Source organism: Elephas maximus, chromosome 24, assembly GCF_024166365.1.
Source record: "Elephas maximus indicus isolate mEleMax1 chromosome 24, mEleMax1 primary haplotype, whole genome shotgun sequence".
Classification (NCBI taxonomy): Eukaryota; Metazoa; Chordata; class Mammalia; order Proboscidea; family Elephantidae; genus Elephas; species Elephas maximus.
In genome coordinates, this window is record NC_064842.1 from 15,582,841 (window position 1) to 15,654,929 (window position 72,089).

General features: G+C 42.2%; 1 protein-coding gene across 1 annotated transcript; it reads right to left on the reverse strand.

Annotated features, from left to right (window-relative positions):
• Positions 1-19,414: 19,414 nt before the first annotated feature.
• Positions 19,415-34,519, reverse strand: SDE2 (SDE2 telomere maintenance homolog). The gene is made up of 7 exons (XM_049868474.1): positions 34,327-34,519; positions 30,264-30,381; positions 29,163-29,274; positions 28,661-28,830; positions 27,769-27,883; positions 25,711-26,218; positions 19,415-23,552 (listed from the first exon to the last, which is right to left on the reverse strand). Exons 1-7 carry the CDS (start codon positions 34,444-34,446, stop codon positions 23,331-23,333), a joined length of 1,365 nt encoding a protein of 454 aa, XP_049724431.1. The 5' UTR covers positions 34,447-34,519; the 3' UTR covers positions 19,415-23,330.
• Positions 34,520-72,089: the final 37,570 nt, after the last annotated feature.

The window sequence follows — 72,089 nt, forward strand, 5'->3', positions numbered from 1 at the left end:
GGGTCGGGGATTGCTATTGATAGGAATTGTGTGAGGCCTCTTGAGGTCCCTATTCAGCCCTGGAGTGCGATGTGGAAGGAGCAAAGGAGAGGTAGGGGAGGAAAGGGGGAAACACGCAGAGGCTGGGTGCGGTCCAGAGGACTCCCACACCCCTGTGACCAGGCTCTGGGCAGTGCCCTTCTGGGCCCACAAATGTAGGGAGAGTAGGAGTGCACCTTCAGCTGACCCTGAGCCTGGGCAGCCAGCTGGGGGCACTGCAGTCACAGGGTCCCAAGGCTAACCCCTTACATGGGCAGCACTTTCAGTATGCATTTGTTCACTGGTCATCTTCTCTCCTCCAAAAACCCAGTGGGAGCACAGAGTCCTCTGCAGGCGAAGAAACCGAGGCCAGAGAGAGCATAGGACTTGCCCAGGGTCATGCGCAGGCCAATGGTGAACACCCCCTCTTCTGACCTCAGATCAACCAGGGCAGGACTCAGGCCATGACCATGAGCTGCCTGCGCCCAGAAGAAAAGGAGGTGTTAGAACAAGAATTTATCAAATCATTTAAAAAACATTGTTTTATAAAATGTATTGCTTTTTCTACTCTTTCTATTGCTCATGTAGAAAATTTTTAAATGGCAGATAACTATTCAGAAGGAGTCGGTTGGCCAGGTAGCTGTCTTCCAAATTTCTGGGCAACCAACTGGAAAAGATCCATATTTATGCCTATTCCCAAGAAAGGTGATCCAACCGAATGTGGAAATTATCGAACAATATCATTAATATCACATGCAAGCAAAATTTGGCTGAAGATCATTCAAAAGTGGCTGCAGCAGTATATCAACAGGGAACTGCCAGAAATTCAAGCTGGATTTAGAAGAGGATGTGGAACCAGGGATATCATTGCTGCTGTCAGATGGATCCTGGCTGAAAGCAGAGAATACCAGAAGGATGTTTACCTGTGTTTTATTGACTATGCAAAGGCATTTGACTGTGTGGATCATGACAAATTATGGATAACATTGCAGAGAATGGGAATTCCAGAACACTTAATTGTGCTCATGAGGAATCTGTACATGGATTAGGAGGCAGTTGTTTGAACAGAACAATGGGATACTGCATGGCTTAAAGTCAGAAAAAGTGTGTGTCAGGGTTGTATCCTTTCATCATACCTATTCTATCTGTGTGCCGAGCAAATAATCTGAGAAGCTGGACTATATGAAGAAGAACAGGGCATCAGGATAGGAGGAAGACTCATTAACAATCTGTGTTATGCAGATGGCACAACCTTGTTTACTGAAAGTGATGAAGACTAAAGACTACAGCCTTCAGTATGGATTACAGTTTGACATAAAGAAACAAAAATCCTCACAACTGGACCAGTAAGCAACATCATGATTAACAAAGAAAAGATTGAAGCTGTCAAGGATTTCATTTTACTTGGATCCACAATCAACACCCATGGAAGCAGCAGTCAAGAAATCAGAAGATGTATTGCATTGGGCAAATCTGCAGCAAAAGACATCTTTGACGTGTTCAAAAACAAAGATGTAACCTTGAAGACTAAGGTGTGCCTGACTCAAGGCATGGTGTTTTCAGTTGCCCCATATGCTTGCAAAAGCTGGACAATGAATAAGGAAAACTGAAGAATAACTGACACCTTTGAATTGTGGTGTTGGCGAAGAATATCGAATACACCATGGACTGCCAAAACAACGAACAAATCTGTCTTGGAAGAAGTACAACCAGAATGCTCCTTAGAAGCAAGGATGGTGAGACTATGTCTCACATACTTTGGACATGTTATCAAGAGGGATCAGTCCCCAGAGAAGGATATCATGCTTGGTAAAGTAGAGGGTCACCGAAAAAGAGGAAGACCCTCAACGAGATGGATTGACACGGTATCTGCAACAATGGGCTCAAGCACAGCAACGATTGTGAGGATGGCCCAGGATCAGGCAGTGCTTCGTTTTGCTGTGCAGAGGGTCACTATGAGTTGGAAGTGGCTCGACAGAGCCTAACAACAACAACATTCAGAAGAAAATTAAAATTATCTATAAGCACACCAACCAGGCACAACCTCTGTTACATATATTGATATATTTTTATCCATGCTATTCAAAATTAGGAGTTTCTGGGTGGTGCAGTTAACGTGCTCAATGTAATTTTCTGTGAATCAATATGCATGTATATATACACAATGACATCCCTAGGTGGTGCAAATGTTTAAATGCTCAGCTACTAACATAAGGAAAGGTTGGTAGTTCAAATCCACCCAAAGACACCTTGGAACAAAGGCTTGATTTTCCACTCTGAAAAATCAGCCATTACCATGGTCTCAGGAAACATCTAGCTCAATTGGCATAACATAGTTTGTAAGGAACATGTTCTACATTCTACTTTGGTGAGTAGTATCTGTGGTCTTAAAAGCCTGTGAGCAGCCATGTAGGATACCCCACTGTTCTCACCCTTTCAGGAACAAGGAAGAATGAAGAAAACTAAAGACACAAGGGAAAGATTAGTCCAAAGGACTAATGGACCACAACTACCATGACTTCCACCAGACTGAGACCAATACAACTAGATGGTGCCCGGCTACCACCACTGACTGCTCTGACAGGGATCACAATAGAGGGTCCAGGACAGAGCTGGAGAAAAATGTGGAACAAGATTCTAACTCAGAAAGAAAGACCAGACTTGCTGGCCTGACAGAGACTGGAGAAATCCTGAAAGTGTGGCCCCCAGACACCCTTTCAGCTCAGTAATGAGGTCACTCCTGAGGTTCACCCTTCAGCCAAAGATTGAACAGGCCCATGGAACAAAACAAGACTAAAGGGGTGCACCAGCCCTGGGGCAGGAACTGGAAGGCAGGAGGGAACAGGAAAGCCGGTAATAGGGAACCCTGGGTTGAGAAGGGAGAGTGTTGATATGCCGTGGGGTTGTTAACCAATGTCATAGAAGAATGTGTGTACTAAGTGTTTGATGAAAAACCAGTTTGTTCTGTAAACCTTCATCTGAAGTTCAATAAACAAAATAAAATAAAAACAACAACAAGAAAAAGAAAAATCAGCCACTGAAAGCCCTATGGAGCACAGTTCTACTCTGACACGCATGGGTTTGCAATTAGTTGGAGTCATCTCACCCACAACTGTAGTTTTATTCAAAACTAAGGTTATGTTGTTCGTAGATGTGAATCCTGTTTTTCACTTATTAATATTATATCCTGGAATATAATAACATTATATTTTGAAGAAATGTTGCTCAAAAACTGTTTTTAATGGCTACATGTTTTTTTTTTTTTTTATGGTATACTTTTATGTAATAATAATCTTAACCAGCACATAGGTAACGCTTACTGTGAGCCAAGAACATAATACCCTTTACAAGTGTCAGCTCATTGGCTCCTCACCACAACCCTCTGAGGAGGGCACTTCATTCTTCCCATTTTACAAACTAGGCACCTGAGGCGCAGAGCAATGACGTAACTAGCTAGTAGATGGAGCTGAGATTCAAACCCAGGCCATCTGTTCCAGAGGGGAGGAAAAATGTGAGGAGGAAAAGCCAAGGGCACTTTGAGAGAAAATTAAGGTGTGTGTTTGGGAGTTAGGGGGTCTGATGAGCTGGCAATTAATATGATATGTAAAGAATGACTAGGAGTCAGCAGGCAAAGAGAGGGGGCTCATTGCTTACCACCCCGACTTGGACCCTGGAAACACCCCAGAGGGCACCCAGACTTCTGATGATTATTTTGAAACTTGAAAAAGGAGAAAAATAGGATTAATTTCACCTAGACTCCTACAATCTTCGTTTCTCTTTATTCTCTTGGTGGCGTAGTGGTTAAGAGTTGAGCTGACCAAAAAGTCAGCAGTTCAAATCCACCATCTGCTCCTTGGAAATCCTATGGGGCAGTTCTACTCTGTCCGATAGGGTCACTATGAGTTAGAATCAACTCGATGGCAACGGGTTTGGTGTTTTTTTTTTTTTTATTCTCTTACAACTTTTGTTCATATGGCTACCAAATTTTAATAGATAATCTGTATCCAAGTTGGAGCCCTGGTGGCACAGTGGTTAAGAGCTCAGGCTGTTAACCAAAAGGTCAGCAGTTCGAATCCACCATCTGCTCCTTGGAAACCCTATGGGGCAGTTCTACTCTGTCCTATAGGGTCACTATGAGTTAGAATCGACTTGATGGCAACAGTGCAGGTATATTCACATTTGAAGGATTTTTTTTTTTTAACTTAATAGGATTTCATACACTTCCCTGTTTTACATATTTACTATATTTATCATTTCAATGGCTACATACTTTGATTATGTGGGCACACCATAATTCACTTAATGATTTTATTTTTGAATTCTGAAGTTGTTTCCAGTCTTCACTATTAGAAACACCACTGCTATAAACATCTTGTTCATAGAGTATACTTCTTTTTTTGATCTATTTCTTTGGGGGTCAATTCACAGATGGTATACTGCCCTTCAAAAGGTTCACATTTTTGAAGTCTTCAAAAGTAAACAAGTTTATCTCAGAATCCTTAACAGCCCGGGGAATTTTCAAAATGTGTTTTCCTGTCTTGTTACTAGTATGATAGCTATAAAAATGTCTCCTCAGTATTGTTTTAAGCTGCTCTTCCTTAAATTTTTAATTGTTTTTCATATTTATTGTTTTACTTCTTCTAGCCTGTGTTATGATGAAAAGGATAATTTTAGATGTCCATCACAGCAACCTTTCAAAGGTAGTATCCTTGCTTATGCCAACAGTTGCAACTTGTCCTTAAAAATCTTTAGCGTAATTAAGAGAGTGTGGCATCCGTAGGGAGAGAAAATACACCAATCAAACAAAAAAGGAAGCCAGACAGAGACCCGTGACTATATGGACACTTGATTTATGACAAAGGTGGCCCAGCATGGCAATGGGGAGGAGTGGTCTTTTCAATAAATAGTGCTGAATCAATTGAGTATCCCTATGGAAAAAAATGAAATTGGACCCCTACCTCACGTCATACACACAGATCAATTCCAGGTGGATTATGGACCTCAATATGTAAGGCAGAGCTAGAAAGCTTTTAGAAGAAAATGTAGAAGAATATTTGCATGAACTTAGGGTATAATTGCAGGAACTTAGGTTTTTTTTCCGAGGGTAGGACAAATTTTCTTCCATAAGACTCTAAAAGAACTAATTGTAAAAGAAAAGATTGAACAATTTGACTGTATTAAAATTAGGGACTTCTACTTAGCAAAGATATTTTGATTAAACAGAACCCCAAAAGAGTTAACCATAAAGAAAAAATTTCATAAATTGTTGCTGTTGTTAGGTGCCATCGAGTCAGTTCCAAATCATACGACCCTACGTGGAACAGGATAAAACACTGCCCGGGCCTGCGAAGTCCTCACAATGGTTGCTATGCTCGAGCCCATTGTTGCAGCCACTGTGTCAATCCATCTTGTTGAGGGTCTTGCTCTTTTCCGCTGACCCTGTACTTTACCAAGCATGGTGTCCTTCTCCAGGGACTGGTCCCACCAGACAACAAGTTCAAAGTACGTGAGACAAAGTCTCGCCATCCTTGCTTGATAAGTTAGACTGTATTAAATTTAAGATATATTTATCAAAAGACACCATTAAGAGAGTGAAAATTCAAGCCAGAGAGTGGGAGAAGCTATTCACAATTCATATATTTAACAAATGACTTGCATCTAGAATATATAAAAACTTCCTAAAAGTCAATATTAAAAGAACAGACAATTCAATTAAAAAAAAAAATAGGCAAAATCTTAGAACAGCCATGTCACAAAAAGGAGATCCATATGGCCAAGAAGCAAATGAAAAGATGCGTAACTTCATGAGTCGTCAGAGAAATGCAAGTTAAAATACGATGGACTATCTATACACTCCCATAATACTGAAAAAGAAAAATACCAAGTGTTGGCATTTCTCCCAATATCTCCAGTATATCCTACGACCAGCAAAGGAGCCCTGGTGGCACAGCGGTTAACTGCCTTTCTGCTAACTGAAAGAAAGGTAGGCAGTTCGAACCCACCAGCTGCTTTGTGGGAGAGATGTGGCAATCTGTTTCGGTAAAGGTTATCGCCTTGGAAACCTTATGGGCAGTTCTACTTTGTCCTACAGGGTGGCTATGAGTCGGAATCGACTCCATCACAATGAATGTGACCAGTGTAAAGAGTCCAGGTGACACAAAGATTAAGAGCTTGGCTGCTGACAAAAAGTTTGGTTTGAAACCACCCAGTGGCTCCACAGGAGGAAGACCTGATAATCAGCTTCCATAAGATTGTTGCAGTTGTTGTGTGCTATAGAGTCGATTCCAACTTGTAGCAATCCTATAGGACAGAGTGGAAACCCTGCTGGTGTAGTGGTTAAGTGCTACTGTGGCTAACCAAAAAAAAAAAATTGGCAATTCGAATTCACCAAGCGCTCCTTGGAAACTCTGTGGGGCAGTTGTACCCTGTCCTATAGGGTCACTATGAGTCAAAATCGACTCGACGGCCACCGGCTTATAGGACAGAGTAGAACTTACCCCATAGGGTTTCCTAGGCTGTGATCTTTACAGGAGCAAATCTCCAGGTTTTTTCTCCTGCGGAGCCACTGGGTGTGTTCCAACAACCTACCTTTCGGTTAGTAGCCAAGCACTTAACCATTGCACTACCAGGGCTCCTTTCGTAAAGATTACAGCCAAGAAAACCCTATGGGGCAGTTCTACTGTGTCACATGGGGCTACTATGAGTCAGAATCCTCCAGGGCACCCAACAGCAATAACAATATGACCAGCATGGTGTATACCCAACAGAAACACGTCAGTGTATTGATTAAAGCATGTACTAGAATGGTGACAGCGACACTATTGATAATACCCCAAGATGGGAAACAACCCAAGTGTTATCAATAGCTGAATAGATAAATTGTCACGAAATGGGATACTGTAAAGCAGCAGGCAAGGGCAGCAGTCAAGAAATCAAATGAGGTATTGCGTTGGGCAAATCTGCAAAAGACCTCTTTTAAGTGTTCAAAAGCAAAGGTGTCTTTGAGGACTAAGGTGTGCCTGACCCAAGCCATGGTATTTTCAATAGCTTCATATGCATGTGAAAGCTGGGCAATGAATAAGGAAGATCAAAGAAGAATCGATGCATTTGAAGTATGGTGTTGGTGGGAAATGTTGACTATACCATGAACCGCCAGAAGAACAAACAAATCCATCTTGGAAGAAGTACAGCCAGAATGCTCCTTAGAAGAGAGGATGGGGAGACTTTGTCTCTTGTACTTTGGACATGTTATCAGGAGGGACCAGTCTATAGAGAAGGACATCATGCTTGGTAAAATAGAGGTCATTGAAAAAGAGGAAGGCCCTTGATGAGATGGATTGACACAGTGCCTGCAACAATGAGCTGAAACATAGCAATGGCTGTAAGGATGGTACAGGATGAGGCAGTGTTTTATTCGGTTGTATATAAGGTCGCTAGGAGTCGGACCTGATGCATGGCACCTAACAACATAAAGCAACAAAAATTAATGAATGATGACTACTCAAAACAATATGCTGAATCTCAGATACATATGCACAAAGGAGTGCTTACTTCATATTCCATTTATATAAATTCCAAGAACAGGTATGAATGATTTATGGTGTTAAAAGTCAGAATAGTGGCTACCCTTGGGGAGGTGATGACCAGGAGGGGACATAAAGGGGTTTTGGGGATGCTGGTGACACAGCTCATTTGTTAAAAAATATGTGTATTGTACATTATGACTTATTCACTTTTCTGTCGGTAGGTTATATTTCAATAAGAAGATTATTTTAGGACACCATAAATGAAAAGGCAAGCCAAGAGTAGAATGAGATATTTGCAACACATGTAAAAATATATATTAGAGTATATCACTTAGATCTTTGCATGTTCTTTAATTGAAGTCAGTAGAGGCTTTTTTTTTTTTTAATGATCTCTTCATCTTTTTGTAACTACCTATTTCTCTGCATTTCTACAGAAATATGTAATTTGAAAAAAAAACTGCTTTTTGTATTTACTGAGTAGATTCCCCCCCCCCCCACAAACTTTTAGATGTAAAAGAACGGAACTTTTCCTATTTCTCTAGAAAAACAAGTTCAGATAATTTTTAACTTATGTTGTCCTTGGCTTCCTTTTCTCTGAGGGTAAAAGATTTGATATTTTTATTTTTAAAGCTCCTAATTTTTGCCCATGTTGTTAATTTCTCTGTCTCTTTACATCTTTACAAAATTAGTAGGAAGCAAGGAGGAGATGAGAGTCCCTGGTGGTGCAAATAGTTAACTTGCTTGGCTGCTAATTGAAAGGTTGGAGGTTCAAGTCCATCCAGAGATGCCTTGGAAGAAGGGCCTGGTGATCTACTTCAAAAAAATCATCCATTGAAAACTCTGTGGTGTACAATTCTACCCTGACACACACGGGGCGCCATGAGTTGGGGTCCACTCGATGGCAACTGGAAGCAGAGGATGGATGCTGCTTACGTGAGGAGGACCTGAGACCTTTAGTGTGGCTCTATATCAGGTTTGGACCTGAGGAAGAGGAGGAGAGGAGGCAAACCGGGATTCCTAACAATGGAGTCAGCCCTTTCTCAGGCCTTACACCACCTTGTAACATTAGCATTTTTATAAATGAGCAGTTAAGACAATAGAACCAGGGACCACAAATCACACTGACCAGACAGTCTGACAGTGCCAGCCAGCCAGGCGTTCACCGACACGTCCTTACTGAGCCCTGCAGGAGCAGTGACCCAGACGACAGGCCTGCATCCTCATAAGGTTCACATTCCAGTGGCAGAGACAGACAATAAACAAGCCACCAAAGAAACAAGATAATGAGAAGGAAGTAAACAGTGATGAAAGAGAGAGTGACCAGGGAGGCCTCGCTGAGAACGCTCCAGCAGGGAGAGGGCCGAGGACGGTCATTCCAGGCAGTGAGACAGTGTGGCTTATTCCAGGATCCGGAGGCAGCCCCTGTGGATGAAGTACAGGGGGGCGGGGGCTGCAAAAGACCTTTTAAAAGTGTTAAAAAGCAAAGATTTCACTTCGAGGACTAAGGTGTGCCTTAAGCCATGGTATTTTCAATCACCTTATATGCATGCAAAAGCTGGACAATGAATAAGGAAGACCGAGGAAGAATAGACGCCTTTGAACTATGGTGTTGGAGAAGAAGAATGAATATACTATGGAATGCCAGAAGAATGAACAAATCTGTCATGGAAAAGGTACAACCAGGATGTTCCTTAGAAGTGAGGATGGTGAGACCTCGTCTCTCATACTTTGGACATGTTATCAGGAGGGACCATTCCTTGGAGAGGGACATCATGCTTGCTAAAGTGGAGGATCAGTGAAAAATAGTAATACTCTCCATGAAATGGATTGGCACAGCGTCTGCAACAATGGGCTCAGGCATAACAACGATTGTGAGGATGGCTCAGGACTGGGCACTGTTTTGTTCTGTTAGACAGAGGGTCACTATGAGTCGGAACCAACTCAATGGCACTTAACAACAACGGCAGGTTTTCTTGTTTGTTTGATTTGCAGTTTTAAAAGATAAATTCTGTCATGGCAGCCAAAAGGTAGGAACAACCCAAGCGTCCATCAACAGATGAATGCATAAACAAAATGTGGTACATAGTACGATGGGATATTACTTATCCATGAAGAGAGATGAAGTCCTGATGCTACAACATGAATGAACCCTGAAAAAATTACGCTGAGTGAAATAAATCAGTCACAAAGACAAGTATTGTATAATGTCACTTACATGAGCTATCCAGAGCAGGCAAATCCACAAAGACCAACGGGGTCACCAGGAGCAGATGGGAGGGAAGGAGGGGGAGTCGTTGCTTAAGGGTCACTGAGTTTCTTGTTGGGGTGATGAAACATTTTTGCAAGTGAACAATGGTGATGTTTGCACGATACTGTGAATGTAATTAATGCCACTGAATTTTACACTTACAAATTGTTAAAATGGTAAATTTTTCTTATATTTTACCACAATAAAATTAAAAAAAGATAATTCTGCCAACTGTGTGGAGGGGTTGGGGTTCATGAGAGGGAGCAAAGGGAGGCCTCAGAAGGCCACAGTACCAGTCTACCTTGTAGGGGATGGGGGAGACCTGGAGAGGCAGTGGCTGTGGTGTGGTGAGAAGTGGGCAGAGTTGTCATCCAGGTCACCCAGGACTTGGTGATAGGTTGGACTGGGGGGCGAGGGAGGGAGAAGTCAATATGTTTGGGGTATGATAATGATGGTTTGGGATCTAAGAATGATAAACGACAGTAACAGAATATGAAATGAAATAGCGAGAAAGCATTCTAAAATAAGTTGTGCTAGCAAGGTATTTCATATGTTTTAATTTTCAGAATAACTTTGAATGCTGTTGTATTAAAAATGATATGTCATTTTTTAATCAGAAGATTTTAAAATCTACATTGCCAAACCCACGTATCAGCCTTGAAGCACAGCCTGTACCAAGCACAGGACACTGGCTTCAGAGTCCACACCCACAAGCTCTCATGCCAGCAGGGTCTGGTTCATTGACTCTATTTTTTGAGAGCAAAAAAACCCCCAAAAAGCAGAAGGCGATAGTTTCAGTCCCTAAGTACCTAGAAGAGTCCCTGGGTGGTACAAATGGTTAACTCTTGGCTGCTAATCGAAAGGTTGAAGATGCCTCAGATGAAAGGCCTGGTGATCTACTTCCCAAAAGCCAGCCACTGAAAACCCAGTGGAGCACAGTTCTACTCTGACACTCATGGGGTCGCGATGAGTCGGAGTCAACTCCACGGCCACTGGTTTATTTTACAGATAAGGAATATGAGGCTTACAGACGTTAACTGAACTGTTAATCTGCCCTCACCGCTGGCAAAACGGCCCCCGCCAATCAGCCAAATGTGACCCTCTGTCCTTGGGGGTCTTTGCCCAGCTGGGGAGGTTTGTCTCTCTGAGCCGTCCAGGACCCAGAGGCCCGGGTGGCACCAGTGAGCTCCTAGGGGAGGGGTGGGCAAACACAAGGCCACTTCACAACAAGGAAAGGCTCTCAGTCCCCAAGTGAGCCGGCGCTGGGGTGGAAGGAAGGTCAGGGAAGGGACCTCTTCCAAAAACCTTTTTGGGGGGCCGACAGAGGCAGAGAGAAGAGCAGAGGCCCTGAGGCCCTTTCTGGCACCATCTTTCCTGGGTGGGGCAGGCTTGGCTGGCTGAGATTGCTGGCTGCTGTAGGCCACGTCTAGAGAAGCCATGCCCAGCCCCTCAGTGGGGCTCCAAGACCGAACATCCTGCTGAGAAAGAACCCAACGTAGACACTGCCAGACTCGTGGAAGGTTAGGGGAGGGTCAGCCGGGCCAAGGAGTCCCACAGGGGTTGGAAATAGTCAGGTGGAAGGGACCCAGAGTGGAAGACCTCAGTGTCACCCCCTCTTCTGCCTTCTCTGAGCTATGGGCCCTTGGGCTGATTATTTAATGTTTGTAAGCCTTGGTTTCCTCCTCTGTAAAATGGGGATGATAACAGCATCTACTTTGAAGGTTGTTGTGAGGAGCCAATTAGATAAGGTATTTGAACAGTGTTTCTACTCAGATTGTGTGTTTATTTGGAAAAGGGTCAGCAAGGACTATGGAGATGGTGGGGGCAAAGGGCAGCAGCTAAAGCCTCCTTACCTTAGCCAGGCACCACCACCTACCTGAAAGGATTTTACAAATGGATATGTGACATACAAATGCTATCTCTAACTTAAAAGCACCTCGTTTTACAGCTGTGTTTTGCCTGGGGTGAGGGTCGGGTTTCTTTCAAAACCCAGAACCCAAGTCACCTCCAAGTGACTCAGATGGGGTAGGTCACACTTCCTTCTATGTACATACTTCATTCCACCACCGGCCTGTCAGTTTGTCCTAGGGTGGTGGCTTAGGCATTGCTCTGATGCTGGAAGCTGTGCCACGGGTATATCGAATACCAGCAGGGTCACCATGGTGAACAGGTTTCAGAGGAGCTTAAAGACTAGGAAAAAAGGCCTGGAGATCTACTTCTGAAAATTAGCCAATGAAAACCTTATGAATCACAACAGAATATTGTCCGATATAGTGCCCCCTGGGTTAGAAAACACCACACTGCGGCAGTGAACTCAGGCTGATGATCATGAAGTTGGCATGGAACTGGGCTACGTCTTGTTCTGTTGTACGTGGGGTTACCATGAGTCGGAGCTGACTTGGCTGCAACTAACAACACACTTCATTATTGCATAATATTGTTGTGATCACATAGACTGCTTTTGTTACTAGATTTGAGCTCGCTGTGCAAGAAAGTTATCCCCAAGGCCTGATGCAGGGCAGAGCTCAGGGTAGGAGCTCAAAAGGTATTTGTTGAATAAAGTTGAGCCAAATCATAGTGGCATATTCCACCAAGAAAGCCTTAACATTTTTTACTATTGTAAAAGTAACCTGATTATAGAACATTTAGGGAACATAGGAGATTGGAAAGAGGGGGAAATAATCCATTTCTGCTTTCCCCAATGTCCTTCCAGGCATTTTTTTTCCTAGGCCTAATTTTGTTTTTACGTAATGATTTTGCAGCCTCTGTATAAATTTTCCCAGAACACTTAGTTGTGCTCATGCAGAACCTGTACATAGACCAAGAGACAGTCGTTCGAACAGAACAAGGGGATACTGCGTGGCTTAAAACCAGGAAAGGTGTGCGTCAGGGCTGTATCCTTTCACCATACGTATTCAACCTGTATGCTGAGCAAATAATCCGAGAAGCTGGACTATATGAAGACAAACATGGCACCAGGATTGGAGGAAGACTCATTAACAACCTGTGTTATGCAGATAGTATCACCTTGCTTGCTGAAAGTGAAGAGGACATGAAACACTTACTGAGGAGGATCAAAGACCACAGCCTTCATTTGATTATACCTCAACATAAAGAAAACAAAAATCCTCACAACTGGACCGAAAACAAACAACATGATAAATGGAAAAAAGATTGACGTTGTTAAGAATTTCATTTTCCTTGGATCCACAATCAACTCCCTTGGAAACAGCAGTCAAGAAGTCAAATGACATACTGAGTTGGGCAAATCTGTTGCAAAAGATCTCTCTAAAGTGTTAAGAAGCCAAGATGTCACTGTGAGGACTAAGGTGCACCTGGCCCAAGTCATGGTATTTTCAACTGCCTCATATGCATGCAAAAGCCAGACAATGAATAAGAAAGACAAAAGAAGAATTGATGCCTTTGAATTATGGTATTGGTGAAGAATGTCGAGTATACCATGGACTGCCAGATGAACAAACAAATCCGTCTTGGAAGAAGTACAGCCAGAATGCTCCTTGGAAGCAAATCTTTGGACATATTATTAAGAGGGACCAGTCCCTGGAGAACAACATTATGCTTGGTAAGGTGGAGGGTCGGAGAAGAAGAGGAAGACCCTCAATGAGATGGATTGACACAGTGGCTGAAACAATGGACTTGAACACAGCAAAGATTGTGGGGATGGCGCAGGACTAGGCAGTGTTTCATTCTGTTGTACATAGGATCTCTGAGCTGGAACCGAGTCCATAAGCACCTAACAAAATACATACAAGTTTTATTATCTGGCCTCTTTTAACATTACAACAGGTGCAGTGTTTCATTCTTGTATCTCGGCATCATTTTTTATCCTATTTTTTTCCCCCGCTTCACTCATGATCAACCCATTTTTCCAAAAATCATGTTTCCACACAGTGACATAAAGAAATAGACTAGAAGCTTTCAAATCTGTTTCAATGATAGATCTTTTTATAAATGAAGTCTTATGTAGAACTCCAGCATAAAAGAAGATAACCATGATATTTTATTCAAATACATTTGTTTTCTAAGTCAAAGCCTGTTGTTTACGTATGATAATACCAATCAATAAGCAGGATAAGTTTGTTTTTTTTAAATAATATTTTGTTGTATTTTTGTGAAAGTTTACACAGCAAATTAGGTTCCCATTTGACAATTTCCACACAAATTGTTCAGTAACATTAGTTATGTTTTCACATTGTGTCAACATTCTCATTAATTGCATTCTGGTTGTTCCGTTTCCAGTGCTCTAGTTTCCCTGCCCCCTTGTCTTCTCATCTTTGCTTTTGGTCTTATTTAAATGGTTTTTTGGTTTTTGTTTTTGAATAGTTTTTTTTTTTTTTTCATTTTTTTATTGTGTTTTAGGTGAAAATTTGTAGTTCGAGTTAATTTTTCATTCAAAAATTTATACACATACTGTTTTGTGACGTTGGTTGCAATCCCCACAATGTGACAGCACGCTCCCCCTTTCCATCCCAGGTTCCCTGTGTCCATTCCTTCAGTTCCTATCCCTTCCTGCCCTCTCTTCTTGCTTTTGGATGAGAGTTGCCCATTGGTCTTGTATATTTGATTGAACTAAGAAGCACATATCTCACGTGTATTATTTATTGTTTTATAGGCTTGTCTAATCTTTGTCTGAAAAGTGGCCTTCGAGAATGGTTTCAGTTCTGGGTTAGCAGAGTGTTCAGGGGTCATAGTTTGGGGTGACAGATGGTTTTTCAGTAGAGCACCGTACTTATGGGTACCATCCTTTATTTTGTGTGCCTCTGCAATTTCAATAAAAGGTAATCTCGGGGATAGTTTTCAGTTCACGGTTTAAGGAGCGTCTCAGGGCTGTAGTCTCAGGGAGTCCTCTGGTCTCAACTGGTCCAGTTAGTCCGGTCTTTATTAAGAATGTGAGTTTTGTTCTGTATTTTTCTCCCATTCTATCGGGGTCCATCTATTGTGACCCCGATCAGAATGATCCAAAGTGGTAGCTGGCACCATCTAGTTCTGGTTTCAGGGTAGATGAGGCCATGGCTCATGTAGGCCACCAGCCTTGTATATTTGTTTCTTTTCTGAGACTTTGGTTCCTTCTTACTCTTTTGCTCCTGACAAGACCAATAGCTGTATCTTAGATGGCTGCTTGCAAGCTTTTAAGACCACAGATGCTACTCACCTCACTAAGATGCAGAACATGAACTTTGTGAACTACATTATGCCAATTGACTGGGTTGTCCCATGACACTATGTTCCTAAGCTTTTGAACCTAGAAAACCAATCTCGGAAGGTGTTTGGTTATGTCTGAGGAGTACCTGTAGTTGTGTCTTCAATGAATATATTTGCCTGCACACACATATTTGTATTTACACGTATATATAGATCCTTCTCTCTGTTCTCACATATGTACACACCTGTACCTACCCATATACCTATACGCCTGTACCCATCCATATGTGATCACATGCTCCGTTTTTTTTTTGGTCATTGTTGGAGTTGTTGCCATATTATATATGCCAAATTCTTTAGTACAGGCATCCTTTTCTCTTGAGTGCTTCTTGGCAAAATCATTTACTTTGGTCATACTGTGCTCAGTACGCCCACATCTAGTGCCACTTTTCCCATCACCGAAAATAGCAAGCATCTCCGATCTAAAGTGTGCTTCTCCTCCCCCCTCCCCCGCGCCCCACTTGGTAATTACCAGTGGACCTTGGCCCCTTTATGTATACCTATTTTTATCTTCTTCTAGAGGGATCATACAATATTTGACCTTATGTGCTTGACTTATTTCACTTAGCATTATGCTCTCCAGGTCCATCCATGTTTTGCTGACTCAACATTGTTCTTTATGGTTGTGTAGTATTCCATTATGTGTATTTATCACATTTTGCTTATCCATTCAACCATTGATGGACATTTTATTTGTTTCCATTTTTTTGCTATTGTGAATAATGCTGCAATGAACATAGATGTGCATATGTCTGTTTATGTCACTACTTTTAGGTCTCTAGGATATGTACCAAGGAGCCCTGGTGGCGCAGTGGTTAAACACTTGGCTGCTAACCGAAAGGTCAGTGATTCAAACCCACCAGCCAGTTTGAACCCACCAGCCGCTCCGTGGGAGAAAAATGTGGCAGTCTGCTTCCATAAAGACTTATAGCCGTGGAAACGCTGTGGGGGCAGTTCTACCCTGTCCTGTAGGGTCACTATAAGTTGGAATTGAACAGCAATAGGTTTGGTTTTTTGGTTTAGGGTATATGCCTAGGGTGAGATTGCTGGAGCACAGGGTAGTTCTAGTTTTTTGAGGAAGCGCCATACCGTTTTCCATAATGGTTGCACCATTTTACAGTCAGGCTGAGGTTAATTTGATGCAGATAAAACCGGAGCCTGGAGTTACAGATGGCACAGAGGCCCGTGTCCAACAGCCTCCTGAGGAGCCGCAGAAGCGGGACTCCCCAAACGCCAGTGTTGCTGGGCCTCTCCACAAGCAGGGACTTCACGTGGCCTGATGGGGGAATGGTTGGGGACTCACCTGTCCACTCCCTACGTTCCAGACATGTGGCCCTCTTCACGCCTCACTGTGCCCAGAGGGGATTTCCAGGCAGTTCCAGGAGCCTGGAAAACTCCACAGGTGAATGGAGGGGAGGAAGGGGTACTTCTGGGGAACCCCATCTGCCTGGATAACCACTTGGGGCAACGCGGGGAACCAACTATAAAAAACCAGCCATTTGTTATCTGATTTCCTGGGGCAGAGGCTGGGATTTGCCCTCCCTACACCCTAATCCTCACCCTTCGAAGGCTCTCAGCCCATGTGCTCCAGGCTGTGGGGCTATTCCCCTGGCTGCTCCTCTCCTGCAATCCCATTCACTCAATCTGTTAGCGAGCCTCCAAACACAATGCTCAAGAGACTGAAGAGAAAGATAATACACATATTTGTGTTTCAGTGACTTTGATATGCTGGGCTCTGACAGTGGCCTCTTTTGTCCCATCTAAGAGCAGTGGGGAGTCCCTGGGTGGTGCAAACAGCTAACATGCTCGGCTGCTAACTGAAAGGTTAGAGGTTCAAGTTCACCCAGAGGCAACTCAGAAGAAAGGCCTGGCAGTCTAAAAAAAAAGCAGTCTATTTCTGAAAAATTAGCCGTTGAAAACCCTATGGAGCACAGTTCTACCCTGACACACAGGGGGCCACCCTGAGCAACTGTTTTGTTGTTGTTCCTCTTTGTTTTTTAAGGGCAGCTCAGGCCAGGAGGAACAACCAAGTTGAAACAAAGCATCAGTGCCATGAGGGAATTAGACGGAAATAAACATGTCAGAGCTGTATAGGACACAACCATACACAAAGGCTACTCAAATTCCTCCAACAGAAAAAAATAGCCAGTGATCAGGAAAGTGCTGTTTGTTGAGGAGAGAAGTAACAATTATGAGATACTCAGGAAGACTATAAATGTCTCACATCTGGTAAAGAATGAAAATTGAAGTGAAATCTGAGAACTCAAGAATCAGAAAGGACAGAGCCTAGTCAAATCCAGGCCAGCTGCACCTATCTGTCTGCCGCTCACTCCGTGGGGAGCAGTTGGTCTCACCGGGCTCTCAGGGATCCAGTTACCTGCCACTCCCACCTCCCACTTCCCGGCCATCTCTTCTCCCATCCTTTCTCCAGGGCGGTTTTCTCTGGCCGCTGCTTCCGCTTGCATTTCTTAGTGCACAGCACCCTCTACTGGCAACAAGAAAATTCTTCCTCACGGGAACTGGTAACATTTTTGATGGTTGGCAGGTGGTGAGCAGGGGGATCTCTTTCTGTGATTGCCATTTGGGCGGGCACTTCAACTGCTCTCAGATCTTATTTTGATAAAATGGGAAGCTCCAGTCATTCTCCTCAACAACCGTCAAAGGCACTCCACGTTTACGAGCAAAGTTTTCGAAGTAGGCACAAGCACCCACTGAGGGATGGAGGATTAGGAATTCTCTTCACTGTCTTAAAGGGCATCGTATTAGTACAGTTGTACATTCATTCATTCAACAATATTTACTGAGCACTTTCTAAGCTCCATGGAGTTTATCTTCTACGCCAGGAGGGGGAACGGACATTTAGTAACATGATAACCAAACCAGTTGTCATGTGTGCAAAGTAGAACTGTCCTCCATAGGGTTTTCATTTCTGTGACCTTTCAGAAGCAAATTGCCAAGCCTTTCTTCCAAGTCACCTCTAAGTGGGTTTGAACTGACAACCTGTTAGTAGTCCAGCACTTAAGCGTTTGTGCCACCCAGGGACTCCTAACTGGCAATAAGTATTATGAAAACAAAACAGGCATGAAAGAAAGGCAGGGGTGTGTGTGGATGGGAGGAGTTGCTGCAATTTTACCTTAGAGGGAGAGAGGTTGCAGGTAGAGGGAACAGTAGGTGCAGAGGCCCTGGGCCCAGAGTGTCTTTGGTTCTAGGAACAGCGAGGAGCCACCTTGGCTGAAGTGGAGTGAGTGGGGCAGAGCAGAGGTCCGAGAGGAGAGAGGGTGGGCTGTGAAGGGCTTGGTGGCCATGGTCTTTTTTTCAGTGAGATGGGGACCAAACGGAAGGCTCCAAACAGGTGAATGACATGATCTGGGGGTACATACCCTCAAACGTTTTACTGATAGGCTTGCACGCTTTCTAACATTTGGAAACTATATAGGTCTGCAGAATAGAGCCCACTGTGTCATTTCACTGAGGCCCACAGCCAGGGAGGTAGCATGTGAGCTGTCTTGAAAGATGGGCAGAGCTTCAACAGGCAAACATGCCACAGCTCCTGGGCAAATTGTGCTCCTATTTTAAGTGACTAATTGTACCAAGGGATCTCCTTGGTAACCTTTTAGGTTTCTAGCACGGGGATCCTTCTCAGTATACCCTCCAATTTTCACTATTTGTCTACATTTCTAGTTCCTTACTACTGTTCACTTCAAGATGCCTTTAATAGCTTAATTATCACGCTGTGCAAATTTTAGCTATGCCTTACAGCTCCATTCATAAAGGTAAACAGATACCTCAACTGTTTGCTGCCAAGGTCACCCAGCCACACACCAAGACTGAGACCAGGGATCCCAGACCACAACTCTCGCACCGGGTACAGCCTGTGCCCAGGGGCACGTACCATGTCCCTGTAGAAGAGACACCTCCACCCTGCGTGTGTGTGACACCTGAGCCCTCACAGAGCTTTCATTTTACACACTTTGGTGTGATCACTGCAGCAGCTGGAGGGGCAAGGAGCATGCTGAAAGCTCCAAGTTCCCTCACCTGGTTCAGCTTTGACCCAGACCTATACACACGGGTTGGGCGAAGACGGGTCCTTTTGCTGTGTTCTGGAGCTGTGCTATCCAGTACAGTAAGTAACCACAGCCACGGGGGGCTCCTGGGCACCTACGATGTGCCCTGTCCAGACTGAGAAGTGTGGTGAGTACAAAATACACACGATTTCAGAGACTTAGTAGCAAAAAAGGAATGTAAACCATCCCATTAATCATGTTCTAATACTGATTACAGGTTGAAATGGTATTTTATACATATTGGGCTAAATAAAACATGTTAAAATTAACTCTGCCTGTTACTTTGTATTTTTCAATGTGCTTCTGAGAAAATTTTAAATTACTCAAAGTCCTGTGATCACTTTTTCTTTTTATTATGGTAAAAACATACATGACAAAACATATACCAATTCGAGAATTTCTAAACGTATAATTCAGTGACACTGATTAGATTTTCCAGGTTGTGCAACCATCCTTGCCACCTGTGATCTCTTTGAACAGGATTTTGGTTTCTTAAACAGTTATTTACTGTCCAGTTTTGCCCAACACATTTCATCACACAGCTGTTTTCTGTGTTATAATGGTTCTTCTACATAAACAGAGAAGCCCGAATACCAGGAAGGGAATTGTGCCAGAGGCTCTCTTTCTTGCAGGAATACTTTTTGAAAATCAGATTATAAAAACAATAGCTAAATGAACGTCTGCTTTGTACTCTACATTCATACTTCAGGTAATCTCCCAGTGACTCTACCATTTTTCCCATTATTCTTTGTACAGCTGAATAGACTGATTCCAAGAGAGGTTAAATAATTTGTCCAGAGTCACGTAGCTAGTGAAGTGATATGAGCTGGATGTGAACAAGTTCACTCCCCAGAATTTGAGTTGTTGGCCACTGCACTAAAACGCTTCACTCGCCCCAGGATAAGAGCACTTACACACAAAATTGTGCATGTAATTTCATTTGTAGTTTTATAGACCACCCTACTGAGGCGTTAAGAACCCTTTAACTAGTGTTAGTGTGACTGTACATGTGTATCTATATGTGTGTATGTGCACGTATGTAAATGTGTGAATGAACAATTTCACCAAGTTAAAACTATCTTTTCACAGTTCAAAATATATGCATTTCTTCTAACTCATTATACTCATATACATATTTTAAATACAATAATAGAGGTTCTGCTTTTGGTATGGCTGAGCAGCTATTTTTGGACCAACCTTCCTGCAGTTAACTATAAGCCCTGGAAAAAATATAAAAAACCAACTAACTGAATACACTGGAGAGCTATCAGAAGCAGTCAGGATACTTGAGGGAGTTGACATTTGGAAGAAGGAACAGCACCAGGCAAGATCCCACCTTTTACAGAACACCATGCCAGGCAAAAAAAAAAAAAAAAAAAAGGACTTAAGGGATTATACAAAGGCTTAGCTATTTGTAACTGAAGTACCAAAAGGATAGGAGAGAAAAAACTGGGTAGGATAAATATCTAAAGAAATAATGGCTGAAATTTCCCAAAATTTGATTCATGGCATAAATTTAGAGATCAAAGAAGCTCAGCAAACCTCACGCAGGACTAAGACACAGAAAAACGTACCTAAGCACACCTGAAAACAGCGAAAGAAAAAAGACATGTTCTACAAAGGGAACAAAAATTTGAATTACCACTGACTTGTCATCAGAGACAATGGAGGCCAGAAGACAGTGAAACAAGATCTTGAAAGTGATGAAAAGAAAAAGAATTTGTCACGAGCAAAACTGTGCTATAAAAAATGCTAAGGGAAGCTCGGGCTGAATGGAAACGTTATCAGATAGAAACTCAGATCTTCATGAAGGAATGAAGAGCGTCAGAAACGGTAAATTTGTAGGTAAATATAGAAGATTTTGTCATAGTTATCTAGTGCTGCTATAACAAAAATACAAGTGGGTGGCTTTAACAAACAGAAATTTATTTTCTTAGTTTAGAAGGCAAAGTCCAAATTCAGGGGACTGGCTCTAGGGGAAGGCTTTCTCTCCCTGTCGCCAGGTCCTTGTTCCTTGGTGATCTTCATGTGGCATGGCACCTATCTTCTCCCATCTCTGCTTCCTCCCTTGCTTAATTTCTTCTATATCTCCAAATAGATTGACTTCAGACTCACCCTAACTGATACTGCCTCATTAACTTAACACAGAAACCCATTCCCAGATGGGATTATAACCACAGGTCCAGAAGTTAGGATGTGTAACACATATTTATGGAGGACACAATTCAACCCATAACAGATTTATTTTTCCCTCTTAATTTCTTTAAAATACATATGTTTATAAGTCAAAGTAAAAATCATAACCTATTATGGGGCTTATAACGTATATAGATTTAATATACATGACCAACAGAGCATAAAAGACAGGATGGTAAATGGACCTACCATATTTTTATGCAACTAACACACACCTTCTAAGTCTGTTTGCCAATTGCTCCCTCCCACCTTGAGGTATGTTTGCAAGCACACTATGCTAATTTTTTTAAACAGCAACATGTAAAAAAAAATTGGTACGGTGATGCTAACGAAAATACCTCACGGGAGGGAGTGGTTATTTCCATAAAAATAGGGTATACAGTTGCAAGATTTCTACATTTTATGTGAAGTGGTACAACATTAACTCTAGGCAGACTGAAAAATTAAGAATGTATATTGTAATCCCGAGAATATTCACTAAAAAATTAGGCAAAGAACTAAAAAGCTGATAAATTAAGATGCAATTCTAAAATAATTAACTAATCCAAACAGAAAAGCAGTAAAGGGGCAGATCTAAAGCTGTCTCCATAATTACATTTATGTTAATAGATGAAATATTAATTAAAAGGTACAGATTGTCAGGAAAGATAAAAATACAAGACCCAAGTATATGCTGTTTACAAGAGACCCACTTCAAATATAAAGTCACGTAAGTAGAAAGCAAATGAACAGAAAGAAGTATATAATGGAAACAGTAAGCACAAGAAGGCTAGAGTGGCTATATAACAAAAAGTAGGCTTTGAGCTAAAAAGTATTATCACAGATAAAGAGGGACATTTCATAATAAAAAGGTCAAGTCATTAGGAGGACATAATATAACCTAATAACAGAGCTTAAAAACATGAAGCAAAAACTGAGAGAATTAGAGAAGTGGACGATTCCATGATCATAACTGAAGATTTTAATACCCCTCTCTCAGCAACTGACAGAAATAAACAAAAAGCTTAGTGAAGAGAAGACCTGAACAACACTATCAACCACCTGCCCTAACTGACATTAAACACATTCTCCCAAGGACTCAGCATATATACTCCTTCCAAGTGTACGTGGTTCATTCGTCAAGATAAATCATATACTGGGCCATAAAACAAGTCTCAATAAAATTAAAAGGACTGAAATCATCAAGAGAATTTCTGACCTCAATGGAATTAAAGTAGAAACCATTAACAAGACACTTACGAAAAAACAAAACAAAAAATGTGTTAATTTGACAACATACCCCTAGATAACCTATGGGTCAAATAATTCACAAAGGAAATTAGGAAATATTTACAACTGAATAATGAAAAATGCAACATAGTAAAATGTTTTAAGATGCAGCTAAAGCCGTGCTTAACGGGAAGCTTATAGCTTATAAATATTTATATATTAGGAAAAAAAAAAGGTCTGAAATCAATGACCTAAGATTCTACCTTAAACTAAAGAAAAAGAAGAAAGTAGACACAAACTAAGATGATAAAAGCAACTAATGAAACAAAAAATAAACAATTGAAAAAATTAACAAAGCCAAAAAAGCTGATTCTTTCAACAGATCAAAAAAACTGATAAACCCCTAGCTGGACTGATTAGGAAAGAAAGAGAACAGCAATGATCTGTGTCAGAGTGTAAAGGAGTTTATCACTACAGACCCTACAGACATTAAAAGGATAAGGGACTACTGGGAATAACTTTATGTTCATAAATTCGACAACTTAAATGAAACGGATCAATTTCTTAAAAATACAACTTACTTAATGACACAAGAGGAAACCAAAATTATAATTATAAATTATTAGAGAAATTCAATGTTATCAAAAACTTTCCCACACAGAAAACTTCAGACTCAGATGATTTCATAAATTAACTCTATAAATGTAATAATGAAAAAGGACAGTTAAAATTGAGTTATTAAAAAGTTAGCTTTTAATATCAACAGGAATAATGGCCGAGAGTCAATATTATGCAGGTTGTAAGTGCCAGACAGTATAAAAAAATAGGAAATCAATTCTATGAAATTCATTTCTTCTTCCCTTTCAAAGGTTTGGCAAATAAACCTGGGTCTATCTGCTCCCTCGACAGTCCCCTGACAGAGAAGAGCCGTGCTGCTCGTTCCTGCAGAGTGCCCCCACATTTCAGTCCCAGGGCCATCAGTTCGGACTTGAGTTGATCCAAACCCAGCAACTCCAATTGCGCAACAGAGCTGAAGGCTAGTAAATCTATAGTTCCCTGACCAATACCCTGGGGGGGAAAAAAAAAGAAAATAATTAGAACATTATTTCTTCCAATGAATGTTGCTAGGTGCCATCAAGTCAGTTCCAACTCAAAGCGACCCTACATACAACAGAACGAAACACTGCCCAGTTCTGTGCCATCCTCACAACCATTGCTACGTTTGAGCTCATTGTTGTAACCACTGTGTCAATCCATCTTGTAGACTTTAACTGTTACCTACATTATATTTTTTAAGGATTTTTCATATAATTTGCCATATCTTGCTTCTGAATTTTAATAATCAACTGCTACTGCACATGCCTTCTCAACATACGTAATTAATAAACACTAATTTTTCATCTATGTATTTATAAACAAGCAATCAGAACAGTAACAGAACTATAGGATTCCTGAACAAGAGTCTTAACGACTCTTTTTCTTTTCCAGTAAAAATCCCGACACCAAGATATATTCGGCCTACCCCACACTAATGACCACAAAAAAGAGCAAGCATCCTAAAAAGCTTAATTTTAATAAGATCATCATGCCTATGAATCCATTAATTCTATAATCTTAATGCTTTCTATTCTACTCTGATAACTAAGGCTGATTGTCAGAGTTCCCGTTTATATAACCCAATAAATCCAAACGCTGCTCAACAGACTTGCAGCTGTTCTATCCACCAAGTACCTTTACAGACTTTGAGACAAAATTAAATATTTCTAATGATGGCTGCTCTGCAGACAATGAAAATGTTCACATCTAGTGTTTTCAAAAACTATATTCAAAGAAAGGAGCCCTAGTGGCACAGTGGTGAAGTGCTCAGCTGCTAACTGAAAGGTCGGCAGTTCGAACCCAGCAGCTATTCCTTGGGAGAAAGATGTATCAGTCTGCTTCGGTAAGGATTACACCCTTGGAAACCCTATGGGGCAGTTCTTCTCTGTCCTACAGGGTCACTATGAGTTGGAATTGACTCGATGGCAGTGGGTATATTCAAAGAACAAATAAATTTTCTCTCACAGGTCATTTTTAAATATTTAAAAGCTCTAAAGACATTCTTCCTTTCTATTTGCCACTTGTATTTAAAAAAAAAAAAAAAAGAGTCATTTTGTTAGACTTCATTATATTCACGGCCGACTCCTGATGACACCACTTAGGTCTTTGGCGCATTACACGGGGTTTTTATGAATACAGCAACTACTATTACAATACCAAGAATAAAACTTCTATGGCTAAAGGCTGAAATGTTAAAAGGAAAATCAGGTTTAATTCTACTTTTCCTGTATTCATTTTTCCAAGACCTTTGTCAGGGTAAAGCTCCTAATTTATAAGAGTACCATAAAAGTTACATGCTTACGGAGATGGTGTGAGAGAAATACAAGACCCTTTAGTCATCGAAAGTAGGGCAGTCTATCCTTTCTGCTTAGGTGCCGTGGATAGGGGAGGTCATGGTTAAATGATAAGCTTTGTGTTTATCAAAAGAAACCAAGTAGTTCAGGTTTTATCTATTCTAAAAAGCAAACCATGAGCTTAAAAGAGTAAGCATTAACGTTTTTTTGCTGGAAGTCCGTCCGGTGAAGACGAGATATTTGGGGGAATGTAGGGACAATGAAAATGACTTTTTAAAAAGGCTGAGTGTTGTGCTTAAGATGTCATTATACACTAGAAAGGAGCTGCTCGTCTCCTATGGGAACGATTCACAACTGCTGACAATCATGGTTCAAACTACACTGCACATGGGAAGGAAAAACAGAATAACTATAAATTCAGTGACAGAAAAAAATGAGCCAATTCATCACATCTAGAATGCCGTCTACTGCAATACGTCCCCTTATCTTATGTATCATTAAGGAAGAAGAAAACAATGCCAATTAAGCTATAATATGAAATTGATATACATACAATTTCAGAGACGTTAAAATGTGAAAAACATGCTTCTTGGAATTGATGAAATATGGAAACAAGGACACCACCTAGTGGCAAAATGGTATAAATTCTGGGGCTAAAAAAAATAAATAAATCTAAGGATTTTGCCAGGGACAAAGCAAGTTTGCCCATCATCTTCTAAGTATTAAATAACCCTTTCTACTAAACAGCTAACAGGAAAAAGCACATTTTCATTTCACTGATTTATTGTGGAGGTAAAATTGATTTGGCTCTAGACACTGACCCCAAAATTACTTACTTTGTTTCCTGACTGGCTCTCCTCCAGCTTGGCAGCGGGGGTGTTTTCCCCGTTTTGTTCAGGTGCTACCTTGGCAGCTCTTTCCCCATCAGTCATTTCTTTTGTCTCGTCTTCTCTGTTCAGTGCAGCCCCAGCTGCTTCCTTTTCTCTGGCTTCTTTACTCTCTGCCTCCTTGTCGTCCTGGGTCTCCTGGGTTTCTATGGCCATCTTCCTTACTGTCTGCTCCTCGGCCCAGGTCTCTTCTAGCTTAGCATGCCAGTCTTCACGTGTATCTTTACCAGAGCCAATCACCAGGTCCTTCTGTAGTTCTTCTGGTGATCCAGAGTCTGCACTCAATACTTGAGGTCTATGACAACCACTGGGATATTCGGCTGCCATCTCAACACCATTACTGCCATTTTTGGGAGACTGACAGCATGCTCCAGAAGTACTAGGTGCTTGGTCACTGTCATCGTCTGAGCTCTCAGAACTGGAACCCTCTGCACTTGGTAGTCCGTCCATGCCCAACCTAGCAGAGACAAAAAAAAAAGGCTTAATACCATTTATAGCATCTACTTAAAAAAAAAAAGAGTTGCAGTTTATCCAGGGAACACTCTCTGAATAAAAGTATCTGCTAGCTTGACATAGAGCATAAGTTTCAGAAAAAGATATTCTAGAAGTGGAATTAAGAGTAAAAAAAAAAAAAAAAAAAATGCAGTGAGCCAAATCAACCATCCCAAACATCCAAGGAGGACCTCTTTTTTAAAGCTGTGAATCCCTTAAAAAAAACTGATTTTACTTACAGCTTTTTTTTTCCCCCTACACTGCCTTAATTTCAACTGTTGGAAATAAGATAAAATAATAAACAGTTAAAAGAAACTCCCAAGATTTACTCATAATCACCCCAAACTGGAAACTACCTGGATGTCTATCAACTGGAGGAGGGATAAGCAAATTGCGGTCTATCTACACCCTGCAGTAATACTTGCCAGTCAAAGGTATGAACCACTGAGATTCGTAATACCCTGGATAAATCTCAAAAGCATTACGCTAAGAGAAAGAAGCCAGACACGAAAGGCCGTATGACATTCTGGAAAATACTAAACCATGGGAACAAAATCACGTCAGTGATCAGTGATGCTAGGGGTCAGAGGTGGTTTAACTGCAATGGGTACAAGGGACCTTTTCAGGGTGATGGGAATAGTCTGTATCTTGGCTGTGGTGGTAGTGACATGACTGTATATTACATACTTTCAAAACTCAAAGAATTGCTCAACTGAAGAAGATAAATTTTACCATATACCTCAAAAATATCTCAATAAACCTGACTTAAAAAAAAAAAAAATACAGGAAATGCCATTACCTTTTCTCTCAGGAACAGTCCCCATTTCAGAAAGAACAATGAAACTCTATGTTGGACTTACGGAGTTACACGATCTTTGGTCAACAATTATCTTCCTATCTCCAAAGAGGAGGCCGACACGGAAGCAAGCTCCATGGGCATTTGTCACTTTCTAGAACTTGGCTCAACCAAAGTGAGCTGGCAACCAGAGGACCAACTGGGAAGGGCAGGAGAACTACTGGAACATGGGTAAGAAAAAGTGAGTACTGTTGTGGTTTTCATCCTCAAGTGCTAAACAGACTTGAGAACAGAGGAAATAACCAGGTGAACAGAAGGCTGGCAAAGTGAGCCAAGACCTCAACGATGACTGCGGAAAAACCCCAGAGAAAACAGAACAAACAGAAAGAATGGCCCTGGCCTCCACCTGGAATTTTTGAAAGCTAACTCTTTCAACACCAAAAAGTAATTCAAGTATAAAGAATTCATTTTTATGCGATGTCTCACCCTAAGGGGGAAAAATAAGTTCTTTAGATACTATTAATGGCATTTATAGCAAAAGCCATTACTAGTGTGTACAATGTGACAATCACTGAAACCTGAAGACTGCAGCCTCCTGGAAAATTTCTGAGCCCCCATCAAACACTACTTAAAAATGTGTTTGTAACAGACAGACAAGAAGGATACAGATCATATCAGTCATCAAACATCAATTTGGAATGACAATGAAACAAACCCACCAAAAGCATTTTCTTTTTTCGGCGCTGGCTCCTCTGCTCGTCTTTGATTTATTAGGCCGTTTCCTATTCTCACTGACTTCTGCTGATACCATCTTGCTGGAGGCAGCCTGCATACCTAACCAGAAATTTAAACAACTCAGTTTCCACTATAAGGACTAAGTTTAATTTAAGAAACTATAAATAGTCCAGATTACAAAAAAGAGCTGCAAAGGAATAAAACGGCTACAGATTTAAATTTATCAGAATCTTATATGGTTAAAATGAGACTGATCTCAAATGTGCACAGATTTAAAATAATAAGGATTCTGGTTCTGGAATCAAATTTTTAAAGCAAACGATGATAGCACCCACGTCCAACTTGCAACCTTGAGGCTGACAGATTCAGACCGAGCCCTCACCAAACCTAATAATTCATCACCTTGTGCTAGTTATTTGCATATGTTTATCTTTCCTGTTATAAGCTTTTTGATGGAAAAGATTCCTTCTTATTCAATTGTACCCACAAAAGCTCTAGCCTAATGCTTTGGATGCTGAAAATATAAAAGTTAATGAGCATCGGTCCCATTAAAAACCACTAAAAGGTTGACCTAACACCGGAAGCCATCATGCTGAGGTCTGGACACCTCCTGAAGACTTAGCTTATCCCCAGGAAGCACGACAAGCCTTCTTACCTGGGTCCACAGGCCCATGGAATTCCGGGGTTAAGGATGCCAAATGTTCTGGGGGTGTGCGGTTCATTTTTGAGGGGAGAGGCTCACCTGATTCAAAGACCTCAAAGAGGTCTGTGATTCATGAAAGCTTAAGAACTGCTCTCTGTGTGCCGTGTGGAAGGGTCTGGAACATCCAGCTTCAGGGGTGCCTGCTGACCACACTGATGAATGCTCACTCTCACCTTTGAGGACGGAATCCTCCAGACGCTCGGCCATCTCATGGCACTGCTGCTGGTAGTCGGGGCTGGAGAAGCAGTGCTTGGGTTCTGCGAGCTTCCGCTGCAGGCGCTCCAGGCGCTTCTGCTCCTTTTCAGCCTCACGCTCGGCCTGTTGTTTTACCCACTCGGCCATTCTACAGGCGGGGAGGAAGAGGTGTAACTAAATGGATATATTATATACATGGTTTTATATACAGAACGCCTACCCCCAACCAAATCGAGGCACCTTTGCTCGTATTGTGACACTGCCTCAGAAAAGCGTGCCATGCTCACTGGCTACTGTAAGGGACTTACTGAAAACCCAACGGTAATTATTAAATTATGGAAAAGGTTCAATCTAACAGCAATAAATTAGAACATGCACATTTAACATTTCCATTTCAGATATGCATAGCTTGTATATAATCATTATTGACAGGAAAGTATGTTTCTTTTTTCAAAAAAATAAAAAAGGAGAGTATTTTACGCTTTTTCATGATTGACATCTCGCAGTCTCCTGCCACTGAGATCCCGGCAAGCCTCTCGATTGGTTGTCTTCTCAATCTGAGCGCCAAGCGCTCGGAGCATGGACCCAAAACCTGAGCAAATGTATTTGGAGGATACAGGTTGAAACATGTTCAAGGAAAGATAAAAGCTGAATTTATGAAAATAGTATTATATCACAGGGTTAAAGGTAAATTCTTATTTCTTTCTTGCTTTTTTTAAAAGGAGATGGACCTCGAAGTTCTAACCTAGGAAGCAAAGCCAACAGGATCGACAAACTTGATTCAATCTAATGCCTTTTGCCCTTCATTTTATCTTTCTGAAATAGTGTACCTGCACAGAGCTTTACCAGGGCTAGCGATCCCAGGATTCCCGTTAATAACTTGAAAAATGATATGGTGAGATTTTACAATGAGCTAAAAGGAAAGGCAATTTCAAGCTGTCACTGGCTGATACGGCATGTTGCATTCTTACTGATCATTTCAAACAGCAGGATGGTTACAGTCTGACACGTCAGCTCTCTGAAAACCCAACCAAATCACTGCAGATCCGGAGAGCGCTTGGGGATGATATGTTAGGGTGTCAGGAGAAATAGAAAGAACTGTTCGTATTCTATGTTCACGCTTTTAGTTCCTTTTCTCTTACTAGATGACTAACACAACCAGGACCTTAATCTACCCCCACCTGTCAACAACTGTATCTCCTAAGGTGACTGTAGAGCTCCTTTGGAACTATAATAACTAAACAAAGTCTTGATAAAAGCTGAGGGAGGTTTAACGGTTTTAAACTCTTCCTTTAGCAAACCAGACAGAATACTGGTCACCTCTCTTCGTTTAAGCTTTCCCAAAGTTTGAGAGCCTGGGCTGCCCAGGAACTATCTGACTGGAAAGGGTAGAAATTGTATCAGACAGTATTTCTTCGCCCCAAATAAAAGGGGAAATATTCAATATAAGGTGAGTAAATAAAGGATTTCACAGGGCGAAACAAGGCTGGCATACTACAGAGACAGGGAATTTGCTAATTTAATAACTCCGGCTAGAGTTCACAGACATGTTACAACTAGGCAGTCAGCATTCATTCCTACCTCCTTTTCCACCACGGAGCCTGGGCTCCAGGCTATAAATGGCTCCATGCTGCACGGCGTCACTGGTGCTAACGAGGGCTCCGTTGCATTTCACAAAGAAGTATTCCACCGGCACATCCTGGGGACAAGTTTGATTTTTTTAACACTTTTAATGAGACAATACAAGTTTCTTGTAGGAAAGGACCTAGTTTATCTTTTTATTATCACCAGTTATAAGCAGATAATATGTACTTAATCAGTATTTGTTGCACTGAAAATAAAAACTGCTAAAAGAAAAGTCATTTCATATGAAGGGTTCTGGGAACAATTTTTTCCTAATATTATCTAATCAGGACAAACCGAAGAACCTTCAGTTCTTTTGGGTGAAAGTAAAAACTGCTTCCTTCTTCTTCTCTAGTAGGAAATCTCAGTTGAGGTTGAAAATTGTACAGGGCTCAGATCCACAAACTCTGGGGGTCCCATTTTCTCCGACTTTTTCAAACAGGTAAAATCAAGTTGTACATCAAGAGTGGTCCTCAAGTTTAAAGCTGACAATATACATCCTGACACGTGTAGGTAGAGGATAAGAATGGGGGGAAGGGAGGAGACAAGGGCAGGGTTTTTAACACACCTATATAAACCCTATAGGGTCACTATGAGTCGGAATCAACTTGATGGCACTGGTTTTTTTAATATAAACTTTGGAGCCCTGGCGGCACAGTGGCTAAGAGTTTGGCTGCTAACCAAAAGGCTGGCAGTTTGAATCCACCAGCCGCTCCCTGGAAACCCTACGGGGCAGTTCTAGTCTGTCCTATCGGGTCGCTATGAATCAGAATTGACTCAATGGCAACAGAGTTTTATATAAACTTTAATATTTTTAGGACCAGCTGGCAACCAGTGCTTGTCTCTTCTGCTACCTTTCCCATGTTTACAACCAATCACTGCAGAAGCTCAAGAACCCCCAAACCTCCTATGTATAGTATTTCAGAAATTCTCAGATCAAGTGACAAAAAGAAAAAATAAATACCGTAAGTCTTTCTAAACAAGTTTCTGTTGCTGTGAAATAAGTCAACAGGGGAGAATTTTTCAAAGTTACAAGGAACCCAGGAGATATACAATTTGATCTACAAAATCAAGAGCAAAGAGATAGACACACCAACAGGAAAGGAAAAACGCATTATTGGTATCTTCCTGAAGGGAAACTATGAACAATTAGTCCTGAACCACACCACACAACTATTTCAAATGGAAATCATTCACTCATTCACTACACAAATACTAATTAAGTGCCTGCTATTATTGCCAGATACTAGCCAGGATTGCTATAAGTCAGAATCAACTCTACGACAACAGGTTAGGTTAGGTTATGCCAGGTTTAGAAGCCCTGTTGCCACGATGGTTGAATGTTCAACTGCTAACCAAAAGGTTGGCAGTTCAAATCCACCAGCCACTCCTTGGAAACCCTATGGGACAGTTCTACCCTGTTCTATAGGGCTACTATGACTTGGAATTGACTTGATGACCCCAGGTTATGTCAGGTTTAAAGAATCCTGGTGGCACAGTGCTTAAGTGCTTGGCTGCTAAGCAACCTGTTGGCCACTCTGGCAAGAGAAAGATGTGGCAGCCTGCTTCCGTAAAGATTACAGCCTTGGAATCTCTATGGGGCAGTTCTACTCTGTCCTACAGGGTCACTACGAGTCCGAATCAGCTTGATGGCAACAAGCTTTTTTTTTGCTGGCTAGCATTCTTGTGAATTAATAGTCACAAATAAGAAAAAAGAAACCTTAGTGGTGTAGTAGTTAAGAGCTACAGCTGCTAACCAAAAGGTTGGCAGTTCGAATCCACTAGGTACTCCTTGGAAACCCTATGAGGCAGTTCTACTCTATCCTATAGAGTCGATATGAGTTGGGATCAACTTGACGGCAGTGGGTTTGAGTAGGCAAAAAAAAAGGCGGAAAAAAATTTAGAGTCAATTTAACCATTTGTGAATTATAAAGCACTTCGAGCACAAAGTATGATGTGTGTCTCAGCCCAACTGACCTAAGGCCACAAGAGACAAGCGTGTAGTCCACCAAAGTCAAGTTTATTGACTCGCTGCACCAGAGGAATCATGGGGTATCTCACGAACAAAAGAAAAGACAGAGTTATAGGATTTGGGGCAAGAATGGAGTTTAGGTGAAATGTAAATGAAGCAATGTGTTAGGATCAAAATAAAGCAGAGCCATGTGTAAAAGAGGCAACACTGGGTCTAGAGACTGCGAGTGGATCCAGGCTCCTGTCTCCTTGGAAAGTATAGTTATGTGTGGAACAGCTATGTTCAGACATCCCTCATCTGAAGCTCTGCACCTGGGTTCGAAATCACAAGTGCTTCTCTGTATCAAAGTGACTTAGCTTCTCAAAGCAAGAGTAGGATGGCTCATTCTTACTGCAATGATTTGAAATAGCAAAGTTTCTTATAGTCTAGGATTTTAAGTCCAAGGTTTTTCAGCGAGTTAAGAAAGCAGGGGACTCTCAAGGTCATTATGACATTTCACCACTACACTGTGTCCTTGGGAGAAATACTATTTCCTATTAACTAAGCAGCTGGCTTTATCTGTGTCAGCTGTATCAGTCTGATGAACAGCAGGGCAGATTTTTACTTTCCCAGGGGGAGTTAACTCCATCTTGATCATGTGTTAGAAGAGCTTTGTTCTAAAAAGCACAGTGTGTAAAAGCACTGTTTCTTCCAGTATCTCATCAAATGCTCTTTTATAAGCTTTACATTCCTATTCTTATCTGTTTGATCCTGTTTCTAAGATGCCTGACTGAATCCACTCATTTATGTTTCTTGCTTCTTATTTAAAAATTCTTATTACCAACATTTCTCATAACTAAGATACTATTTTTTTGGCCTCACTCTGGATCAACTGTCAGTAAGTTTGAAAACTGCACTCAGGAGAAAAGTTACTTTCAGAGATAGTAAACCCAGACCTTCTTGGAAAATATTTCCTCATTCAGATGGTCAAAAAAGTTCTGCTGACAGTCTTTAGATTGGATTGCAGTGTAGGAAGAAAAATGAGCAAGCTGAAAAACCACATTTGCAAGCACACATTCCTTCTTCATGGAACAAGTCCAAGTCTTTTAAAGATCTGGTTTACACTGTAGTATTAACATTTGTGAAGTTCATAAATAACAAGCAGAGGAAGTAGCCTGGAAAGTCCGGAAGAGGTGCGGTGATATAGAAACAACAGTACTAGATGAAGTACCCTTAAACCCATTGCATCTAGTCCATTCCGACTCACAGCGACCTTACAGGACAGAGAACTGCCCCGGAGGGTTTCCAAGGAACAGCTGGTGGATTCGAACTGCTGACCTTTTGGTTAGCAGCCGAACGCTTAACCACAGCACCATCAAATCTTCACTAGATGAAGTACCAAATTTAAATTAGATTTAAGGAGACTACTGAATTACCGAACAGGGTAAATATCACAAATGGTAAAAGCTTGCTTACTTGAGGATCAAGTAAAACTACACAAGCAACTTTGGAAGTTCTTGATAGGTTTTTAAAAATACGTACGGACAAATGAGATCAAAAGATTAGTGAAAACAAATGACAGGCCCTAAGAATCTATGTCAACAGAACACAAGCGTGAATCCTCGGCCCCGACCACATGAATTCGTTTCCCTCTCTCATCGCTCTTCAGCTGTCCTTCTCTAGGTTGAAGGTAACACAGCTGTGTGATTAGTAGGCAAAACGCACGTCACAGAACCACCTTATGAATGTAGGGCCACGAGTCTTAAAGGTCCTCTGGTACAACTGCCTCATTTACAGCTGAAGAAACTGAGACCCAAAATGCTTGTGCCTGAGGGCTGGACTAAGGGCTGCACCTGTAAGCGGATTTTTCTCTCCTTTTATAGGGAGGCAAAACCACCACCACAAAACAAAAGCAAAGGAAAGCCTCAGTACCAGTTCAAAGCATCTTAAAACTAGGGATCCTCAGACACCGAAAACCCCAGAAAACAGACGCATCCCCGACAGGCCCTCTTCGCACCCAGTCCTGCCTCTCGCCCGCCTCTTTCCCCATCCAGGAGCCGCGATCGTCACCTGATCTTGGCAGTAACGATGGATAAAATCCCATACGGAGCATCGAGCCGAGGCACAGCGCACCGCCTTGCACCCGGAGCCGGGGCCGCGAATCCACACCAGCGCCGCAGACTCCGCCATCTCACCTAGCCCCAGAAACTCCACAGCCCGAGACACCCGGCGCCACCACCAGTCTGGCGCGTTATGATGACGCAGCCCGTCTTCCAGAGCCCCGCCCCTCACGCCTTCCGCTCGTCCCGCCCCTCCCCTGGGGCCAGTCACGTGAGCCGGGCCGCCCGGCCGCGCTGGCGGGGGAGGGGAACAGGAAGGGCCTGGCGGAGGCTGATAAGACAGCAGAGCCGGAGGGCGAGGCGTTGCTAGGAGCAGTTGCTAGGGCGGGGCTCGAGGGACTCGCTATAAAAGTCTGGCCGGGGTTAGGTTTCGTGGCTTCTGGCTGTAAGCGATAAGGCTGTTAACTAAGCACCACCCTGCGCCGCAGGCTTTGGCCCCCTTGCCTTACATCTGTGTAGTTATTTTTGGGTCGCGAGAATCGTGGCCTGAGAAAGCACTGCTCCCTGGGGTGTGAGGGGAGAAGCTGCAGTCCCTGAAGTGGTTTTTTTGGGGGGAGAAGCTGTTTCCTCTCCCTTGGGGAGCCCCTCCCCCGCTCCAGAAGCCCCACGGCGAGGGAAACGACCTCCTCCTCCGGAGATCTAACAGCTGCCCCCCGCGCGTGGTTTTTTTTTTTTTTTTTTCCATTTTTACCAAGCATTCTCTTCCAGAAACAGCTAACCTCCTAGTTTCTGCCAGCCACGCTCAGTTTATTCTTATTTCCGCCTGTTTGCCTCTGCGTAATTTCCACTTAGGCACTGTTTTCAAAATATTTCACGTCAAGTGGGCCCTTGTGAACGGCGGTGGCAGGAGTGACGTTTGTAGTAACGCTGCTGCGAGAAAGCCTACCGTAACTTTTATTCTGCACCATGGAAACACTGTACGGATCTGCATAATATAACTTTAAGGCTCAAGGAATCTGAAGGAGTCCGTTAATATTTAATACACTGAGATTATGGTATTGCTAAAATCTTGAACAAGTTAAAAGCCACTAGTGTGAAGATCTCGAAGATAGGGTTATCAGGAGGTAACTGTGCCTACTAAACACAAATGTATTGGCCCACAGAACCGCATTCTCTGCTGTTTAGATGCCTGGCAACTGGAAGTCACTGCTGAGGGGAAAGCAACAAAATTCAGAAACGTTTAACTGCAGGAGGTAAGAGCAAATCCAGAATTTCAAGGCCCGCGACGTTACAGATGCCAACTATTGTCTTTATTCCACATACACAGGAGGGAAAGAGAAAGGGCTTCCATGAGGATCTCAGTAGACAAAGAAAAGTTACAAAGAAAGCAAGGAAGATATGTTTTGCCTAGACAGCAGTGTCTTTCAAAGGGGTGTCATGCCCTGGGGTGGGTAGGTATGCACTAAGCAGTCCAAGATCTGGGAAGCTCTAGTACCTCCATAAACTTCTTCCAGCTCTCCATGTTCAGGGTTCCTGACTACTCAAGCTAAGGAGACCTCAGCCCTAAATTTCTTCTTTTTTTTAGTTTGCATAATATTTGTGCTTAAGGGCAATGCTTTGTATTCTGTAAGGATTAATTAGTCCTTTCTAACAAAGAAAGTCTACATGGGTGCTACTGACGTAGTATCTAGTCCTTCCCAAATCTCAAGTCTGAATGAAATTGTTCATTTTTTATTCCTCCGTGGCATTGAAATTCCTATTATTCTATTCAATCTCGAGTACTGAATAAAATTTTGTCATTGGAAATATGAAATGAGCAATTGTTATTAACTTTTTAAAGACACAAATTTCCCTGAGCAATGTACAATCAGTGTTTAAACCTTCACAATGAACATCTAGCACCGCAATGTACACAGCCATAAAAAGCCATTGCCATCGGGCAGATTCCGACTCAAAGCAACCCAGTAGGGCAGGGTAGAACTGCCCCACAGAGTTTCCAAGGAGCGCCTGTTGTATTTGAACTGCCGACATTTTGGTTAGCAGCCCTAGCTCTTAACCACTACACCACCGGGGTTTCCGGATGTACACAGAGTAGATGTTAAATATTGAATATTTGATGATTTATCCAGGTCTGAGGTCGAATTATTTCCAATTTACACCTGAGAAAAACCGTATTTTACACAAATACAATACATTCTATCATGAGGACACAGAGCTCAACTTGGATTAAAGACTATTAAATTTATTTAAATAATGGGGAAATTGAGGCATCTAAATTTTTTTTTTTTTTTTAAAGAGTTAGAGTTATGGCTTAGAACCAAGTGCTCATCAATGGAAAAAATCCAGAAAGCCAGCTGACTAGCAGGGTTGCTGAGGCTATTGGTGGTTGGTGTCCAGTAGACGGTGCTATGTGACCAGGCAGGTCAGTGGTAATGGAAAAGAGCCAACGCTGCCATCTTCTCCACCTTGTGGTGCCCGGTAGTGAAGGGACAGGAAGGCACATGTACTTTGTAATAACTGAGTGGTGAGTGGGAGGGAGCCAGTTCCTCTACTATCGAAATCGTGTAGCTGTGCTCCTAGGTCTGGACTTGGTGTTCTTTCTAATAAGCCACATTGGCTTTTTTCCTGCCCACAGTCTCCAAAAGATCGACTCCAGATATACCTTGGCTTTTTGAGGCCTGGCTCAGCCACCAGGAGAAGAACAGCGTGAGAGCATCCTGAGGCAATGTGGGATAACTGCTCACTGCCAGGAAATGACAACACCAGACAGACAATGTTTGTGTGGCACCCCATGAGAGGGGCTCGATTTGAGCCAAAATGTCATGCTGGTCTGCAAGAACAGAAAGTACAGATGTACACTCTGGCAATTTCCATAAACAACAGCAAAGCTCCTAAACTAGTCGATTCACAGACTATAGCCATGTGCTTGTTATGGCTGATCCATATTTACAAGCACTTCAGGTTTTAGCCATGTTCACACTCACAGAAGAGGAAAGATGGTTGCTAAATGCCATCTTTATGACAAAAGACAATGGGACAGGCTGTCTGCTCCTGTGCCACAAACCCAAAACGGCCATAGCCTCCCAAATTGGCACGTGTTGCCTAATAGATGGCTTCAGCCCCAGGAACAATGGAGTCAGGTCCTAGGGTGGAAAAACAGCTTCTGGTAAAGAGCTGTGTAGTCCACACCAGGTGGTGGGTGGTGTGGCAGGTGGAGCCTGAAACAAGGACCCAAGATGTTTGGCTGCCAGGGGAGCCACAGCTCCGCCCTCCTTTCTTTATCGGGTGGAAGGAAATGGACACGTCAAGAATGAGGTGGAGTCGAGAGGTAGAAAATGCTTGTGTTTAGCAGGGATGCTGGGGAGGAGCATGAGAGAGTAGAAGAGGCTAGATTGGAGGTACAGAACAGAGATAGGAAGCCGAGGGCCAGGCAGTGCTGAATAAAGAAGCCCACCTCTTTATACTATCAGCAAAAAGACAGGATTTTCCTTCAGGGTGGACTTACATCGATGAGTTCCATCTCCTAATTGTTCTAGATACAAGCTTGTTTGTATTATCATGACAACACTAGTTTTCAAAGGTTTATCGATTGTCATCATTCTGATTAACACCATCGCCAATAATGTTTCATTAAAAATTTTTAATTTCTGTCATGACTTAAAGGAGCCCCTGGTGGTGCAGTGGTTAAGCGCTGGGCTGCTAGCTGAAAGGTTGGAGATTCAAACCCACCAGCTGCTCCACACTCCACGGGAGAAAGATGTGGCAGCTTCCTAAAGATTATAGATTTGGAAACCCTATTTTTTTTTTTTTATGGGGCAGTTTTACTCTGCCGTACGGGGTGGCTATGAGTCAGAATTCACTCAACAGCAATGGGTCACGGTACAGCTCTGTCCAACCCATTGCCATCGAGTCAATTCTGGCTGCTCATAAACTTTCAAGTTCCCAATTCCAACTGATAATAACCCCATGGGACAGAGTCAAACTGCCCCATACAGTTTCCAAGGAGAGGCTGGTGGATTCGAACTGCCGGCTTTTGGTTAGCAGCCGAGATCTTAAGCACTGTGCCAGGGCTGTAAAGCATAGCTGGCACAGAGCCTGTCTTCCAGAAACTTAGTATCTCACCACTGAATTTTTTCTCAGCATTGGAATTTGATTTCTCTCCAGTCAATAAAAACCCATGCTCCTTTATGAATTCTGCATAGCCAAGCCTTTCAAAGGGGGATGCCCCTGCTGGAGAAGTGGCAGGTCCTTCCGGGCAATTTAATTATTTGGCATTAGTGTGTGTCCAGTAAGTGGAGTTATCTTTGATAAAGAAATAACCCTCAATATTTTACTTAATTATAGCTTTGGCAATTGAAGAGGAAATGTTATTTGGTGAATAGAGACTGACTTATTGTCAGATTTTTTTACTCTCCAAAGAGATTTTTCTGAGTGAAAAGTGTTGTACCTTATCCGTTAAAAGGCCAGGGAATTATTAGACAACTGAATTAGAATTCTGGTTTGAATAAATTAACTAAATTTATTTTACTAACTTGCCTCTCTAACATCTATCTGGAACACGTATTTTTAAAAAGAACATTTTATTGTGTTTTCAGTGAAAGTTCACACAGCAAATTAGGTTCTCATTTGACAGTTTCTGTGTAAATTGTTACATTTTTCACAGTGTGTCAATATTCTGTTTAATCCCTTTTGGTTGTTCCATTTCCAGTACTCTAGTTTCTCTTCCCCCTTATCTTCTCATCTTTGCTCTAGAGTAACGTTGACCTTTTGGTCTCATGTATATGTTTTCTTTTTAATGGAACACCGTACTTATGGGTAATATCCTTTATTTTGTTTGCCAATCTGTTATTTCACTAAAAGGTGACCTTAGGGGATAGTTTCAGTTCGAGATTTAAAGTGTGTCTCAGGGTGATAGTTTCAGGGAGTCCTCTAGTCTCAACTGGTCCAGTAAGTCTGGACTTTTTAAGAATTTGAGTTCTGTTCTGCATTTTTCTCCCATTCTGTCAGGGTCCATCTGTCGTGGTCTTGATCCGAACAGTTGGTAGTGGTAGCTGGGCAACATCTAGTTATTCTGGCCTTGGAATAGATGAGACTGTGGCTCATGTAGGCTATTAGCCCCATAGACTAGTTTCTTCTCCGAGTCTTTGGTTTCCTTCTTTCTCTTTTTCTCCTGACAGATAGTAAAGTTGTATCTTAATGGCTGCTCACAAGCTTTCAAGTTCCCAAATGCTACTCAACTCACTAGGATGCGGAACATGAACTTTGTGAACTATATTATGCCTGACTGGGTTGTCCCATGAGACTCAGGTCCTAAGCCTTCAAAACCAGAAAACCAGTCTTATAAGGTGTTTGGTTATGTCTGAGAAGGATCTGTAACTGTGTCCTCTATGACTACGTATGCATGCACACACACATCTATACATACACGTACATATAGATACTTCTGTCTGTGCACACACGTGTACACGCCTGTACCTACCCATACACATATATGCCTATCCCGGAAAAAAAACCGAGTGCCGTCGAGTCTGTTCCGACTCATAGCGACCCTATAGGACAAAGTATAACTATACACACATACACATGTGTATATGCCTATACACACATACACATGTGACCATACAGTCTTTTTTGGTTATTGTTGGTGTTGTTGCCAAATTATCTATGTCATATTTTTAGCAAAAATATCCTTTTCTTTTGTGTGCTTCTTAGTGACATTGTTTTCTTTGGTCAAGCTGTGCTCATTACACCCACATTCAGTGCTACTTTTCCATCGCCAAAAATAACAAGTATCTATGGTCTAGAGGGAAACCCTGGTGGCATAGTGGTTAAGTGCTACAGCTGCTAACCAAAGGGTGGGCAGTTCAAATCCACTAGGTGCTCCTTGGGAACTCTGTGGGGCAGTTCTACTCTGTCCTATAGGATCGCTATGAGTTGGAATCAACTCAGTGCCACTGGGTTTGGTTTTTTTTTTTTTTATGATCTAGAGAGTGATTCTCCCTCCCTTCCCCCTACCCATTACTGGTAACCACCAATGAACATTGACCTCAGTGTGTGTATCTATTCTTGTCTTCTTATAAGCGTGGGGTCATACAATATTTGTCCTTAGGTGATTGAGTTATTTCATTCAGCATTATGTCTTCCAGATCCACCCGTGTTATAATGTTTCATGGACTCATGATTGTTCTTTATGGTTGCGTAGTATTTCCATTGTATGTATGTTCCGAATTTTGCATATCCATTCATCCGTTGAAGAGCGCTTAGGCTGTTTCCATTTTTTTTTGCTTTTGTGAATAACGCTGCAGTGAACATAGGTGTGCATATGTCTGCCCATGTCACTTCTATTAGGTCTCTAGGGTATATACCTAGGAGTGGGATTGCTGGATCATAAGGTAGCTCTATTTCTAGTTTTTTGAGGAAGCACCATACCATTTTCCATATTGATTTTAGCATTTTATAATCCCACCAGCAATGGATAAGAGTTCCAATCTCTCCCCATCCTTGCCAACATTTGTTGTTATCTGTTTTTTTATCAGTGCCATTTTAGCCAGAGTGAGATGGAATTTCATTGTAGTTTTTTTCCTAAATTTTATTTAATTTGTTGTTGAGAATATACACAGCAAAACGTATACCAATTCAAAAGTTTCTACATGTACCATTTAGTGACATTGATTACATTCTTCAAATTGTGCAGCCGTTCTCACGTTCCTTTTCTAAGTTGTTCCTTCCGCATTAACATAAACTCACTGCCCCCTAAGGTTCCTATGTGATCTTTTGAGTTGCTGTTGTCAGTTGGATCCCATATAGATAGTTCTTACAAGAGCATATGCTCAAGGCAGACCTTTTTTACTAGTTAAGTTAAACTATTGTTCGGTTTTAAGATGACTTCAGGGGATATTTTTGGTTTAAATTTTAAAGATTATCTCAGGGCAATAGTTTCAGGAGTTCATCCACCCTCCATGGCTCCAGAAAGCCTAGAGTCCATGAGAATTTGAAATTCTGTTCTGTATTTTCACTCTTTTGATCAAGATTCTTCTATGGTACCTTTGATCAAAACGTTCAGTAAAGGTAGCAGGGCACCATCCAGTTCTAGTCTCATGGCAAAGGAGGCAGTTGTTCATGAAGGCAATTAGCCACACATCCCATTTTTTCCTCCTTTTCCTGACTCTCCTTCTTCCTCTGTTGCTCCAGGTGAATAGAGACCAATTGTTGAGCCTTGGATGGCCGCCTGCAAGCTTTTAAGACCCCAGGCACTATCCAACCAACTAGGAGGTAGGACAGAAGCATTAAACACTTTTTTAACCAATAAACTGGAATGTCCCATAAAACCATGACCCTAAACCTGCAAAACCAAGGAACCAAATCCCGGGAGATGTTTGGCCATACATAAGCATCCTCAGCGGCTACTCTTTTCTTCTGGTCGTTGTTGTAAATATATCTGTCACAAAGCTGTTGCCAGTTCTACTTTTTACAGGTGTACAACTTATTGACAGTTGAGCAATGGTACTCTTAATCGATGCTATTTTTCTATCACCGTTAACCACCACCCCCCTTCTGTCCCTGGAAACCACTAATAAACTTTGGTCGCTATACATTTGCCTTTTCTTGTCTTTTTGCATAAGTGAGGTCATACAATATTTTTCCTTTTGTGATTGGCTTATGTTGTTCAGGAAACCCAGGTGGCATAGTGGTTAAGTGTTACGGCTGCTAACCGAAAGGTCGGCAGTTCGAATCCACCAGGCGCTCCTTGGAAACTCTACGGGGCAGTTCTATTCAGTCCTATAGGGTCGCCATGAGTCAGAATCGACTCGACAGCAGTGGTTTTTTTTTTTTATATTGCTCAGCATAATATCTTCAAGTTCATTTGTACTGTAGAATGTGTCAAGAATTCATTTCCCCTCCGGGCTGAGTAGTATTCCATTGTATGTATGTACCACATTTTGTTTATCTGTTCATCTATCAATGGGCATTTAGGTTGTTTCCACCTTTTGGCTATTGCGAATACTGCTGCAATGAACATAGGTGTACAAGTCTTTGTTTGAGTCTCTGCTTTCAAGTCTTTTGGGTATATACCTAGGAGTGGAATTGCTGGGTCATATGGTAGTGCTATTTTTAATTTTTTGAGGGACCATCACACTGTTTTCCACAATAGCTATACCATTTTGCATTCCCACCAGCAATAAATAAGGGTTTCAATTTCCCCACATCCTCACCAACATGTGTTATTTTCTGTTTTTTTTTTTTTTTTAATCTTACTCATCCTACTGGCAGGTAAATGGTATCTCATTGTGGTTTTGATTCACGTCTCTTTGATGGCTAATGACACTGAGCATCTTTTCATGTGTTTGGTGGCCATTTGAATGTCCTCTGGTGAAATGTCTATTCAAGTCCCTTGCCCAGTTTATGATTGGTTTGTCTTTTTGTTGTTAAGTTGTTGAAGTTTTATGTATATTTTGATTATTAGATTCTTGTTTCTGAAGATACGCTCCCAGTCAGTAGCTTGTCTTTTCACTTTTTGGTAAAGTCTTTTGATGAACAAATGTTTATAATTTTTACGAAGTCCTGTTTATTTTGTCTTTTGCTCTTTATTATTATATTAGAAAACCCATTGTTAAAAGCTAGGCCCAACAGCGTTGTCCCTGCTTGTTCTTCTAAGAATTTTATGGTTTTAGTTTGCACATTTAGGTCCTTAATCCATTTTGAATTGGTTTTTGTGTATGGTTGGAACACATTTTTTAAAAATAAAAACCTAGAAATAAGCCCAAAGGCCTCTAAGCAGCTACCGCCTGTGCATTTTTCTCATAGATCCCTAGGCTCTTCTTGTTTTAAAAAGTGTTCTAACAATTCTGATGATCTTCTTAATAGCCTACAGATAATTAGAAATAAGTTAATATGAAGTAAGGAGACAGTGAGGAAGAATGGAGAGCAAAATGGGGCTGCAAGAGGCTGGTGTGGGGACAAGAATGAAGCAATAGCTGCTGGCCACAGTGACAGAAAAAGACAAAGCAAACCAAACAACCCAGAGAAGGAACTCAAAATCACTGCCCTTGGGGAATATTTCGCATTGAACCAAACAAGCTGACACACCATCATCGACCCTAAAGGTATTCCTATACTACAGCAGAGTGAAATCATTGGTGATAACACAGAGAAGCCTGAATACTAAAGGAAAGCTCAGCTGTGTTCAAGGCACCCTACCTAAGAAGACAAGGCAGCATAATACGTATTCTAGAAATACCTCTTGCCGTTCAGTCAATTCCAACTCATAGCGACCCTATAGGACAGAGTAGAACTGCCCCATAGGTTTCCCGAGGAGCAGCTGGTGGATTCAAACTGCTGATCTTTTAGTTAGCTGCTGTAGCACTTAACCACTACACCGCCAGGGTTACTCGTTGTAGAAACATTTCCACCAAAAAGGGTTAGAATTTTGAACATTTCTGAATACGTGGGTTTAAACTCTAACAATCAAGAAAACTCAGCTATCCAGAGCAGCATGTTTCGTCAAAGTTCCAGATAGTGAAAGTCTTGGCTGCATGTTTGGGCTGTCCCCCAAATAACGTTTTATATTCTAATGTATTTCAAAGAAAGGGTGAGACAAACTGCTTTATGTGCAAATGAACTATTCAACACATAACTTGTCTTTTAATTACCCAGAGTTTTGGGAGACAGACAATCTGTGCCACTCTGCATAAGATAAGGATGGAGACGATACAAAAAATTATCTCATTTTCCATAAATTAGTAGAAGGCTTTCCTTTGAATATTTACTGAGAATCTACAATCTATGTAACCAGGCTGTATAAAGGATCCATTAAGGATGTGAAATGCATATTTATCCTATAGTCATTGTCAAAATCCCTTGGATATTGGTAGAAGAGTAATGAACAGTACGTGCTGCTATTAAAAACAAAACAAACCAGTTGCTGTTGGAGTCGATCCCAACTCATGGTGACCCAACGTGTGTCAGAGTAAAACTGCTCTCTGTAGAGTTTTCAGTGGCAGATTTTTCGGAAATAGATTGCCAGGCCTCGCTTCTGAGGCAGCTCTGGGTGGACTTGAACCTCCAACCTTTTAGTTAGTAGCCAAGCAAGTTAACTGTTCACATCACCCAGAGACTCCTGTGCTGCAATTAGGAGATGCAAAAAAAAAATCATATACAGTCTCCAGATGATATTAATATCAAATTAATGTGGTGTCCCCCAAAGTGTGTTCCATGAAACGCTTGGCCACCAACCATACACTGCTATAAAAGTATTTCTTTTTCAGATAAGTATCAGAACACTTCCATACCACATGCCCCCTTTTAGAGAGTCATAAAGTGCACTAACATGATAGACTGAGAATAAAATCCATTCCCATCAACTTGATTCTGATTCATAAGGACTCTATAGGGCAGAGCAGAGCTACCCCCATAGGGCTTCCAGGGAGCAGCTGGTGGATTTGAACTGCCAGTCTTTTGGTTAGCAGCGGAGCTCTTAACCACTGTGCCACCACTGAAAAGCCCTGAGAAATTCTGTTCTCTTTGTTTAATCCAATATTTCACAATCTTATTTGACTATGGAACTTCAAGTTACACCTACTAGCATGCCCTAGGATTAGAGTTCAAAAAGGTTGAGGTATGGGTAACTCTGGGGTTTTTAATAAAAAAACCAGAGACTCTGATCATAAAGGCACTGCCTCTGCTTCCTCAGGGTATTGTGGAGCTCAGTCCATTTTAACTCATAAAAACAAACATTTTTTTTTTTTCTGCACACACCATCAAAATCCACCCCACCATATTTTTCTAGTCGTTACAACCAGTAGTAGTGAGCTAAGCCTTTGTTCTTTCAGCCTCTTGGAGGAGAAGGTAATAACTGCATACGACTACATTGCTTGCCCTCTCCATGCCCATGTGCAGAGTCAATAAACACAAAGGAATTTACTGTGTAAAGATGGAGCTCCATATCATAGTAGCTCACACTGAAGATTTAGATACCCGCAGTGTGAGTGGGTTGTTTAATTCAATTTAACAACCATTTATTTGGTTTTGGTTTTTTTAAGTGCAGGAAAAGGGAGGGGAACTAGAAAGAGAGATACCAAAATGAAAAAGGTGAGGGCCTCCAGACATTCTAAAACTATAATAAATGAAAAGTAATTCTTAAAACATCTCAGACCATTAAGTTCCTATAATAGACATGCAGGCACACGCCAACTGTATCCTACAGGCATGCAGAGATACAGAGCATTTGGGTCTTGACTGGGTGTGCAATGGACAGGCTAATTAGGTAAAAGAAGGTCAGTAGTGACAAACACACACACACACACACACACACAGCTTATACAAAGGCACAAAGGAGAAGCATACCGTTTGTTCAGGAAATACCAGGGAGTCGGATATTCCTGCAAGAGAATGTGCAGCAGGGGAAAGATGTACGAGCCATAGAGGACGATGGTTGCAGAGGTAGATAGGGCGTTTCATGCTGGCCTGAGACGTCTGGACCTCATTCCACGCAGGACAGGCCACTGGAGGTTTTGAACAGAGAAGAGACATGGTCAGATCTTTGTTTTAGAAAAATAACCTGGGGAAAGGTTGGAGGCCTAAACAACAGCAGCAGTAATCATACCCACCGTGGACTAACTAGCTATCCCTCTTTAAAACCAGTTATCTTCTCGCCAACTCCACCTCATGGCGATTCCACGTGTGTCGGAGTACAGCCATGCTCCGTGAGGGTTACAAGGGCTGAGTTTTTGGAAGTAGACCACCAGGCCTTTCTTTGGAGGCACCTCTGGGTAGACCGGACTCACCAACTTTTTCAGTTAGCAGCTGAGCCCATTAACCATTTGCATAGCTATCTCTATTTTACAAATATAGAAACAGACTCAGAAGTTAAGTGACTAGACCTAGGTCACACAGCAATTACGTGTCAGAACCAGGATTTCAACTCAGGTCTAACTGATTGCACAGCATAAAGACCATCAAGAGGCTACTGAAAGGTCCAGTTGCAGCATCAGGGAAAAGAAGAGAATGGGTGAGAGAACCCGAGGAAGCAGGATGGATGCATAGTTCGCTGTCTACTTACGGTCTCTTCAAAGAAAAATCACCACCTAGAAGAGAGAAGACCATGGAAGAGGTAACAAGGACACTTTTAGTAAATCTTCTTGAGTGTCTTCTTCCTGCTAGAAACCGTCAAGATCACTGTTGAGTAAAGAGCAGGGAAATTCAGTTTGGAACATTTCAGTTGTACCTTCATCTTCAATATACTTCTTGCCAGGTTCCTTTTCTCTGCCTTTCCCTTCATGTATCAGGGTCCCCGGTACAGCCCGTCAATATTTGTGTTATGAATTTGTGATGATATTGTTATTATCTGCATGCATCTGGAAAATGCTTGTGTGTTTATATCAAGGATGCTGTGTAATAGAAAAATCCAATGAAAAGGGCTAGATGCTGTTGTGATATTAATGGATTGCAGATAAAGACATTAGGCCCAAGCCTGTCATCTTGAGTTATTTATTCTCTTTTGCATGATTATATTAATATTAGATATATACCTTGTTTATGCATTGAAATTATTATTTGCTTTCTATGAAGCAAGAGGGACTATGTTATAATTTTATAATTTTGACACTGTCTAGGATCTATTTTAGGGTAGAAGAGTGGCTTCTCAGAAGCACCATACTTTTTCTTTGAAATTCCACACCATAAAATGGAAGACGTAAAGATGGGACTACTCATCAGATGTTTCTTTTCTCTCCTATATTTTCAACCGTTCCAATTCTACTGGCTTCTTTCTTGCAGCCCGTATACACACTTATGTTTTAGAACTTAAGCATATGGTGCAAACAGGTTGGAGGTTCAAACCCCTCCAGAAGTGTCTTGGAAGACAGGCCTGGTGATCTGCTCCCAGAAGGTCACAGCCTTGAAAACCCTATGGAGAAGTTCTATTCTGCACACATGGAGTTGCCATGAGTCAGAATCAACTTGATGGCCACTAACAACAACAAAAAGGTAAGAGTCCTCCTCAACTGTATACCCTCCTGTCACTTCTGTCTCAATGCCTTCCTTCTCAGCCAGGTTCTTTCCAGATGTTCTCTGTGCCTGCCACCTCCCACCACCAACTTCCTCACGGCAACTCCTAGACTGCTAGGTACTATGCTCCTCCCCTTGGCTCCCTGCTCCTCCTGGAGGACATTACCCACTCCTGAGGCCCATGTGTCTCTCAGGTGCTTCTAGGAACTCCCAGCTCTTTATCTCCTGTCCAGATCTTTCCCATCTGTTCTGTTTCTCTAACTGCTTAACGGAATCCACCTCCCCACCTCGTCCCCCAGCATACACACAAAAGAAAGAAAACACCTGAAAACAGAAAGAAAAAAAAAAAGTCCTCTGAATCACCAACAGAATCAATTGCCACAGTCTGGGCTTCACTTGTGGAGAAGCCCTAAGGCCTTCCTGCTATCTGGATGTCCCACGTGTATCTCAAGCTTCTTTCCCACTTACCTTGCTTCTTTCAGCATTTGTGTTCCCTAGCTCAGTGAGTGGCACCACCGTCTATTTACCTAGGTACCACGTTGTACAATTGAGAGTTATCTTAGACCCCCATTCGTTGTCATCCCCCAAATCTAATCCACGTCTGAATCCTTCACCCTCTCTCCCATCCGTCCCTCCATCCCAACTGCTGCCGCTGGCTTTAGCCCTCAGTCTCTGGCCTGGGCAAGCTCCCCACCACCATTCTCAAACCCTTCCCACACACTCCACCCTGCGGCCACAGTGATCTCTCTGAAACCAGATTTACTCATGCTATTCCCCTGCTTAACACTCTTCGATAGCACCTGCGGGGGGAAAATCAAACGGGCCCCCCACTAGCACTGCTTCTTCATCCTCCTGTAGCGTCCCCTGCTGGACATTATGCTTCAGCCATACTTCTTGTGCTTCCCCAGATTCACCCAGTTATTTAACGCCTTGGTGTCTTCGCTCCAACTGTATCTTTCAAGAATACCTTTGCCAGTTACCATCCAGTTGATTCTGACTCACAGCAAACACCATGTGTTGCAGATTAAAACTGTGCACCATAGAATGGCATCGGGGGTCCTAAAAGCTAGCAAGGAGCCATCTAAGATGCATCAATTGGTCTCAACACACCTGGAGCAAAGGAGAACGAAGAACACCAAAGACACAAGGAAAATATGAGCCCAAGAGAAAGAAAGGGCCGCATAAACCAGTGACTCCCTTAGCCTGAGACCAGAAGAACTAGATGGTGCCCAGCTACCACAGGAAACACAACAGAGAATCCCTGATGGAGCAGGAAAAAAGTGGGATGCAGGCCTCAAATTCTAGTAAAAAGACCAGCGCTAATGGTCTGACTGAGACTAGAGAGACCCCAGAGGTCATGGCCCCCCGATTCTCTGTTAGCCCAAAACTAAAACCATTCTCGAAGCCAGCTCTTCAGGCAAAGATTAGACTGGACTATAAGACATAAAATAATAGTGGTGAGAAGTGTGCTTCTTAACTCAAGCAGACACATGCAACTATGTGGGCAGCTCTGGTCTGGAGGCGAGATGAGAAGGCAGAGGGGGACAGGAGCTGGTTGAATGGACACAGGAAATACAGGGTGGAGAGGAGGAATGTGCTGTCACATTGTAGGGAGAGCAACTAGGGTCACATAACAATGTGTATGTAAGTTTTAGTATGAGAAACTGAATTGAATTGTAAACTTTCTCTTAAAAGTTAAAAAAAAATTAAAAAAAAAAAAAAAAAAACTGTGCACCATAGGGTTTTCAAGGCTGTGACCTTTTGGAAGCACATTGCCAGACCTTTCTTCGAAAGGTGCCTCTGGGGGTTCAAATCACCAACCATTCTGTTAGTAGTTGAACATTTAACCATTTGTGCCACCGAGGGCCTCCTCAAGGGGAACTATGAGTACTTTTCACCAATATTCCCTGCCTCTCCCTGGTAGCATTGACCATCTCTTCCTTTGTGCTCCATTGGACTCTCCAGAAAATTCTAACATTGCACCAAGAACACTCTCTGCCCCATCATCTCCTTGACTTTCTATGACAGACTGTGGTCTCCTTAAGAACAGGAACTGTGTCTGATGTATTTTTGTATTTCCACCTTCTAGCACAGTGACTGACAGATAGTTGGTGCTCAGTAAATGTTTGAGGAAGGAATGTTGAATTAATTTTCATTAGCTTCATTGAGAACTTTATTTTTGGTGGCTTAAAACTTTTATTTTTTTCAGGCGGCCAATAGACACATGAAAACATGCTCACGATCATTAGCTGTTGAAGAGATACAGATCAAAACTACGATGAGATATGCACACCCAGGTTAATTGCAGCATTATTCACAGTAGCAAAAAGATGGAAATAATCCATTCAACGGATGAATGGATAAACAAGCTGTGGTACATACACAGAATGGAATACTTATTTAAAAAAAAAAAAAACCCAGTGCCGTCGAGTTGGTTCCGACTCATAGAATACTTACTATGCAACATCAAATAATAACAGTGATTCTGTGAAACGTCTCACTACATGGATGAACCTGGAGGACATTACACTGAGTGATATAAGTCAACCACAAAAGGACTAATATTATATGAGAGCACTGTCTCAGTTATCTAGTGCAGCTATAATAGAAATACCACAAGTGGATGGCTTCAACAAACAGAAGTTTATTCACTCACAGTCTAGTAAGCTAGAAGCCCAAATTTAGGGCATCAGCTCCAGGGAAAGTCCTGTCTCTGTCGGCTCTGAAGGAAGGTCCTTGTTATCAATCTTCCCCTGGACTAGGAGCTTCTCAGTGCAGGGACTCTGGCACTACTTTCTTGGTGGTATGAGGTCCCCATGTCTCTCTGCTTATTTCTCTCTTTTGTATCTCAAAAGAGATTGGCTTAAGATACAACCTAATCTTTGAGATTGAGTCCTGCCTCATTAACATAACTGTTTGTAATCCTACCTCATTAACATTTTAGGGGTAGGATTTACAACACAAAGGAAAATCACATCAGGTGACAAAACGGTGGACAATCACACAATACTAGGAATCGACCTAGCCAAATTGACAAATACTTTTGGGGAACACAATTCAATCCATGATAACTGCTATTATAAAAAGTCCAGAAAAGGTTTACGAACAGAAAGAAACATTCTTTGATGGTTACCAGGGATGGGAGGGGGAGGGAAGGAAAATCACTAACTAGATAGTAGACACTATTAACTTGGGTGAAGTGAAAGGCAATACACAATAAAGGGGAGGTCAGCACAACATGACAAAGCAAAGGAAGTCACTGGGAGGAATGCAAGAGTAAAAGGAAACTGGTAAATACTATTACATACACAATCCTGCAATAACAAACAATAATTTGAGTGGATACATAGGTATATACGTAAGTGGAACAGGTGTGGGATGGCTTATGGGAATACACCCAAGAACATATATAGATTTGGCAGAGGATATTTCTACATATGTATTTGTATGTGCTGTAAATATTTTCATGTATATAATAGAGCACACAGAGGGCATGGGTATGAAAACTTCTTAGCCATAACCAAACACCTTGAGGGAGTGGGTCACTGGGCTTGAGGACTTAGGACAACAGTCTCAGGGGATATCTAGGTCAATTGCATAACATAGTCCATAAAGACAATGTTATACATCCGACTTTGGTGAGCAATGTTTGGGGTCTTAAAAGCTTGCAAGCAGCCATCTAAGATACAACTATTGGTCTCCTTTTGTCCGGAGCAAAGAAATAGAGTGAAGAAAATCAAAGACTCAAGAAAACAATAGTCCAAAGGACTAATAGACCACATGTACCACAGCCTCCACTAGCCAGAGACCAGAAGCACTACATGCTACCTGGCTACCACTATTGACCATTCTACTGGGATCACAATAGAAGGTACTAGACAGAGTGGGAGAAAAATGTACAACAAAATTCAAATTCATAAAAAAGACCAGACTTACTGGTCTGATAGAGACTGGTGGAGCCCCCAAGACTATGGTCCTTAGACATCCAACCTGGAACAGAACCCACTCCCAGAGATCACCTCGCAGCCAAACAATAGGCCTATAAAGGGAACAGTAACACCCAAGAGGAATGCAATCCTCAGATCAGTCCACTATATGAGACCAAAGGGGCAGCATTTTCCAAAAACAAACTTCAGAAGACAGGAAGGGGCAAAAAAGATGGGCAAATGGAAACGGAGAACCCAGGGAGGAAGGGGGTAGAGTGCTGTCACATTGAGGGGATTGCAACTAATGTCACAAAACAAAATTTGTATAAATAGTTGAATGGGAGACTACTCTGTAAACTTTCACCCAAACCACAATAAAATGTTAAAAAACTACCTGAGACATCATCTCACTCACAAAACTACATCATCTCACCTCTGATTAAAAAAAAAAAAACAGAAAACAACAAATGCTGGCAAGGATGTGGGAAGATTGGAACCCTTATCCACTTCTGGTGGAATTGTAAAATGGTGCAACCACTGTGGAAAATGGTACAGTGCTTCCTCAAAAAGCTAGAAATAGAAATACCTTATGATCCAGCAATCCCACCCCAGGTATATACCCTAGAGATCTAATAAAAGAGACACGGACAGACATATCCACACCTATGTTCATTGCAGCACTATTCACAATGGCAAAAATATGGAAACAACCTAAATGCCCATCAGCAGATGAATGGATAAACAAAACAATGGAATAATGATGAGTCCTCGAAACATCTTATAATGTGGATGAAGTTGGAGGACACTAAGCTGAGTGAAAGGACAAATACTGAATGAAGACAAGAATTTATATATACTATATATACATACACACACATATACATATATACATACAGAGACCAAGGCTCATTGGTGGTTACCAGGGATGAGTGAGGGGATAGAGGGTGAAGAACTCTCAATAGACACTTGTTATTTTTGGTGATGGAAAAGTGTCTTAGTTATCCAGTGCTGCTATAACAAAAATACCGTAAGTGGATGGCTTTAACAAACAAATTTATTTTCTCACAGTTTAGGTGACTGGAAGTCTGAATTCTCTCTCTGTCAGCTCTGGAAGAGGGTCATTGTCTCTTCAGCGTCGGCTTCCTGGCGCCTTGGAGATCTCCATGTGTCTTGGCATCTATCTTACCCATGTCTCTCTGCTTGCTTGTTTAATCTCTTTAATATCTCAAAAGAGATTGACTCAAGATACATCCTACACTCAACTTGCCCATTAACATAACAAAGACAACCCATTCCTAAATGAGATTATAACCACAAGCATACAGGTTAGGATTTACAACACATATTTTGAGGGGTAATTCAATCCATAACAGAAAGATTGCACCAAATGTGGACACAACTTGACCAAGGTAAATGATGTCGCTAAGAAGTGCACAGGAGAAAAGGGTGTTTTTGGCTAAAAAAAACCGTTGCCATCGAGTCCATTCCGACTCATGGCAACCCCATAGGACAGAGTAGAACTGCCCCACAGGGTTTCCAAGGAGCTCCTGGTGGATTCGAACTGCCGACCTTTTGGCTAGCAGGCATGGTTCTTAACCACTATGCCACCAGGGTTTCCATTTTTGGTAAAGGACATGGCAAATATAACTTTGCAACAACCAAAAAATGTATGGGGTTACACAAATATGTATATAGGCATGCATGTGTAAGGGTATAGATATGCCGGTACATATGTGTCCACAAATAGATGTATCTATAGGCAAGGATGGCAAGACTGCGTCTTACATACTTTGGACATGTTGTCAGGAGGGATCAGTCCCTGGAGTAGGACATCATGCTTGGCAGAGTACAGGGTCAGCGGAAAAGAGGGAGACCCTCAACGAGGTGGATTGACACAGTGGCTGCAACAGTGGGCTCAAGCATAACAACGATTGTAAGGATGGCTCAGGACAGGGCAGTGTTTCATTCTGTTGTGCACAGGGTCGCTATGAGTTGGAACCGACTCGACGGTGCCTAACAACAACAATATAGGCATATGTACATACAGGTGTGTGTGTACATGCATGTATATCCATATATGTAATAAACCTCATAGGGGACACAGTTACGGGTACTTCTTAGAATAACCAAACACCTCATGAGATTGATTTTCTGGTTTTGAAGGCTTAGGACCATAGTCTTGTGGAACAACTCAGTTAGTTGGCATAACATAGGTAATACAGTGTATGCTCTACATCCCAATGAAGTGAGTAGTGTCTGGGGTCTTAAAAGCGTGCGAGCGGCCATCTGTGACACAGCTATTGGTCTCCACTTGTCTGAAGCAAAGAGAAAGAAGGAAGCCAAAGACTCAGAGAAGAAAGTAATCTATAGGACCAATAGTTGGCACAAACCACAGCCTTATCTACCCTGAGACCAGAACTAGATGATGGGCTACTAATACTGACCGTTCTGATCAGGGCTACAAAAGATAGATCCTGATAGAATGAGAGAAAATTGTGGAACAGAACTCAAATTCTTGAAAAGTCCAGACTTGCTGGACCGGTTGAGACTAGAGGACTCCACTAAACTATTGCCCAGAGATACTCTTTAAACCTTAAATCGAAATTATCCCTTGAGGTTACCTTTCGGCTAAATAACAGACTGGCTCATAAAATAGAGAATGTCACCCATGCATAATAAGCTCCTTTAAAAAATCATCTACTTGAGACCAAATGGTCAAAAATTACTCTAAAGCAAAGAGGAGAAGGTAAGGGGGCAGGGAAACTAGAGTACTGGAAATGGTACAACCAGAACAGAATGAAAGAGAATGATGACACATTGTGTCACCAGATAATTTGTGTAGAAATTGTTAAGGGGAACCTACTTTGCTATGTAACTTTCACCTTAAACACAATAAAATATTATTTAAAGAAAAAGCTTTTATTTTTGGATAGGGATGATGTCTCATTTATGTTTTAATACAGCAGATTTTTAAAAATTGTACTTCAGATAAAGGTTTACAGAACAAACTGGTTTCTCATTAAACAGTACACACCCCACAACATGCCAACACCGTTTCTTCTCAGACTTGGGTTCCCTATTACCAGCTTTTCTGCCCCCTCCTACCTTCTAGTCCTTGCTCCTGGGCTGGTGTGCCTCTTTAGTCTCATTTTGTTTCACAGGGCTGTCTAATCTTTGGCTGAAGGATGAACCTCAGGAGTGACTTCATTACTGAGCTAAAAGGGTGTCCAGGGGCCATACTCTCAGGGTTTCTCCAGTCTCTGTCAAGCCAGTAAGTCTCGCCTTTTTTTTGTCAGTTAAAACTTTGCTCTACATTTTTCTCTAGCTCTGCCCAGGACCCTCTATTGTGATCCCTGTCAGAGCAGTAAATGGTGGTAGCTGGGTACCATCTAGTTGTGCTGGACTCAGTCTGGTGGAGGCCATGGTAGTTGTGCTCCATTAGTCCTTTGGACTAGTCTTTCCCTTGTATCTTTAGTTTTCTTCGTTCTTCCTTGCTCCCAAAGGGGTGAGACCAGTGGAGTGTCTTAGATGGACACTCACAGGCCTTTAAGACCCCAGTCACTACTTACCAAAGTAGAATGTACAACATTTTCTTTATGAACTATGTTCTGCCAATTGAGCTAGATGTTCCCTGAGACCATGGTCCCCACAGCCCTCAGCCCAGCTACTTGTTTCCTCAAGGAATTTGGATGTGTCTGTGGAGCTTCCGTGACCTTGACTTGGACAAGTTGTGCTGGCGTCCTTAGTATGTGTACTCTTACCCTTCACCAAAGTTACCACTTATCTATTGTCTGTTTAGTGTTTTTCCACTCCCACCCCTCACCTCCTTTGTAATGAATCAAAGATTGCTTCTTTTCGTGTGTAAACTTTTTCATGAATTTTTATAGTAGTGGTCTCGTACAATATTTGTCCTTTTGTGATTGACTTATTTCACTGAGCATAACGCCCTCCAGATTCATTCATGTTGTGAGATGCTTCACAGATTCATCATTGTTCTTTATCGTTGCATAGTACTCCATTGTGTGTATGTACCAGTTTGTTTATCCATTTATCTGTTGATGGGCATCTAGGTTTTTTCCATCTTTTTGCTGTTGTGAACAATGCTACAATGAACATGGGTGTGCATATGTCTATTCCTTTGAAGAATCTTATTTCTCTAGGATATATTCCTAGGAGTGGGATTGCTGGATCATATGGCATTTCTATTTCTAGCTTTCTAAGGAAGTGCCATATTGTTTTCCAAAGTGGTTTTACCATTTTGCGTTCTCACCCGCAGTGCCTAAGAGTTCCAATTTTAGAGATTAGACTTTTGTCTGATTTAATACAGCAGATTTTAATCTTTCTCTCCTATTACTGTTTTTAGTCTGTGATGGTTCTGAGGTTCTTATTTGAACACTCAGGGAGTGAGAGAGGAATCAGGATGCAAGATGGGGTATCTAGTTAAGATGAATGAGGTATAGGGAAGAGGTCATTTGACACTGATAATACTATTGCAATTTTGGAGAAAGAATGGTTCTCCTTAAGACTATGGAGTCAGCTGCAATTTGAGTCATATTCAAATCTAATCTCAAATCATAAAAGGTTTTTCACTGGGGGGTGATAAAGAGCAGTCAAATAACCTTTAGTCCTGGAGATTAGTTTGTATAAAATCTGTAGGTGAACAAATATTCTTACTTTTATAAAGATTGTCAAACCTATCAGCCTTTCCTTTTTATTTAATGCTTTTGTGTCTTATTTATGAAGTTTTTTCCAACTCCAAGGTCTAAAAAGATTCACCTATATATTCTACCAAGAGTTTTTAGTTTCGCTTTTGATATTTAAACTCTTAATCTGTTTGGTGTTGGTTTTTTATTTATAGTTTGAGTAAGGATTTGATTTTTTCCTGTTTTGTATGGGTAGTAATTTTTTCCAACTTCATTTATTGAATAGTCTTTTCTTTCCCCACTCATCTTAAATGCCACATCTGATGCCTAGTGAAGTTCCATACCATTCCATTCTATTCCATTGGTCGGGCCAGTACTGCCCTGCTTTAACTACTATGGCTTCATAATTAGTTTTGTTATCTAGAGGGTAAGTCCTTCCTTGCTGATCTTCTTTTATGAAAGTGTTTTGGGTCCCTGTTCACAGTAACAAAAACCCAAAAGCAATCCAAATGCCCATCAAGAGGAGAGTAAATAGATAAACTGTCATTTATTCCAACAGCTGAATGTTATTCAGCACTTGAAACAAATATACTACATGACATATAACAATATGGTTGAATCTTTTTTTCCCCCACGTTCTCACCAACAATTTTATTTTCTGTGTTTCTGATAATGGCCACCCTAGTGGGGGTGAAGTGGTATCTCGTGTTTTTTTTTCTTTCTTTCTTTTTTTAATTGATAGAGGTATATATATGTGTGTGTGTATGTATATGTGTGTGTATACATATATATACACATTGCATACATATACATTTGTATATAAAACACAATATTTGCCAATTCAACATTTTTCACGTGTACAATTCAGTGACACCAATTACGTCAATCACGTAACATGGTTGAATCTTAGCAATTAAAGTAAGTGAAAAAAAATAAGTTCTAAAATTAAATCATGATACCCTTTTTATAAAGTTAAAAATGACTGAAATAAAATATGCTTTTTAGGAATACATAGAGACGAAATAAACCCATGTAAAAAGGAAAGCAAGTGAATGAGAACACAGGATTCAGGTGGGTTCCTTTACCCTGGAAGACAGGTGGAGAAGACATCAGGGACCTAGCTTTTCTGTTGGGGTGGGTTCATAGGTGTTTATTACATGATTGGAGTCCCTGGGTTGTGCTAACAGTTAAACATTCAGCTGCTAACCGAAAGGTTGGAAGTTTGAGTCCACCCAGAGGCACCTGGAAGAAAGGCCTGGCGATCTACTTCCAAAAAGGGGAGGGGAAAAAATCAGTCTTTGGAAACCCTATGGAGCACAGTTCTGCTCTGACACACATGGGGTCGCCATGAATCAAAGTCACCTCAACAGCAATTGTTTTGTTTTGTTTTTTTATTACATGATTAAAAATAAGTAGATAAAAGACATGCTTGAACCAATGGTGAAAATATGTTTAATCCCATCCCAAGGTTTAAAAAATTTCAATAAAATAAAAGCTATAGAAATAGGCTTTGAGAAGGTATGTTGGGTTCAAGTGTTCCAAGGCCAATGATTATGTTGCTGTAGTTCAGTATAATCTAAAAAGCTACTCAGAACCCCCTGATCAAAGATCTTGTAAAGACTAGCAGATTAATGTGATAGAAATAAATATACTGATATTTATTTATTTGACTTAACTGCAGAGACCGAGTATTGTATTAGGCAATAATGGGTTTTCTGCCCAGCATCCTATCCCTACCAGCTCTCCCTCTGGCAGTCTTAAATTTGTCTTCAAATTTGCTTGAGCAGCCAGGAGTTTGGAAGGAGTTGGCTATACCCCCATTCCAGGGGAGGCTCTGATTGGCCCAAATTGATAGGGTAATCTCACCCCCTTGGTCAATTATCAGTTACGGGTTCAGGGATTGGCACCTGATATAAACTGGTCTGATCAAAGTGAAGCGAAAGACCTCTCCCTACTGGCTGGAGGAGAAATGCATTCTCCCCCTAGACTTAAACTTGGCAATATGGAGCCCAGCCTTCTGCCACTGGGCATACTGAGGACAAAGCTGTCTCAGAGAAGGCCAGAGCTGAGAGAACCCCAGAAACAGGGCCTCAACAAAGCTTGAATTTCCTCAGGAATTTTCAGTTACATGAGTAATATTGTCGTTGTTATGTGCATTCAAGTCATCTCAACTCATAGCCACCCCAGGAGACATAGTATAACTGCCCCATAAGGTTTTGTTGGCTATGATCTTTAAAGGGGCAGGCTGCCAAGTCTTTTTCCCACAAAGCTGCTGGGCGGGTTCAAACTGTCAACCTTTGGGTTAGCAGCCGGGCGCTTAATGTTTGCACCACCAGGGCTCCGTACATGAGTAATAAAGTGCCTTTATTTTATAAGCCAAATTGACTTGGGTTTTTAAGTCCTTGTGACAGAAAACATCCTAACACCAGCATCCTCAGTCTAGGAGCCTTCTCACTAGGCATTCTGGAGGGTTACAGAAATGGAGACAAACAGTAAGTAACCTGAAGTCCTTTGTACATTATGAAATCTGAGGTAAAAATCTGATGAGCGCCTGTTAAGAGCATAAAAACAAAGTGCTGCGTGACTGAGGGGGTGGGGGATCAAGAGGTGCCCCAGGGAGGAAGTGGGGGTTAAGGTGGACTCGGAAGAAGGGGCACAGGAAACACGCCTCGGTGTGGGAGGTGACAGAGGGCTGGGTGCAGGAAGGATTCCAGCCAGCTGAACTGCAGAACCAGCGATGCAGGGGCTGGGATGGTTTGGGGGACTTTGAGTTTCATTGAGTGCTGACTACATACCAGTCACTGGCATGGATTATCCCCTGTAATCCTCACAAGGTACACACAATTGATTTTTTTTTTTGATAGAAAACTGGGCAAAGAGTTTAACTTTCTGAAGGTCACATAGCCGGTAAGTGCACCAGCAGGGCTGTCTGACTCCCACACACAACCATGATGTTCCGCTGCCTCCCCGAGTGTTTCAGGAAGTGCTGAAACAGTTACCCTCCCTCACTGGTTCCCAGCACGGCTTCTTGCACAGCCGCCATGCAGCAAAACAAACCTAACCCACCGCCATCCAGTCGGTTCCGGTAGAGCTGTCACACAGGGTTTCCAAGGCTGTAAATCTTTACAGAAGCAGACTGCTGTTTCTGTATCCCACGGAGCAGCTGGTGGGTTTGAACCGCCAACCTCTGGGTTAGCAGCTGAACTCTTATACCACTGTGCCACCAGGACCCTCTCCATGCACAGTCAAGTGCTAAATGGCTTCACTAGGTACCAGCGACAGGGTTACAAAGTCAACGTGAAGCTAGAGATATGGTCCTTTCCTTTAAGAAATCCAGCTGAATTTACATAAGGTAGAACGATAAATAGGAACCTCTCACTCACATGTAATAAATAAATACATGTTGCTATGAATTTATACTGTGCCTTTCTGTGAAAGGGCTCAGAGCAATTTGGGCGTACCCTGCCTTTCCATTTCTTCTGATAACAGTCCATGGAAGGTTACTGAGGACGTTTGTCCTTGTTTTCGAGGCCCCAGGCCTCAGCTCTTCTGACCATATGTGCACTGATTTACCAGGTGTTTCCTGAGCGTGGGCTCCCCAGGAGGGCCAGGCGAGGCTCCCATACACCAACAGATTTCTTCCCTGTCAGGCTGTGGCCCGGCCTTCATATCTCTTACCTCAGCTTCCCAGGCTGCTTCTTTCTGAATTGCGCGGGGGAAGCTCCTTGCCATTGTTCTCCAGGTCAGAGAGGCCTGGTACTGGAAGGAGTGCCTTGCTCTAGCAGGATATTGGAGTCATCATGAGATGAAGGACGAATAGAGAAGATGAAGGACAAGGGTGTTCTTCTAATATGTGGTCAGCCCTCTCTAGGTGAAGAAAGCAAACTGAGGTTCATCTCTGCTTGTCACACGAAGAAACTAGGTTGCAAAAAAAGGGAACCAAAACCAAACCGAAAACTAAACCCACTGCCATCCAGTCCCTTCCAACTCATAGCGATGCTGTAGTACAGAGTGAAATCACCCCATAGGGTTTCCAAGGCTGTAAATCTTCACGGAAGCAGACTGCTACATCCTTCTCCTGCAGGGCCTCCAAGTGGTATCGAACCGCCGACCTTTTGGTTACCAGCCAAGTGCTTTAACCACTGCGCCACCAGGGCTCCAAAAAAAGGGACAAAACTGCTTATTTACACAAATATTAAGCACACTTAAGGTAGATGGTTAAGCATCTACCTTAAGCATTTATACATTTTTTTTTCCTTGTAGAAGTCTCTGGATGGTACAAACAGTTGACCCTCGACTACTAACCTAAAGGTTAGCAGTTGAAACCCATCCAATGGGACTGTGGAAGAACAACCTGGCCATCTACTTCCGTAAAGATTTGGCCACAGAAACCCCCATGCAGCAGGTCTACTCTGTAACACCTGGGGTTGCCATCAGTCGGAATCCACTTGGCAACGAGTTCGGTTTTGGTTTTTCGTATTATTGACCAGTGGTCCCAAACTTTAGTGCCACCAGAGGGCTGGTTAAAACAGATCGCTGGATCCCTACTCAGTTTCTGATTCAGTGGGGGATTTGAGGTGAGGCCTGAGAATATGCATTTCTTACAAGTTCCCAGGTGATGCTGATGCTGCTGGAAGGCCTGGGACTACACTACTCTGGACTGGGAGCAGTATGGTTCTGAGTCCTTTCCTTCCTTTATCTTGGAGCATTCTAAAAGAAGGCATTAGAAAATCTGGGGTTCAACCACATGCTCTATGGTCTCTTCCAGAATCAGATTCTATGATGAGGACACACAATCACCAGTTTACTCAGGAATTTATATTCCGACGGTATTAGGCCAGTTGTATATACTTCAGAAAGCACTTTCCTGTAAAAATAAGTTATGAATGGTAGTTGGAGTCCCTGTCCAAATCACGAAAAGACTTTTTAACCTATGGTTTGCTTGAATTAACAGTATAATTGCAACTACAACTTAACGATCAATGTTATTTCCTCTTTGGTTCAGTGCATCTCATCTTCCAACTTAAGGTGCTGTTAACACAGTTCAGCCTCCGCAGAGGCTGCCAGGTGTGCTGGGGCAAGGGTGGAGAGGAGGCGCCATTACGTTATCATTCACCTACGTTTGCCCAGAAGAGAGTCCTCCTTTTCCTACAGAATCATATCCTGAATTGGGCTCAAAGGGCAGTTAGAGACAGAGAGCCAGGGCCTCCTTCTCCTACTTGTTTGTTTTCCTTAAGTCTGAGTCAGGAGCCAAGGGCTGCCCACACTGGTGTCCCTGTGCAGGGACAAAGCCAACAACGAGCCTTCAAGGCCGGAAGCAGGCGATGGCACGCCCTGAGCAGCTGGTTAGCAGATCCAGGTTCAAAACATTCACCTTCTGGTCTAGGGTCTGGAGTGGAGTCTTTCTGTTTCATGTTTTTTTGTTTTGCTCTTAATTAAATTGTAGACTTTCTTGGCACACCAGTCATAGCTGTTTACCAAAAACCAAACCAAACCTGTTGTAGTGAAGTCAATTTCTACTCATAGAGACTCTATAGTGACTCTGCAGGACAGAGTAGAACTGCCCCATAGGGTTTCCAAGGCTGAAATCTTTAAGGAAGCCGACTGCTACATCTGTCTCCCAAAAAGTGGCTGGTGGGTTCGAACTGCCGACTTTTTCAGTTAGAGGCTGAGTGCTGAACCACGTCACCACCAGGGCTCCACCCATAGCTCTCTGGGGACGTCTAATCTCATGTATTAGTCTAACCAAAGCTGCACCTTACAAACCAGGAAATGTTTCGCCCTGATCTCACTGCCGAGGAGGGAATTAGCATTTTGTGTGTAATATAAACCTGGCCTTTTGTACATTAGATTTCTCATTCCTGGAAATACAAGCCAGGAGTGGCTTTATGATCAGACCAGGTATAAGCCCTGATTGGTTAAGCTTGGCTGGGCTATTCTTTTTTTTTTTTTTTCTTTCCAGCTAGCAGGTGAGGACCTGCGACTTTTTCCAACACTCCGAGGCGTGCTCTAACCACATCTTGTGATTTACGGCCTAATCATAACCGTACCCACATCTGCCCGGGCCTGCAAAAGCTTTGGAGCTCTCTGCATCTAACATGAGCCGCCATAGCTGCAGAAGCAGAGAAGACATTATTTATGGCTAATGAATTATTTCTCAAGTGGCATCAATCCAAGTCAACCAAAACAAGGATTCAGGAGTAAAGCAGAGACAAGAGAAAGGAAACTTGTTACTAAGGAAAATGGAGGCTGGAGAAGGCCTGAGCTTAGATGTTGGAGCACCATTCTCAGTTTGGGTCCTAACAAACTTTCAGCTGGTAATCATGAGACCACCTGTGTTATTACTCTAGGACAGAGAGAGAAATACGTCTCCGCAACGCTTCACGAAGTGCAGAATTCAGTCCCAAATCTGTACCCTCAGACCAAAAGTCCCTTGGACCTGCCTGTACTAACTTGAACATGAAGGTTCTAATCCAGGTAGCTGCAGGCATAATCCTGACGTCTGAGGCTAACAGAGCTGGCGATAACAGAAGTGAAGCAGAGGTAGCCTGCTCTAGAGTCTGACATTTCCCTGCCGGAGGATGAAAAGGAGCTTCTTGGTTTCACTTTTACTCAAGAAGCCAATAGTTTGTTTTGTTTGGATTTTTAATACTTCCGCCTAGGGAGGGATTATCCAATAGGTAAAGGAAGCGTGGTGATTTCCTCAGTTATCAGATCATCTGGAGTGAATAATTTCACATTTCTTCACCACATCAAACATTCTGCTTCTAGGTATGGCTAACATCTGCCTCTGTCCCAAGCCCACAGCACCTTGCTACAGAATCAGAACCTCTTTTCAAATTTACAATCCCTGACAGGGCCGGATGACCCAGGAAGCAAGGTAAGCGTGGGCTTACTTGTGCTTACTTACTAATCTGTAGTGAACAATTGCGTATGAGTTTCACGGTATCTTTGATGTCGTGAGACCTGTGTGAAATTGTTCACTGCAGGTAATCTGGTAAACAAGGTATAATCCGCCCCTGCTTCCTCCCGTTGCCGTCGAATCAATTCGGACTCACAGTGACCCCACGTGTGTCAGAGTAGAATTGTGCTCCACAGGGTTTTCAATGACTGTGACCTTATGCAAGTAGATCACCAGGTCTTTCATTCAAGGTACCATGGGGTGATTCAAACCACCAACCTTTCATTTAATAGCTGGGTGTAAACCATTTGCATCACCCAGGGGTCCTTCCAAGGCCTCCATCTTCATTTTAAAGTCCATTTTCCCTTAAAATCCCAGCGGTGTTGGAAAGTCACAGCTTGTCCATTATCGGAGGAGTCACCCATGACTCGCTTCCCAGACAGAAAACCCCAGGAGTGCTGTGAAATTTAGTATGAGGCTGTGAAAGAGTCACAGGGATCATCATAATAACTCTGGGTCCTCATAAAGGCCCTTTCATCTGGAGACCTCAAAGACCTGCATAAACGTTAATTAGTCTCCCAACACCGCTCAGAGGTAAATAGACATTAGGATTTCTATTAGCCTCTCACTGTTGCTTCTTCCACATCTGTAGACTTCCAGATCCATCCCATTATTTACTTTAGGAAAAAAAGTTAAATCCACCCCTCCCGACCCCCGCAGGCCCCTGATTTGCAGCGAAAATGGACATGCCTATTTAGTACATAGTTCTGGGCCAAACTGTGCACTGTAGAAAGAAGTTCTATATAAAGCACAGCCCCTCCCCTCAGGACTTGGAAGCTATAAGACACAATGCATATGGCTAATAATGATATAAAAAGTGCTACGTGACAGAATCTGGTTAGTGTAAAAGGAGAGGTTTTCAGATTACCAAGGATGCTGTAAAGCCAGGGAGAGCTTCGTGGACAAGAGATGTGGACTTGACCTTGATTACTATGTGTGTGTGTGTGTGTGTGTGTACATACATGCACGTGCACACGCACACGTCTGCACTCACGTGTACGCTCAAGCATGCATCCCAGAAGGGGGTGGTGATGACATGAGCAAAGGCACTGAGGTGGGAATACACATGATTTGGTTAGAGAACAGATAGCCTGATATTACTGGAGTGGGGGAATAGTGAAGATTGAAAAGCAAGGTAGGTGGAAACCAAACGGTGAAGAGGGTTAATATCAAAGTCTTAAGATTTTGACTCTCAGGATATTTCCAAATAAAGTTGGATAAGATACTGGCCCATGTGAACAGTTGAAGTATGGTCCCCGGACCAGCAGCATCAACATCACCTGGGAACGTGTTAGAAATTCAAAGTCTCAGATGCCTTCACAGATCTATAGTGGGACCCAGCAATCTGAGTTTTAACCAGCCTTCCACGTCATTCTGATGCGTATTTGAGAACTTCGGAGGGAGAGAAGCAATGCTTTTAGCTCATGCATAACAGAATTCTCTCCATCCAGTTCCTGCTTTCCATAAGAAAAAACAAACTGTTCAAGCAATTGCTTGAATTAAAAAAAAAAAAAAAAAAGTCCTTGAAAAAAAACCTTTTAATTGTGTAAATTTTAAACTTACACAAAAGTAGACAGGATAGCACAATCAACCTTGATCTACCCACCACCCAGATTTAACAATTATCAAGATTTTTCTACACTTGTTTCATCTATCCCTTTCTCCAAATTATTTTTTTAAATACTCTGGAAATTATCTCAATTCACCCCTACATACGTCAGCACTCGTCTCTTAAAAATATATGTATGTTCTACAGTGAGGAATCTGTGAAACATTTCATAACATGGAGGATCCTGGAAGGCATTACGCCGAGTGAAATTAGTCAGTTGCAAAAGGACAAATATTGTATAAGACCACTATTATAAGAACTCAAGAAACAGTTTAAACTGAGAAGAAAACATTTTTCTGTGGTTATAAGATGGGGAGGGAGGGAGGGTGGGAGAGGGGTTTTCACTAATTAGATAGCAGATAAGAACTATTTTAGGTGAAGGGAAAGACAACACACAATACAGGGGAGGTCAGCACAACTGGACTAAACCAAAAGCAAAGAAGATTCCTGAATAAACTGAATGCTTCAAAGACCAGCGTAGCAGGGGCAGGGGTTTGGGGGCCATGGTTTCAGGGGACATCTAAGTCAATTGGCATAGTAAAATCTATTAAGAAAACATTCTGCATCCCACTTTGAAGAGTGGGGTCTGGGGTCTTAATGTTAGCAAGCAGCAATCTAAGATGCATCAATTGGTCTCAACCTACCTGGATCAAAGAAGAATGAAGAACACCAAGGACACAAGGTGATTACGAGCCCAAGAGACAGAAAGGGCCACATGAACCAGCGACTACATCATTCTGAGACCAGAAGAACTAGATGGTGCCCGGCTACAACTGATGACTGCCCTGACAGGGAACACAACAAAGAACCCCTGAGGGAGCAGGAGAGCAGTGGGATGCAGACCCCAAATTCTCATAAGACCAGACTTAATGCTCTGACTGAGACTGGAAGGACCCCAGTGGTCATGGCCCCCAGATGTTCTGTTGGCCCAGGACAGGAACCATTCCGGAAGCCAACTCTTCAGACATGGATTGGACTGGACAATGGGTTGGAGAGGGATGCTGGTGAGGAGTGAGCTTCTTGGATCAGGTGGACACTTGAGACTATGTTGGCATCTCCTGCCTGGAGGGGAGATGAGAGGGTGGAGGGGGTTAGAAGCTGGTGAAAAGCACCCGAAAAGAGAGAGTGGAGGGAGAGAGCAGGCTGTCTCATTAGGGGGAGAGTAATTGGGAGTATGTAGCAAGGTATATATTAAGTTTTTGTGTGAGAGACCGACTTAATTTGTGAACTTTCACTTAAAGCACAATAAAAATTATAAAGTATATGTATATGTATGTTCTAATATGACACAATGCCAATATCCCACTAACAGGAAGAACAATACTTCCCTAGTTTTACTAATAGCCAGCCCATTATCAAACCTGAGTGTTGAAATAGAGTATATTAATTCTATCGAAGCTGCCTATTTTCTGTGTTATAACCATCTAAAACAATAAAATTTAGAGGGATACTAAGATACAAAATTTTTAGATATTTTTCTTTGTAAAATACCTCTAAAAATAATATTCCTCATAGATATAGATGGAGGGAGGGTCCTTATTATCTAGGCACTAGACAGTATTATATGTGAAATGAGTTTCCATTTTGAATGCTGTAGCATCATGTTAGATGTCAGAAATGTAATTAATCAGGATGAATCTTAGTTGGTATCTGTAAATACAGCTTCCTGCCATACGTCAGTAAATATCTGCCCCACTCCGTAGAGTCAGCATAAAAGTGCTATTGAAATGTTCCTTACGTGGCCCTGGGAATATCTGTGCTGTTATTATTTTGAGTATGACTTAAAAATACAGCAAAGTGTTCTCAGCACCTTCAAAATAGTCTTAGTTCTGTTAATTCCTAGAGTCAGAAATAACGACAATGATTGTACACATGCTTATATAGTGCTTTGAAAGCAATTTATATTAACTTATTTAATTTTTTTAAAAGCCATTAAGAATAGTTTAAATGATGCCAAAACAGCAGGATAAAAAGAAACAATAAGAAGAGGGTTGACCAAATGTTTAGATCCTGGGAAGTGGATTTTTTTAAGTTTAATGTTCTTAACCATTTTTCAAATTTTGTATACATATATAGTATTTCAGGCTATACACATATATGTACATGCATATATATATGACATGTCCTTTATAAAATACAGAAACTTTGATATTTATAAAGTAATAAATTTCACTAGTATATGCACAAGATAGGTACATACTATATGGAGATACTTTATTTATTTTATCATACTTTAGATGAAGGCTTACAGGGCAAACTACTTTCTCATTGAACAATTTATACACATATAGTTTTGTGACATTGGTTGCCAAACCCATGACATGTCAACACTCTCCCTGTCATGGATAGAATTGTGTCCCTCAAAAATATATGCCAACTCAGGAACCATTCCCGAACCCAACTCGTCAGACATGAATTGGACTGGACAATGAGTTGGAGAGAGATGCTGATGAGGAGTGAGCTACTTGCACCATGTGGACCCTTGAGACTGTGTTGGCATCTCCTGTCTGGAGGGGAGATGGGAGGGTAGATGGGGTTAGAAACCGGCAAAATGGTGATGAAAGGAGAGACTGGAAGGAGGGAGCGGGCTGACTCATTAGGGGGAGAGTAAATGAGAATGTGTAGTAAGGTGTAGTGTATACAAGTTTGTATGTGAGAGACTGACTTGATTTGTAAACTTTCACTTAAAGCACAATAAAAATTATTTAAAAAAATATATCTGTGAACTTGTCTAGGCCATGATTCCCAGTATTATGTGATTCTCTACCATTTTGTCATCTGATGTGATTCCCCTGTGTGTTGTAAATCCTATCACTATGATGTAATGAGATGGATTAGTGGCAGTTACATTGATGAGACCTGCAAGATTAGATAGTGTCTTAAGCCAATCTCTTTTCAGGTATAAAAGAGAGAAGCAAGTAGAGAGACGTGGGGACCTCGTACCACCAAGAAAGCAGCGCCTGGAGCAGAGCGTATCCCTTGGACCTGAGGTTCCTGCACTGAGATGCTCCCAGACCAAGGGAAGGCTGATGACAATGACCTTCCTTCAGAACCGAAGGAGAGATGACTTCTCCTGGAGATGGCACCCTGAATTCGGGCTTATAACCTACTAGACTGTGAAAGAATAAATTTCTCTTTGTTAAAGCCATCCACTTGTGATATTTCTGTTACAGCGGCACTAGATGACCAAGACACTCCCCTTTTCCAACTTGGGTTTCCCATTACCAGCTTTCCTGTCCCCTTCTACCTTCTTGTCCTTGTCCCTGGGCTGGTGTGCCCATTTAGTCTCACTTTGTTTCATGGGCCTGTCTAATCTTTGGCTGAAGGGTGAACCTCAGGAGTGACTTCAGTACTGAGCTATAAGAGTGTCCAGGAGCCATACTCTCGGGGTTTCTCTGGTCTCTGTCAGCCCAGGAAGTCTGTTTTGTGTGTGTGTGTGTGAATTAGAATTTTGTTCTACATTTTTCTCCAGCTTTGTTCGGGACCCTCTATTGTGATACCTGTCAGAGCAGCTGGTGGTGGTAGCTGGGTACCATGTAGTTGTGCCAGACTCAGTCTGGTGGAGGCTGTGGTAGTTGTGGTCCATTAGTCCTTTGGGCTAATCTTTCCTTTGTGTCTTTGGTTTTCTTCATTCTCCTTTACTCCAGATGGGGTAAGACCAGTGGAGTATCTTAGATAGCTGCTCACAAGCCCTTAAGACCCCAGATCCTACTCACCAAAATAGAATGTAGAACATTTTCTTTATAAACTATGTGATGCCAATTGAGCTAGATGTTCCCCAAAACCATGGTCCTACAGCCCTCCGCCAAGCAATTTGGTCCCTCGGGGAGTTTGGATTTGTCTACGAAGCTTCCGTGACCTTGTCTTGGACAAGTTGTGCTGGCTTCCCCAGTATTGTGTACTGCCTTACCCCTTTACCAAAGTTACCACTTATGCGTGGAGATACTTTATATTCTTGTAATTATAATTCGGAGTACCGGGGTAGTACAATCAATGAGTTCAGCTGCTAACTGAACGGTTGGAGGTTCAAGTCTGCCCAGAATCACCTTGGAAGAAAGATCTGGCAATCCACTTCCAAAAAATCAGCCACTTAAAGCCCTCTGGAACACAGTTCTACTCTGACACAACTCTATGGAGCACAGTTCTACTCTGATACACATGGGGCCGCCATGATTTGGAGTCAGCTTGATGGCACTGGTAATTATAATTTGAGTCGGATGACATAACAAAATACAAAGAGTAAATTTGTGGCAAAATTGAACTGTAACATCTCTTAAAATTCAATGCAAAGATGGTAGATTTGAAAAGAGGGCTATAACACTCTGTTGTTTTCATCCCCTCTTCTTCTGCCTGTCTCCTCCCTGTATCTCCCTAGGCAGGTTCACAAGTGTGTCATTTTATGGCATTTTACCTAGATTGATTTGTAAGGTTGGAAATACTGTAAACATGTAGATCAACTGTAGAGTAGATTGTATTGAAGACAAGAACAATTCCAAAAATAGTTGCCTGCCACTCTGTTTTTGTTCTCCCAGTAATGAAGCTCGCTGCCTTTAATTATAGTTTGAGACACTGTGTTGAAATATTTAATCCCTGAGTAATGACTGGATTTGAGTTTCCTAATTGTCTTCTGTGTGTTTAGCAACTCTGCCAAAGCCTGAATCTGAGAATGAGTACCTGATACGAGACGTGGACTATATGCAAAACACTGCTGACAATCTGCCACCTTAGCTCCGGGGCAATAAGATAAATCAAACAAGGGAAGGAAAAATATCCCATATTTTATAACTTTACATATTTCTTAATGCCTGACCGACAACTTGTTAGGGCTTATAAGCCAAACCAGAAATCCATGTGTGACAGTGCATATTGAAGTGTAATTGTGGCCTCAGAGAAGCCCTTGGCCTTGGGAACATGTCTTGCTCATTCGCAAATGGTACTTCAGGTACCTGGGAGCAGTTTCCAGGAGGGAATGCTCCACCCATGACTGGAAGCCTTATTTGAAACCTTGTGAAACCAGCTTGAAAGGACTAAAAGAATAGGTTCGGCAGAGAAGTCATTGCCTTGAACTCTATCCTCCATTTGTGTTTTCTTAGGTGGATAATCCACAAAAGTGTCAACTGGGCACCTTTCCCCCTATTATTGTTAGCTTCATATTGTTTGAAACAAGGTGCCACTCATCAGTTGCAACACACTTCCTTGGTGAGTCTGTGACACACACCATGGGTGTGGGACCTACCAGCTCACATTCCCTGAATAATGTATGCTTCCTTTGGCAGTGTTGAACCAGCCTAAAGTTACACATGGGTGAAGGTGGAGCAAGGGGTGGAATTACAGAACCCAGCTGTTCTGCCCATTAAGAATGCTCCTGAGATGAAAGGCCAAATTGTAGGAAGATGATAGGCTCTGGAGGTGAGTGGACAGAATTGTTCTTGTACCCACAGACAAGGAGGAGAGATTCTGATTTTCCAGTCTGGCTAACACAGGGGAAGAGATCACTGACACAGCTGACAGCAGTGTCTTTAGCATTTCTTACTCGGGAGGGGGGTAACCAGCTACATTAGACGCCACGTGCTCCTGGAGGCCAGGCATTCTCAGGTGGTCCTTATTGCTCTGAAAAGAAGCCCACTCTCATTCTAAACATGAATAACACCATGTGGAACAGAGATTGGAACCTTACTGTGACAAGGTGAGGCGGTGAGTGACTAAAGGGTGCCAGTTTCAAACACTGGACTGTCATTGTGGTTTACTTAATAGGATCAAAACAAAGCCTACTCTCACCGCAGGCCTCTACCCGCCAGTGCAGGCCAGAGGGCATGTTGACTGGTGTGGTGGCCCGGATTTGATCTTCACATCATATGCCGTCCTCTCCAGGCACAAGCCAGAATCAGAACTTTTTACTCTCTCCAAATTCAGATAAAGGGCATCCAGTCATGTCCCAGGCACTAAGCTCAGTGCTTCCACTTACGTCTTTCTACTCCTCCAGAAAGTAGGATGTTTCTCCTCTTGTCACGAAGAGAAAGCTAAAGCTCAGACTGGCTAAGTAACACAGTCAGGAAGTGGCAGCACTGAGTGGGGAACCCAGTCCCTCGGACTCCAAAGGTCATGTTCTTTCCACTTCCTCATTTCACACACACACACGCACGCCCACACACACACACCCAGTAGTATGTCTTTTAGAGATAAATGTTATGTCCATCCACACCTTGGCAGTAGCAGGTTGTGAGTTTCACAGTGATGGAGCTCACTGGGCCTCGTCAGTTGCAGGCAAAGATGACAAGTATGTTGACAGCAGGAGGCCCTAAGATCTCGGGTCTCAAGAATCCAAACACTTCACTCCTGGCAGAGGGTGCTGAGCTGACAATATTCTTTGGACCCTTTGTTGAGGCAAGGTATAATTCTCAATCTAGAGAACAAGACAGGCTGGCATTATTCCTTGGAAAGGAGTTTGCTTTCCTTTTCACCCTCCTTCTTTGCATCTGGAAGCAATTAATCTGAAGTTTGTTTAACCAGGTCCTCTCCTTTGTGACAAACTGAAGGAGGAGGGGTGGAAAGAGTGCCGGAAGGGCCTGCGGCATTTGCACACCTTTATTAGTTCTGTGGTAACAACTCAGAAGCACTTTGAGCTTCTTAACCCAAAACTTCACATATCCCCCAGGGAGCCTCTACGAGGGCCGTGTCTTGCTCCAGTAGACAGTAGCACATCACCAGGTGGGCCCAGGAACGTGAGGCCACCTTTTCATCCATGAACTTTTTTTTTTTTTTATCTAAGGGTTAGTGGGGAGTCCCTAGGTGGTGCAAACATTTAAGCACCCAACTACTAACTGAAAGATTGACAGTTCAAATCCATCCAGAGGCACCTCAGAAGAAAGGCCTGGCAATCTACTTCCAAAAGATCACAGCCATCGAAAACCCTGTGGAGCACACAGTTCTACTCCAACACACACGGGTTTGCCATGGGTCAGAATTGACTTGACGGCAACTGGTACTGGTAAGGGCTGGGGTTAGAGGTTTGTATCCTATGTTTGTGATGCCGGCTGATGAGCCCACAGCTGCCAAAGCATTGTATGCTTTTGCTTCGATATTTTCTGGTCCGTATTGTTGGCCCCATTGGGACAATGGGAAAAGAGGAAAGACGAGCTGATTGCTCTTGGTGCTGCCTACCCACCATGAGGCAGAATGTCTGTGGTTCCCTCCTGAAGCTGCTACTCAAGGATCAGGTATTCTTGGCCTAAATGAAATTAAAGTGGTTTAAGTGAAAACCAATGATATTTGGTTTTGGAAACTCTAGAAACGGAAGTCCCACCTTTAGAGTAGAAAGGTAGCTTTTATTCACCCAGTCAGCAAATGTCTACTGAGAGCCTACTGCACGTTCAGCATTATGGCAGGTGGAGCTGCAACGGCGAGAGAACACACAAGGATCCTGTCTCGTGGAGCCTGTGATAAAGTGGAGAGAGAAATGTTAAGCAAATATGAACACAGATAAGTATGAAACTGTAACTTGATTGTATAAGGCCATTCACATCATTTAAAAACATATAGGAACATCACCCCTGATTTTTTAAAAACACCCATTGTGTGTAGAGTAAAAGCATAAGAACACGAATGGAAAAGAAACCCAGCAAAATTCTT

What these genes read in the sequence shown, in the direction of transcription:
- SDE2 (XM_049868474.1), bottom strand. Translation starts at nt 34,446, where the DNA reads ATGGCGGAGTCTGCGGCGCTGGTGTGGATTCGCGGCCCCGGCTCCGGG. An exon ending in GCTCCGTGGTGGAAAAGGAG is followed by an intron (nt 29,275 to 30,263) that starts GTAGGAATGAAT and finishes ACATTTGCTCAG; the next exon opens with GTTTTGGGTCCATGCTCCGA. An exon ending in AGAGCCAGTCAGGAAACAAA is followed by an intron (nt 23,553 to 25,710) that starts GTAAGTAATTTT and finishes TTTCCCCCCCAG; the next exon opens with GGTATTGGTCAGGGAACTAT.